The 59,269-nt window shown below is 41.0% G+C and overlaps 1 protein-coding gene across 1 annotated transcript; it reads left to right on the top strand.

The window, feature by feature from the left end:
* The first annotated feature begins 18,703 nt into the window (after positions 1 to 18,703).
* Positions 18,704 to 48,986, top strand: ATP12A (ATPase H+/K+ transporting non-gastric alpha2 subunit). The gene is made up of 23 exons (XM_015814858.1): positions 18,704 to 18,981; positions 22,255 to 22,395; positions 25,354 to 25,413; positions 25,848 to 26,051; positions 28,300 to 28,413; positions 28,916 to 29,050; positions 30,460 to 30,577; positions 31,797 to 32,065; positions 33,967 to 34,165; positions 34,513 to 34,622; positions 35,570 to 35,704; positions 36,514 to 36,706; positions 37,693 to 37,868; positions 38,519 to 38,655; positions 39,123 to 39,273; positions 41,518 to 41,686; positions 42,464 to 42,618; positions 43,546 to 43,669; positions 43,866 to 44,011; positions 45,824 to 45,957; positions 46,771 to 46,872; positions 47,092 to 47,183; positions 48,509 to 48,986. The coding sequence occupies exons 1-23, from the start codon at positions 18,973 to 18,975 to the stop codon at positions 48,535 to 48,537; spliced, it is 3,102 nt and encodes a 1,033-aa protein (XP_015670344.1). The 5' UTR covers positions 18,704 to 18,972; the 3' UTR covers positions 48,538 to 48,986.
* Positions 48,987 to 59,269: the final 10,283 nt, after the last annotated feature.

Here is a 59,269-nt window from a genome sequence, read left to right as displayed (position 1 = left end):
GGGGGGGGGAGAACATCTGGAGGGAGGGGCCAAGGAAGGAATGTGCAGCATTCCTGAGATCTGTTGAAAGATCTCTGGGCATGGTATTCATTAAACAAGAGCAGAAAATTGTATTTTAATTCTTGATTTAAGAGCTATATAGGGCTGCCCACTTTAAACAAGCCTGGGTGGTTCACAGCCATAAAACCAGTCCCTATAAAACAGCCATAAAACAATCAAGTGATAAAATGGTCAAACAAATTCAACTTTCATATTTGGCTATATAGAGCCTCTGCGTGAGACAGACCCTTTCCTTTATTTACTCCCACCCACCCACCACTTTCAACAAACTCAAGGCAAAACTTTACTTTCCCTAAAGTCAAGTCTAAAGTCAAAAAAATGAAAACCTACAGTATAAGCAGAAGAATCGTCCCATGGTTTAAACCAGTGTTTCTCAACCTTGACAATTTTAAGGCATGTGGACTTCAACTCCCAGAACTTCACAGCCAGCGTGGAAGTCCACAGCCAGCGTGGAAGTCCACATGCCTTAAAATTGTCAAGGTTGAGAAACACTGGTTTAAACCATCATACTAGAGGGGATTAAAAAGACAACATTGTCTTTTCAAGTCATTTATAATATTCAGGCGCCAAATGATTGCTTTGGGATGGGTTGGGGTGAGGGATCTCTTCATAGCTCTCCTAATGGAAGAGACACCAAGATCCAGAAGCAAATTCTTCCAAAGAAAGAGGGGGATTCTGGAAAAAACTTGGTTCTCTCCCCAAAAACATTATGGAGAGAGGGAACTCACAGCATTTGTGCCTCTTACTCTCCCTGACAAATAATAACAACAACAATAATACAGTAATAGAACGAATATGGCAAAAGAAAGCAAAGGTAGTACCAATAATAATAGGCACCTTGGGGGCAACCAAAATATCTGGAACAACACTTGAACACCATCAGCATCGACAATTGACTCCATCAGTCAATTGCAAAAAGCAGCATTGCAAAAAAGGTCATAAAAATCAGTCGCCACTCACTTAACAATCCCCTCTCTTAGCAACAAAATTGTGGTTGTATGTGAAGGACTACCCATGTACTCATGACTATCCTGAGTTGAAATAGGCAAGTTAACAATAGAACAGTTGTATCATCTTGAATTCTGATCAAATGATCTTGCAAGGATTGCTATCCTTAGACCACATGGTATAGTTGTTGGCAGCACCCAAACTCATTTGCCTACAAAGGTTTTTCCCATTGACCCCACCATTAGTATCTCCTTTTCTAATTGGACACCAAGTTCCGAATCCCAAAGATGCTTTTTCAAAAGGCAGCTGGACTTTCTTGGTTTTTCCTTGAAGACATTTTGCTCCTCATGCAAGAAGCTTCTTCAATTCTCGCTTGGATGAGAAGCAAAACATCTTCGAGGAAAAACCAAGAAAGCCCAGCTGCCTTTTGAAAAAGCACCTTTGGGACAACCATGACCTGGATGGTTGAGAATCTCCATAGACAAAGTTCTGAATCCGTATGCGAGAGATCCAATTGTGGGCACTGATCATATCAAACTTCATTGAGTTCCTTCACTCAACCTGTTCCTGACTCCTCTGCAGAAGAGCCAGCATACAAAAGTGCATAAACAGTAGCAGAAACTTTGAGTAACGTGTTTTGAAAGGATGAGGTGAGTTACTGTAGACCAGGTCAGGGTGCATCAAGTATCCAACTAGGCCTAATTCTCACCATGAACCTTCAAAATGCAGTCCTACTTGGGAATTCACGAAGAGCAAGCTATCTCTGATTCTTCAGAGGAGAAGAACGCTGTGCATTAATTGGCCACATGCTTCTAGATTTGTGGAGTCTTGCATTTGCTATTTATGAACATGCTGACTCCATGGAACGTTTAAATGTAGGGCATCCAGCCACCTCAGTGTGATTAAAAACGCCTCCCCCTCCTTCCACAACAGAGAAAGCACAAAGGTTTGGAAAGGTGACCAAGGATCAAGTAGTCCCGAAATGTCCAAAATGCTTCTTGGTGAGTCCATTGGCTTTCTTGCCCCATTGGATTATCTGAGGATACAGTCTGCTTTCAGCGGCCTTCTGAATGACCTACATACCGACCCAAACAAATGGAGTTGACTCAGACTCTCTTTCAGTGTAGGAGGTGGTATGGTTATTTTGATCTTGAGAAATTAATCTATGTCTATTTCCTGATTGAGAGAACTAAAAGAATTAGAAGAGAGAGAGAGAGAGAGAAGAAAGCAGAAAGCAACCCACTTGAAAATGAGCTCACGGCTTCGCCATCCTTCTGAAAAGAATCTCCAGAGAATTTTGACTTTTCCTTAATTTCCTACCGTGAATTGAAGCTTCTCCTTAATGTATGAGACACGCACAGAGAGAGAGAGAGAGAGAGAGAGAGAGAGAGAGAGAGAGAGAGAGAGAGAGAGAGAGAGAGAGAGAGAGAGAGAGAGAGAGAGAGAGAGAGAGAGAGAGATAGAGAGAGAGAGAGAGAGAGATAGAGAGAGAGAGAGAGAGAGAGATAGAGAGAGAGAGAGAGAGAGAGAGAGAGAGAGAGAGAGAGAGAGAGAGAGAGAGAGTAGAAAAACAGGTTTTCTAAGTTCCTGGCATCAGCATTAAATCGGCTGCATTCAGTTGCAGAAGAATTGGCTGCAGCTTGCAAAACACATGCCAAGATTCACTTTTAAGAATTTCAGATAATCCTTTGGTATTTGATACAGAAAAGTGGGCTTGGGACCAACAGATTTCAGCAATGTGATGTATTTGAAACAAAGGTAATCCTTCACGAAGTCAAATTTTGCCAATCAGTACTGTATGCATTTCTTGAACAGGCACGAACCGGAAATATTTGATATAACAGTTGAGATATATTGGTTTACAACTAATCAAGCCATTAATCATACACTTCATTGGACCTGCAGAAATCTTTATACACAACAATAAAAAAATGCCTGCCTGACCAATTCTGCACACAATCAAAGCTGTGAGTTTATGCACATTGCTGGGAAAGAGATTTGCTGGTATTTACTTAAGAACAAATAAGAAAAAAAAATACAGGTTGTATTTGGTCACTTAGTGACCATTCAAAGTTACAACATCACTGAAAAATTGACCTATGACCGATTTTTCACACTTAACAATCATTGCAGCATCCCGATGATCATGTGATCAAAATTGGGATGCTGGGCAACTGGTTCATATTTGTGACAGTTACAGTGTCCCAGGATTATGTGATCAGCTTTTGTGGGGGCTTTTGACAAGCAAAGTCAAAGGAGGTTGGACTAGCAGGGGGTTGGACTAGAAGACCTCCAAGGTCCCTTCCAACTCTATTATTCTATTCTAAAGTCAATGGGGAAGCCAGATTCACTTAACAACCCTGTTACTAATTTAACAAATTCAGTGATCCACTTCACAACTGTGGCAAGAAAGGTCGCAAAATGGGGCAAAATTCACTTTAAAAAATCTCACTTAGCAGCAGAAATGTTGGGCTCAGTTGTGGCCGTACGCTGAGCAAATCTTCAGTGAAAGAGAGAGCTGTGATAAGAAACACAGAATAACATCCCGAAAAATTCCTTGAGATCCAGAGAACTGGGATTTAATCACTCATAAGCTGACCGACAAAGAGAAAACCTGGTGATGATAGATTAAACTCGGCTCTCCTTGTATTATTGTGTGATTCTTATGGCTCCGCATCTTAAAACCACAACAATCATTCAAACAATATTCTCATCAAACGCACATGATCCAGCCTGGAAACACGACCATAATTGGCTACGTAGGAAAGGATTATGAAGCCGATTTCCAGAAGAGGATAATGAGAAGAGGAGGAGAATACAAGGAGAAAAGCCTGTTCCATTTCTGATCCTTTCACAAGGTCAAGGGACAGGGTGGAATCATCTCCAGAAGATTGAGGCTGAGGCTTCAACCTCAAAGGAATGATAAAACAATGCCTTCTAAGCATTTCCTTTCTGATTTGGGATTTGGGACAATTGGAACAATTGCTCGTGCAATTTCCGAGATACTCTTCTTGTAAGCCACATTGCAGCAGTCAGAAAGGGAGATGAGCAGGTATATGGGTGACTGAAAGAAGGACTTCTGTCTGCTACAGCCCTCTGGATGTTGTGGTTGAACTACAACCCCCAGAATCCATCACTGTTAGGCATCCTTCCTAGACATGCCAGGGGCAATATAGCCTGCATTTGTAATGGATTTGTGTTAAGGAGCGTCTAAAGAGAGAGATTTAGCTTTGTTCTGCTAAAGAAATAATAGCTGCCCCCAAATTTCTTCTTTTTTTTTAATGGAGTTTTTCAAAGGAACTAAGCCTCTTTATCTTTGGGCCATCCTCCAATGGCCTTGCTTTGACTTATTTAATTATGCCAGAAACCACTTGATCGACCGACATGGCGTACCCTGGTTTACCAGGGTTGCCAGACATATGAACACAGAAGGACAATCTTGGCACAAGAGAAGCGAGCACTCCGTAAAGCCAGAGCTGCAAATGCTGAAGCAACAGTGTCCACATTTCTCTGTTCAGTATGTGGCGGAACATTCCGTGCTAACATCGGTCTTATCAGCCATCTACGGACACACCGTTGATGGCCCATAATCCATAAGATGTCAAGGTCTTCATCGAAATTGATGGACGAGCAACAATGTTAAGGAGCATCTAAAGAGAGAGATTTAGCTTTGTTCTGCTAAAGAAATAATAGCTGCCCCCAAATTTCTTCTTCTTTTTTTATGGAGTTTTTCAAAGGAACTAAGCCTCTTTATCTTTGGGCCATCCTCCAGTGGCCTTGCTTTGACTCATTTAATTATGCCAGAAACCACTTGAAGAGTGATGACTTAGAGTTCCATTGCATATTGCCAAAGGACCATCAAAGCCAATGGAATACCATTGTCATTCCTGGCCGAGGAGCTCCATGAAAAAAACAAGTAAGGTTGGCAGAAGCTGGTTTGAACTTCATCCCCTTTCCAAAAATGCTTTGGCAAAAATTAGTTTTCTGCATTTGGGAGGAACAGTTTAATCCAGGCCATTCACTTCTAAACTATCCTATCCTCTTTCTTTTTAACAAGAGAATGAAGTGTGTGTCCACAAGTATGAAGAACATTCAGGAAGGAAAGAAACAAGAGTGTTTGCTTACTGGAAGGTTTTGCACAGACAATGATGGGAAAAGGAAGGCTCATTGTTACATTCCAAGAATAAGATAATAAATTAAAAAAAAAATCAACAAATCTAGCTCTGCGCCTTTGGTCAATGTTTAACTTTGCTTTTAAAAGTTGTTTGCAGAATGCTACAAGTTCATAACGCTTCATAACAGCTCAAATTTGAAAGGGAATAAATATTATTCTTTAAAGCAGAAGTAAAGGGTGTTGGGACCCAACACCTTAGATCCTCTCTAAATCAAAGTGTGGGTTTGGTTGATTTGGGCTTAGCGAAATGGTTGAACGCCAACCATCACAGTTTGCAAACGACAGCTTATGGCTTAGCACAGGGCTCTCCAAACTTTAAACCTTCAACTCCTAGAATTCCTCAGCTAGCCATGCCGAGGATTTGAAGTCCACCAGTCTTCAAGTGGCCAGGTTTGGAGACCCCTGACTTAGCCTTAGCATATTGTGTGAATCCAACTAAGAATGGTGCATTAAGCATCATACTAATGGCAAACTCTGTCTTCTGTTTTGTCTGCTGCACCTGCCCAAGGCTATAGTAATCAAACTCTTGATCTTCAGCTCTTCTCTTTCTGACCTAGAGTTAGGAAGACCTGGTTTGGCAGTTCCAGCATGAAGTAACAAGCTTGGACCTTTCCAACCATCTACTCACCAACCTCTGCAAATAGGCAGTGGAGTGAGTTACCATATTTATCTGTGTCGTATTTCTTGACAAGGACCGTATTTACTCACCACACAAAACCACATGTTAGCAAATCCTTTTTTTAAGCTCAGCAGGTTGTGTGAATCCTGTCAACGTACAAGATAGTCCTTGACATACGACTTGCAATTGCAAACAGAATATCCATTGCTAAACAAGAAGGTTGCTAGGTGAGTTGAACTCAAATTTATCCCCTTATTCTGCTATGGCTAAGCAAATTGCAGCAGTTGTTAAGTGACTTTGGCTGCATTAACAGTGAATGAGTGTGCTGGGTGAAACAAATTTTGCTCCGAAAATGCAGCCAAACTTGCAGTTTTAACTCAGCAAGAAGCAGCATGCAATTCTCAGATAACTGAGCATATAAGGAACGGCTGCTGGAATTGGGTATGTCTAGTTTAATGAAGAGAAGGAAGAGGGGGGACATGATAGCAGTGTTCCAATATCTCAGGGGCTGCCCCAAAGAAGAGGGAGTCAAGCTATTCTCCAAAGCATCTGAAGGCAGGACAAGCAGCAACGGATGGAAACTAAGCAAGGAGAGAAGCAACCTAGAACTAAGGAGAAACTTCCTGACAGTTAGAACAATTAACCAGTGGAACAACCTGCCTCCAGAAGCGGTAAATGCTCCAACACTGGAAGTTTTTAAGAAGAGGCTGGACAGCTATTTGTCTGAAATGGTGTAGGGTTTCCTGCCTGAGCAGGGGGTTGGACTAGATGACCTCCAAGGTCCCTTCCAACTTTTATTATTATTATTATTATTATTATTATTATTATTATTATTATTATTATTATTATTATTATTATTATTACTATTTTCTCACTTCTCTATTTATAGCGGGGGGTTTTTTCCCTCTCGGTTTGCTTCTAATAAGTACCCAGACTGGTTTTCAGCAGTGATAGAGTATAATTAAAATAAATCGCATTAGTATTGCCATCCTGAAGAAAGGAGGCAAAAGGTTAGGAGTAACTTGATTAGTCATTGCCTGGCTGAATGAAGTTGCAAAGCTAAATAGAAACCAAGAAATGCAGCATTCAGGGGAAAGAAAATAAAGAGGATTTTTTTTTCTTTTAAAGTATCTCATTTTTATTAAAACTTTTAAACCAAAAGAGAAACGCTCTCATGAACTAATAGAAAATAAGGAAGAAAAAAGAAAATGGAAGAAATAATTAAAAAAGAGAGCAAAAGTTGCAAGAAAAGAAAAAAAGTTAAAAGAAATTTAGGAAAGAAAAAAGTTTGAAGAAGTTGCTTATGATAATCTTCACAGCAGTTATAAATGCAAATATATTTCAACCTTTCTCTAAAGTTACATTGCATTACTTTTCTTTCTATAATCTATCCTGTCTAATAAAAAACATAAATCTCTTTTTTTCATTTTCATGCAAAAAAGTTCCACTCAGCAATAAATGAAGACAATGTCTTTTCTCTAATTTATTCATTTCAGCCAAATCTGCCCACTTCCATCGTGGGTAGTGTTAAATCTTTCCCTACAGTAATCTCACAGCTGTGATCATATATTAAAATAATCTTCCATGGTTTTTTTTTCTAAACCTTTATCCCTTAATCCTAAAAGGAATAGCTCTGTCTTCAACTGAATATTGATCTTTATGATCCCCTCTATCAATGCATTTGGATTCAATTTTTTAAAACCTTTTAAAACTTTTTTAAAGTGTCAGAGGCCTTCTCTGCATCTAAGCATATCAATGCAGCTTCTTCTTCATTATATTGCTCCAAGTATTCCAGAATATTCAAAACATTACTAATATTATCTCCCAGTTGTCTCTTAGGGAGAAAATTCACACTGATTTTTGTGAATAAAATCCTGTCAATTGCTTTCAACCTTTCAACTAAAATTGTAGTAGACAACTGATAGACATCGTTCAGTAAACATACTGATTTGAAGTTTCTTGTTAAAGTCAAATCTTGTCTCTCTTTCAATGGATTCAACAGTGAGGAAGATTTCTGGATTGCATTATACAATCAAGGGGGGCGGTGGAAGGGATCTTGGAGGTCTTCTAGTCCAACCCACTACCCAAGGCGGGAATCCTTATTCCATCCTGGTCAAAAGGTTGTCCAATCTTTTCTTGTAAACCTGCAGTGATGGAGCATCCAGAACTCTGGGAATCAAACTGCTCCATTGACTGATTGTTCTCGTTGTGGGAAGTTTCTCCTTCGTTCCAGATTGGATCTCCTTCTGATGAACTTCCACCTGTTACTTCTTGTCCTACACTCAGGTACTATGGAGAATAAGTCAACCCATTCTTCCTTGTGACAGCCTCTCAAGTATTGGAAGATGCTATCATGGCTTTCCTAAGCCTTCTCTAGGTTAGACCTTCCTCATTTCCTTAGACATGGGGTAGGCAATCTTGGCTCTTTTATGACTCGTGAACCACGAGTCATAAAAGAGCCAAGGTTGCCTACCCCTGCCTTGGATGCTCATCGTACGGCTTAACCTCCAGACCCCTGATCATCTTTGTGGCTCTTTTTTGCCCCATTACTCTACTATGCCCCATTACTCATCAGAGAAATGCTTGCGCTTCGCAACCATTCAGTATCAGCTGCCCTGAACTCTGGATGGGAGGGGAGATGCTTCGAGGGAAACAAAACTTCACTGTATCTCTCCGGGATGAGCTTCAACGTCAACCAGCTGGGAACTGAAAGCAGCTGCATATCAAATCTACACCTGACATGACCATTCTAAAAAAAGTCTTGTTCGAATTTGATTGAACACAGGGGCCCAGCGATAGGGGGAAACTATGGGAGGGAAAAGTTAGACTTGGGGATTTGGGCGTGCAATTTTAAGTTCTGGCTATGCATTGCTGTAATTCACTTGACTTCTAGTAAACGATACCTTTATCGAAAATTGCAGTTAAGGATCGTTCTTACTTAGAGGTTCAGGCTGAGACAGGTCTGATAATTCCTACACCAATGTTGTACTAGCCAGTGCTGACAGATGGCTACTTTCCAAAATAGTCCAGCAAAAGCAATTCTCTCCTCTTTCTTTTGAAGAGTGAGGAATGCATTGGGGCTTGGACACCATGATTGACAGCTGTTGCACAACTATGAAGCAGCATTCTGGATCTCCCGGCTCCTGTGTGGTGAGCTGGTGTTCTGAATTCATGGAATCACCGAGGTCAGGTTACAATAACAGCTGCCTGTGATGGAAAAATAAATTGCCTCCGTCAAGTACCTTGATATGTCAATTGGATTCCTCCTTTGCCAACCGTATAGTGTGAGTCATCCACTGCCTAATTCATTAATTAATATATAGGCCCAGGCATCCACACATCCAGCATCACAACAGGGTGCAATCAAGCCCAAACTTTCCGTTGCTAAGTGAGACATTTGTTAAGTGACTCTTGCCCCATTTGACAACCTTTCTTGCCACAGTTGTTAAGTGAACCACTGAAGGTGTTTAGTAGCATGGTTGTTAAGTGGATCTGGCTTCCCCGTGGACTTTGCTTGTCAGAAGGTCGCAAAAGGGAACCACGTGATTCCGGGACACAGCAACCGTCATAAATATGAGTCAGTTGCCAAGCATCTGAATTTTGGTCACGGGACCATGGGGGCTGCTGCAACGGCTGTAAGTGTGAAAAAATAAGTCACTTTTTTCAGTGCCGTTGTAACTTTGAATGGTCACTAAATAAACTGTCGTTAAGTCGAGGATTACCTGTATATCTTGCAAATTAGAAAATGAGCAAAGCGAAGACTTGGGGAAACTGGGAAAATGTATCCAGGGAACTGGGAAAAACTGGAGCGAAGTTGGGGATTGAAAGACGAAATTCGATTTATCTGAGGAAGGGTTTTACGAAAGGAGAGTCTGCCCCATAGCAGGACTATACATATGGACATACACACTCACACATCAAAATCACTAGAAGTGATAATACCGCTTCATACTGCCCTGGTGAGGCCACACATGGAATATGGTGTACAGTTCTGGTCACCAAGATACAAAAAAAGGTGCTGAGATTCTAGAAAGAGTGCAGAGAAGAGCAACAAAGATGATCAGGGATCTGGAGGCTGAAACATACAATGAATGGTTGCAGGAATTGGGTATGTCCAATCTGATGAGAACTGGGGGGCATGAAAGCTGTCTTCCAGTACTTGAGGGGTTGTCACAGAGAAGAGGGGGTTGACTTATTCTCCAAAACACCTAAGGACAGGACAGGAAGTAATGGATGGAAGCTTATCAAAGAGAAATCCAACCTGGAAGTAAGCAAAAAAAATTCTTACAATGAGAACCATTAATCAAGGGAATAACTTGCCTCTTGCAGTTGTGCATGCTTCATCACTGGAAGTTTTCAAAAATCGCCTGGATAACCAGGATGGTATAAGACAGGGGTCTTCAAACTTGGCCCTTTTATGACTTGTGGACGTCAACTCCTAGCTGAGGAATTCTGGGAATTGAAGTCCACAAGTCATAAAAGGGCCAAGTTTGAAGACCCCTGGTATAAGATCTCCTGCCTTGAGCAGAGGGTTAGACTAGAAGACCTCTGAGGTTCCTTCCAGCCATAGGATTCTATGTTCTATACATCAGTACTGAATTCAGCATGCAGCTCCCTTCTAAAGGACCCTCCCTAGACCTTGGATCAGTCTTAGCTTCAGAGGGCCTTGTAATTATTTACAGTATTTCTGGAATTTCCCTTGAGGTCCTCTTGGTTCTCCAAGAGCAAAGGATGGACGAGTTTGACTCCCTCCAGCCAGATTTGGTTCTGCAGAGGAGGAAAATATGCAGTTGTCACTTTTCTCCCTCCCAGGACCAATCTATTTTCTATCATTTGAGCCTAAAAGTCATCTGCCAGGCAGTGACAAGGGCCCTCATCTGCCCTGACGTATTCGGAAATCAGGGTAGCAATGACAGCCAAGCAAATTCCAGGAAGAAGGAAGAAGAAGAGGGATTTGCTCCAGCGTTTTTATGGCTGCCCTTATTTTTGCACAAGGGGGACTTTTGCAGCTTTGTAAAGTGCAACCTGTCAGGCAGGTCAGCTCTGATGATAGAGGATCCTCCTGGTATCTCTGTGCAAGGCCTGGCCTGAGATATTCCCCTTCATAGAAGACGTCATCTATTTTTCCAGGATGCTGATCCCCCCAAAAAAGAGGGGGAGAGAGAAATAGGCTGGGGGCAGAGGGTGGGGAGCAAAGATTGTCTTGTGCATCATGACATCATGGCACAAAAGATGTAACTTGGATACTGCGGTCACACCTGATGATGCAGAACACAAATGCATCAGTTGGACGGTGGGTTTACGATGCACTCTCTTCATTTGGACTGGTGACTCTGGGTGTGTACACACATTCCTCGGCTTATGACCACAATGGGGAGCAGAATTTCTGTGGCTAAGCAAGATGGATGTTAAGAGAGTTGCGCCCAACTTTATATCCTTTTTGCCATGATTGTTAGAGAATCACTGCCATTGTTAAGCGAGTCACACTGTTGTTAAGCGAACCCGGGTCCGCCCCCTCATCGCGTTGGCTTGTTGTGAACCAGGTTGAAAATGGGGATCATGTGATGCTGCTGTAAATAAATGGTGGTTGATAAGTACCTGAATTTTGATCATGGGATGCTTTGATAGTTCTAAGTGTGAGGACCACTCGCAAGTCAGTGTTTTTTTTCAGCTCCGTTGTAACTTTGAATGGTCACTAAAGGAATGATTGTAAGTTAAGGACTATCTGTATTTTCCATTGGGACTGAATTCTTGAAGGCAGGGAAAAGAGTCTGGATTATCAAAGAAATGCAACCATGTGGCAATTTTCTACAGCATCTAAGTCATGGTTTATTTAAGTAGGGTTGGTTAATAATAATTTTGGAATATATATATATATATATATATATATATATATATATATATATATATATATATATATATATATATATATATATATATATATATATATATATATATATATATATTCCAAAATTTGAATTGCTAACAAAGAATTAAGGGAGAACTGGGATAGCTATTTCAAACCTTATTTGGTTTTCATCAGCCAGACATACCCTTCTGAGATTCGAACCTGGGCTGTCTGCATGTTAAGCAGAGATGTTAGCCACTAGGCCACAGGCTCTTTCTCACTTTGTTAGCTATATATATATATATATATATACCCATGCCAATAAATAAATAAAACGAACACCAGGGTAAAATGATCAAACTCTAAGAGTTTAATACTACTATACCAACGCCAAGCTTTCGTCAGCATCCTGCTGACATCATCAGGGCTTAAACAGCCAGTCCATGGGAGAGTCTTTTATAGTTCAAACATAGCCTGCACACGGCCCCTGGACCTTGTTACCGGTCCTGATTGCATCAGCTGCGCTCCGGCGGTGATCTTTCCTCCGCCGGCTGTCCCTATCCTGCAAAAATTATCCATACGGTCGCTCCTACCAGGCTCATTTACTCACGGGCTGGGGGTAGATGTGGCACTCTTCCTTCTCTCTCTCCTCAATCGCGTCCCCTGTCCCCCTTGCACATGTAGTCCCGTGTTCCTATTCCTCGCATTGGTTGGGCCCACTTGGCTCGGGATGCTCACTCTCTTTTCTGGACCCCCGCTGGCTTTGGCCACCCCACTGTCACTCTCACGGGCCTCCTCCTCCCTTTTTGCGGTCACATCCCTCGTATTCCTTATGCCTCCTCGCACTCTGCCCCATCGTTCCTCCATTCGTCCCATCCGGGCCAGTTAGACTCATCCTCCTTCCTCATCCCCTCCTTCCTTCTATTCTCTTCACCAGCCCTCCTCTCCTTCTCTTCGAATACATCTGTCCTATCGGTGCACAGTGGGGGCGTGGGGTGAGGCGGCCGAGCCACCGCCGTTGCTGAGGGGTGACTCCGCGGTTTCCTTCCCTCCTCTTCCGTGCACAAACCGCTGGGGGGGAGTATGGATGATCGGGGTGCCACTGCTGTCGTAAGGCCGCTCAGTGGCTCCCCCTTTTTCTCCTTTATGTGTCTAGCCACCCTTGTTGGCTTCCCTGTCCCTCTGTCCGCTTCTGTGCCGCCCCTCCTTCCTTCACTCCCCATGCTCCCCACATCTTCTTTCTTCCCTCTGTTCCCCACGTCAGTCCTTTCCTCTTTGCCCTCATACCTACTTCTTCCATGCTGCGGGTGTGCCGGGGCTGTCAAGCGGGGTGACCGGGCCACTCCCGCTAGCATGGGACAGCTCGATAACTTATTCCCCTCTTCCCTCGCACACGAGCGAGTGACTGCCCCTCTGGGACCCTCTTCCTCTCTGTCAATCCTCACGTCTCCCCTCCTTTTTCTTCTCCCGCTGATCGTATCTCCTATGCCTTCCTTCTTCTTCCCACTATCCTCCTTGTTGGATCCCCTCTCCTCTTTACCCTCATACCTACTTATTCCATGCTGCGGGTGTGCCGGGGTTGTCAAGCGGGGTGACCGGGTCGCTCCCGCTAGTGCGGGGCGGCTCGTTAACTTATTCCCCTCTTCCCTCACACACGAGCGAGTGACTACCCCTCTGGGACCCTCTTCCTCTCCGCCAATCCTCACATCTCCCCCCCTTATAAACACACACACGCACATGCACACACACACACACAAACATATTCAGATTTCTTTTTGCTGACAAAGAGTTAAAGAATTAAGTGGGAGACTAGTATAGCTATTTCAGGCTCATTAGCCCTCATCAGCTAGCCACACCCTTTATGGGATTCGAACCTAGGCAGCCTACTAGGCAGTTGTATTAACCACTAGACCACCGGCTCTCCTCCCCTCTTTGTCAGTCGAGTCAAGGGAGTATATACAGAAAGTTTTTCAGACAGACCGGTCTGATTGATTGAACCTTGGCATTTTTGACTGCTATACTGCAGTTCTACTTTTTATAATCACTTTTGCCTTGCAGCCCCCCAACTAGGGACGTTAAGCAGGCTCAAGTCCACAAATATATGATGTAACCAGAAACAGAAACTGGCTTAGTGTCAACGCTGCAAATACTGTATATTCTTGCTTTGACAACATGCAGAGCTGTCTGGCATTTTTATAGTTAAACCAGGCAGAAGGGGAAAAGAAACCGGAAGTAAATCACATCTTCCAAGTTGATTGGAAGATGTGAACCATGACCCCAAAGAAAGGTGGGAGGGAAATGCTTAGAAATATATGCATAGCGGAAAAGAAGCCAGTCCTAAGCATTTCCTCCATATTGTGCTGACGTATCTGTAACATTAATAAATGCTTTTAGGAGAAAATATGCCTGAAAGTCCTTTTTAGTGTTTCGTTAATCAGACATATGACACTTAGTATGTTGTATGAACTGTGTCCCAAGTTTCACCTATTGTGTAAAGCCACGGTTTAAGCATGGTTTCTTAAACAAGCCACAACTGGATGGCTTTGCCTCACACACCAAAGCATCAACCCACATCTCCTAAGCACACAGAGGCTGAAATGATCCCCCACAGTAAGCTAAGCCCTATTAGCACAAGGTGTGACCTTGGACACAAGAGAAAGAAGATACTGTGCAAACTCAGGTGAGACAATGTCCTTCAGGTTTGCCAAGGAAATCAACGTTAGATGATTTCCTAAGAAAGTGTAGTGAGGTGTGGCCAAGAAGAATTCTCCTGATACATCAGAAATTATTCGTATGGCAAGAGAGTCATGGAGTGGGAATCCTAGGTCTTGACCAGCGTTTTCTTAGAGTTCATCACAGATCAGAATTCAAGGTCATCTCTTGATGAGAAAATAAAAGCACAGAAGAATGTTCTGTGAGGTTCTGTTGAAGGAAAAGTCTTCATCATGGTTCAGTCCAAGCTGGGAATAAACAACATGGCGACTGCTTTAGAAAGATTGTAGTTTATTGAAGAGGAGAGCCAGACAGGAAGATAGCTCTGGAAGAAAAGAGAAAAGCACATGTAGGGAGTGGGTTTTTATACCCTCTGGAGCCTTTTGTTTGGAGTTGTTACTGTGGCATGAACTTTGATCTAAGTCTGAGTGTGCAAAGAATAAGCTGGCTTCCCTCCCTCCTTGCAAAAAAACCAACTAAATCAGATGCTAAATCTTTCTTTGACACTGGCAGTGGGATGGCATTGTTCTTTGAAGGCAGCAGGAGTGGCACACTTGTTATGCAAACTAGATCTCCCTTTCAGCATGTTTCTATGCATTACTCACTCAATCTGTGTCAGGCGCAAGCACCCAGATCCGCATGTGGAGGGCTCAAGCTTGACTACTTTACTGTATTCTGCCTATAATACAAGAATCTCCCCAAACTGTTTGGGAACAACCAGATAAAGGCCCATGGAACGTAGGGGAGGTGGGTCAGTCTTAGGTCTCTCGCGACTGCACAATGACTCAAGGTTAATTCCTTGCTCGATCCTTCCTCCTTGCCTGGCTGTCAGTTTCCCAATCATCTGCCATTCCAGGTGATCACATTTCTCTGGTTAATGGTCCAGTTGGTTCTACAAGATCTAGGTCTTCTGATATTTTGCTTGGCAAATGAAATGAGATATTTTCCTAGGTTGATATACCTGGTATATACACTCTGGGGCTTGAATGAATGAATAATCTCATGTTCAGAACTGACAGAGTAGAACATAGCATTAGATGGGATGGAAGAATGGGAATCAAGCAATAGATTTCCGAATCTCCCAGAATGAGGGATTAGATAAGATGTTCTGGGAAGCCACAAGATGTTGACCTAGATATTTTTTATTTCTCAATTTAAGCAAATAATCTCTTTACCTCCAGATACAAGGCTTTGCAAATGCCCTGATTGAAATTTTGTAGCAGAGTTGTCTTGTCTTGTAGAACATCCGGCAGGGAATTGGATATTCAAAAGAGGATGCCTCCAAAATGCTCTCACAGAAGAAGTGAAGCTCAGCTTCATCCATCTACCTACTGGTGCACCAGAATCACACTTAGGGAAATTGTAAATGTGAGTCAAGAACTAGGAGGCAAGAAAGCAACTCATTCTTACATTATTACCCATTCACCAGCATTCACATTTAATCAGGTTTGAACTAATTGAATCTGCTTTCGTCCTATTCATATCAATTAAGACTTCCATAGGAGAATGGAGCTTAAGGAGTGTTCTTTCTCTCATGATGTTGTTTTGGACAGTAAATTTGGGATAAACCTATGCGTGTTGATAATGCTATGTGCACAAGTAATAAACAAGTCTTGGGACAGGGACGCTTAATGTGTGAATAGCTTAAAGGGTTTCCTTCAGTCTCTTGAAGTCTAGATTCAGGGTTTCAAAACTGTTTTCTTGGCATCATAGGCACACTTACAGACTTATGCTCCTAAACGTTTTCCTATTGGATAGCATTACATTGATGGGGATGTTCGTTTGGTTATACTGTACAAGTGCTTTCAACACTTCATAACCTAAAGGACATCATTTTGTCAGGATTCTTTGTCTGTAACTACATCTTTGAATTCATCATTTCCCATCATATCTTTCGTCTGCGTCTTTTTTATTGTCTTTAATTCCACCCCCCGAGTTTTCTTCAGTGACTTTAATCTTCACGTGACAGATTTAAAATAGTTAAGCTTTAGCCTCCTTATTCATTCTCGCAATTTTAATGAATAAGTGTGGTGAATAGTTTGATTTTATTTCATCTAGGACTGAGTTACTTCATCTTTATTCCAAATCTGAATCGGCAAGGCCTTGGGTTGATTAGTGATCTTTCCTTAATGTTCTTTTTAAATACATTTCCCTCTTTCTTTTCTTAGATAGTGTCATCCTCTATTGTTTCGTATTAATATGAAAATTAAAGACAAAAAAGAGACAGTTTGGTGTGCTGCAATGGTCAAGATATTAGGTATTGGGAGACAATGAGTTGTAGTTCTGCCTTAGGCACAAAGCTAGCTGGGTGACCTTGGGCCAGCCCCTTTCTCTCAGCCCTAAGAAGGAGGCAATGGGAAAAATCTTTCTAAAAAATCTTGCCAAGAAAACTGCAGGGGCTAGTATAGGCAGTCTCTAGGAGAAGGAAGGAAGGAAGGAAGGAAGGAAGGAAGGAAGGAAGGAAGGAAGGAAGGAAGGAAGGAAGGAAGGAAGGAAGGAAGGAAGGAAGGAAAGAAGAAAGAGAGGGAGGGAGGAAGGAAGGAAGAAAGGAGCAAAAATATAAGAGTTAAAAAAAAGAAAATGCGAAAACTACTTTCAAAAATAATATGGCAAAAATAGCCATAGAAAATTGAAAGAATGGTAAAAGATAACAACTTTTAAAATGTACATTTCCTCTTGAGACAATGCCTTCTTATAGAAATCTTTGGCTTTCTTTTAATCCAAAATCTGTTCCAGGAAGTGTGGCTGTATGTAGATATAATCAGATGTTTTACACAACAATGCAAAAGAGCAAAACTATTAATTAAACAAATTCAAGATGCCAAATGATTCTTAAAATAATCCTCTGTGCTAGAGGGGAAAAAAAAAGACTCTGAATCCTGTTTCCCCATGCCACCATCTATTCCAATATCAAACATTTACACCAGTTTTTTAAAGTTGCATTTTGCTTTTGTTAAATCGGGAAAAATAATATATATATAACTATATATATATAAAACTATTAGGATGAAACAAATGAAAAAGAATGCAAACTAATACCAACAAACAAACACACACACACACACACACACACAAACACACAACTTGCAGGGTACATGATCACAGATACAGAGATACAATCTACATGAGCTTTTCAAGAACCATTCCACGTATTTTACTACAAGAAAACGTAAAGGAAAAAAAATATTTTTTTGCGCTGTTATGCAATAAGAACAGTTTCAGAAGCCCAGTGAAAAGACCTTGATTCTTTTCCCAAGCTGATTGCTTTAATCCAAACAAGGCATTTATGACAATTTAGCTAATTTCTCTTTCTTTTGCTTAAGCAGCTGGACCTGTTCAGAGTTTTTAAACAAGTATCTTTCTTGATATCCTGATAGGAACCTACAGAAGTATTCCAGGCAAATTCTGGAGGTTCCTATCAGGATACCAAGAAAGATACTTGTTTAAAAACTCTGAACAGGCACCCTTAGTTGGTTGCCATTCCATTGAAGAGTGTCAGATAGCAAGCCATCTGGTTTTGCTAGCCTTACACTGTAAAGATTACAAAATAAGAAATCTAGCAATTCTGAGGAATCACAAATGAAATGAGATCCTAATTATACAGAGAGGCCCCACCATATTACAGATAGTCCTCGACGTACGACGGTTAGTTTAGTGACCGTTCAGAGTTAGGGTGGCCCTGAAAAAAAGCAACTTATAGCTGTTTTTCACATAACCGTTGCAGCTTCCCCATCTTGCGCGATCAAAATTCAAGCACCGGGCAACTGACTCATACTTATGACGGTTGCAGCGTCCCAGGGGTCACACGGTCCCCTTTTGCGACCCACTTAACAACTCTGTTTTTAACTTAATAACTGCACAACTGTGGCAAGAAGAGGTTGTAAAATGGGGCAAAACTCAACAACTGTCTCGCTTAGCAACAGAAATCTTGGGCTCAGCTGTAAGACGAGGACCACCGGTATAAGGTAAAACCCTTTCCGAATTGGCGCCAGTTTATAGGTAAATTTTTTCCTCTTCCTTGTCCTGTTCTTCTTCTCTGATCAGAAAAGGAATCTCAGCTATAAAATGGATCTGTTTCCTTTTCATTCCTTTAACACAGAGAGTCAAGAAGAAAACAGGAAGGAAAAGGATGGCTTAATGTTTTTATGGACCCCGGAGAAGGGAACAAAGTTTGCAAAGTATAATTAGAAACGTTGACCTGGGACTTATCTGCCTATTATTGTGGTATGGTTCCACCTACTGTTGAGTGAAGCCGAGCCTGGAATGACTTGGAGATGACAAGGGGGCGTGGCTTAGCTGCCTTCATAAAAAGGCCAACAAGCAGCAGATGCTTCCCACAGGGAGGTGAACCTGTCACATCCAAAGGATGCCTAAGTGTGAAGAGGGCTCCAGCTCACCTTGGGTCACCTGCTAGGAGCTTACAAAGTCTGGAAAGCGCTTTCCTTCCAGGGCTCTTCCATTCCAACTTCTGGGGTCTAGCTGGTTGCCAGCCTTCTCTGGTACTTTTGATCTAAGTGTTTGTGGTCCACTTGATTACACTGATTGATCTGCCTTCCAGAAATCCGTTGTCCTCCATTGTCTTCCGCGTTCCAAGGAAGAGGAACTCACAAAATGGGAAAGGTGAGTAAATTGGGAATTTGGGAATTGAATAATCAAACAGTTGGCTTCTCTTAGGTCTTGACGATTTATGAGCCTTTTTGGGGGGGAAATGCAACAGGCAGCAAAATTTTACCAAGAGGGTTTTTGATGAAGGAGCTTGGTTTTCAGACAACCTAAAGACATTTTGGGGAGAGAAAGAGAGAGGGAGGGAGGGAGGACAGGAGAGAGGGAGAGAGGGAGAGAGAGAGAGAGAGGGAGGGAGGGAGGGAGGGAGGGAGAGAGAGAGAGAGAGAGAGAGAGATCCTATTTAAAATACTTTTCCTGACTTTTGTACTTATGCAGAATTATAAACTTGATCATAGATGGAAAGAGAGGAGTCTCTCCCTCTTTCTCTCTCTCTCTCTCTCTCACACACACACATCTATCATTTAGGATTATCTAGAATAAATGACAATATTTCTCCAAGACCTCATGTAAATGATAACCAAACAGAAATGACAGAATAACAGAGTTGGAAGGGACCTTGGAGGTCTTCTAGTCCAACTCCCTGCTCAAGCAGGAGACCCTAGACCATTTCAGACAAATGACTCTCTCCAGTCTCTTCTTAAATGATCCTTCTCATTATCTGTAACTCAGCCCTTTTGCTGGAGAAATCAGATGGTGAAACTGAAGTTTCTTCTGAGCGATGCTCCTTTGAATTCACTCATTGGGAAAGCATCAGCTGGGGAAGGATTCTGGTAAATGTCTCATTTCAGAGGCAAGGCTTTTAAAAATCCCCTTGTCATTCTTAGCAAACTCAGGCACCCTAACCAGAATGACCTGAAACTGAAAGAAGCACCCTAATATCTAAAAATGAAAGACTATGTCGTATTCACAGGTTCAGGTAGCTGAAATCATTGACTCTCAGGAATTCATAGATGTTGGCCGCTATTTTGTAATATGCAACAGAGCTAATTATCTATTGCGGCAATATTTTTAGGTTTCCCGGTGGTGAGATCTGCATGCAAGTGGGGCAATCTTTTGGTGATAGTTGTGCATCTCTTGAAATTTTTAGGGAGAGGTGGATTCAAATATGTGAACAACTGGTTCTTTTATGTGGATGCTGCTTCCGGAAGTCTGTTCTGGGCCTGGGCAACAAAAAATTAGTTACCGGTTCTGCCAAAGTGGTGCGAACCAGCTGAATCCCACCACTGTATCTATTTCTATCTATCTATCTATCTATCTATCTATCTATCTATCTATCTATCTATCTATCTATCTATCTATCTATCTATCTATCTATCTATCTATCTATCTATCTACCTACCTACCTACCTACCTACCTACCTACCTACCTACCTACCTACCTACCTACCTATCTATCTATCTATCTATCCAGTGGTGGGATTCAAATATGTGAACAACTGGTTCTCTATGTGGATGCTGCTTCCTGAAGTCTGTTCTGGGCCTGGGCAACAAAAAATTAGCTACTGGTTCTGCCGAAGTGGTGCGAACCGTCTGAATCCCACCACTGGAGAGGATGGATAGTCACCTCTCATGATGGGATAATTAACTGCAGAAGTTTGCCCTAGATGATCATTGTGGTCCCTTCCAGCTCTATACTTCTAGGCTTCTATGACTGTAACTCTTAAGTGCTAGGACAGCATAAGAAAAAGCTGGTCCTGTCCAAGACAAAAGACAAAAGAGATTGGAGGTCTTCTAGTCCAACCCCCTGCTCAAGCAGGAGACCCTATACCATTTCAGACAAATGATTGTCCAATCTCTTCTTAAAAACTTCCAGTGTCACAGCATTCACAACTTCTGGAAGCAAGTTGTTCCTCTGATTAATTGTTCTCCCTGTCAGAAAATTTCTCTTTAGTTATGGGTTGCTTCTCTCCTTGATACGTTTCCATCTGTTACTTCTTGTCCTGCCCTCAGGTGCTTTGGAGAATAGGATGACCCCCTCTTCTTTGTGTCAGCCCCTCAAGTACTGGAAGACAACTATTAGGTCACCTCTGGTCCTTCTCCGTTAGATTAGAGTTAGGTCCCTTAATTGTTCATCGTACAGTTTATCCTCTAGAGCTGGGGTCCTCAACCTTGGCCACTTTAAGTCTTGTGGACTTCAATTCCCAGAATTCTTCAGCCAGCAAAGCTGGCTGAGGAATTCTGGGAGTTGAAGTCCACAAGTCTTAAAGTGGCCAAGGTTGAGGACCCCTGCTCTAGACTCTGCATCACTTTGTTGTTCTTTTTTGCTAAGTATTGAGAAAAGGGTGAATATTATGGAATATTATGAAACAGTACTTTGGAAATCCCAAATAGGAGAAGATGAGATTTGAGACGATATGAAGGAAAAATAAATGGTCGTAATTGAAAATATTTTCCTTTTTGTAAAACCCTCAAACAGTAATTAAACTTATGAACATTTAAGCTAAATTATGGGACTCCTGGTAATAACAATTAGAGGGAAAAATGGAATACGAGGGTTACTAAAAAAAAAACCACAGGGAGAAAAATAATTAAAAGATCTATCAATGGTAGACAAAATAAAAATAAATGCTATGTATGGTTGAAAAATGAAAACAAAAGGGCTTTTTAAAGGATTTTTAGCTGCATTCCTTATTGCTATGGCAACCAGAAATGCACTTGGTGATCTGATCCTCTACTATCAAGTGTAGCCATGCTTAGCAATGCAATAATAATAATGTCTCAAAGAATCTGGAAAGGAATGGAGACAGCCACTTGCAGGTTGTTTAAGTGGATTGCAAGTTTATAGATTTTATAGATCAATTACAATCTGGGAAGTTATGTCTATAAAAATGGTGAACTCCATCCACACAGTCTACCCGTAAAACATAAACCATTCACAGAGTTTGTAGAGGATGTGGTTTATTTCTTCTATCCACTTTGCTTCCCTGTCTGGGTTTTCAATTGATCTGATTCAGTTTGCAAAGAAACGTAAAATAACATCCCGGCAATCTGCTATTGTATTGTTTTTGGCTTGTTGTAGCCACACTGATGTGATTGTTGTACCACAAGGGTCAAAGGAACACACAGTCTTCATTCTAAAAACAGTCAGCTCACAGCACATTTTCAGATAAAGTTTCGCAAAATTGTTCCCCCTAAAAAGCATGCACCAGTTTTAGAATTTTACACCGTTCTCCAAGTAGTTAGGAGAATTTGAGCTAGTAGAGGGTAGAATGGAAGTTTTGGAAGTTTTTCTTGCAAGATGGAGCCCTTTTAAGGGACCCCCTGAAAATAAATTGGTAACTTCACCAAAATAAGTCAACCTAACTTTCCTGCTGAATTACGTTTTAGAAAAATACGGGTATCTATTCGATAGAGATAAGTGGGACCAAGGATGTGGATGATGGATACAAGGAAGACGAAAAGGAAAAAGATTTGAAAGGCAACAAGAAGAAAAACAAGACGGAAGAGCTTAAGAAAGAACTGGATTTGGTAAGTCATCACAGATACCAACCTACATTCTTGTTAATTCCTGGTTGCACACGGCTAAGTAGGTGGATCGAATATAAGATCGCTTGTTTTCCTGATTATTTCTTTTTTAGGGAAGACGATTATTAATACAAAAGTTTCAGTCTCGGAACAGGAAGTAATTTGCTTCCTAAATGACTCATCTCTATGACAACAAATAGTTTTGCACCCTTACTGTCCAAATACAAATGGTGTTCCATATGCAAGTTAATTGCATTTCAATTAGATAGGCAAATACTATCATTACCCTAATTTTGTTAAGCTGATGCCTCTACTCACAAATCCTCAGACTTCAGTTCCAAAGCAGATCTGCTTAGGAAGCAGCCTCTGCCCTTGACAAATTGGCCCCAAATCTATGAATGAAGGCAACAGGATCACACAAAGAAAAGAGCCGTAATCCACTTTTGGCCCATTCAATTAAATTAGGAAAATCAATGTCTTCTCTGGCCACAATATTTCTGCAGTGCCGCGAATCTTAACTGTCGATAGCCAGAAAGCACTTTTAGATGCCTCTGCACACAATTTGCAATCAGTGCAATCTTGAATTTTCTCTTTCCTTCATGCCAAGTCTTGTTTGTCAAGCTCCACCCGAGATTTCATCAGGAAGATTAATATTCATTTGGATAGAAATGGGGGGGGGGGGGAGGAGAGAGAGAAGAGGGAGGGAGGGAGGGAGAGAGAGAGAGGAATTTGAAATCATCAACACACTACTACTTGGTAGCGCTCTGGCTTCTTGGCTGCGGCTTCCTGCTGCTTCAAGTGTGTGTAATCACACTGCATTAGCCAGGTTCAGCTAGAGCAAAGCAAACGCTGCTCCAGTAACATTATCACAGGCTTTGCAGCCATCTAAATTAGATGCACATCTGTCCAGTTGCTGACATGGTGTTGCTTTCAGCAGATTGCTCTTTTGGAGATGCTGCTGTATATCTGGAGGTGGGTAGAAGCTATCCATATTCCCATGTGCATCTCATATAACCCATAACCCCTTAAATTACCCTCCTTCAATGAAAAGCTCTCCAGATAGGTGTGTGTCTTATTCTAGGGGGGGTCTCCAAACTTGGCCACTTTAAGACTTGTGGACTTCAACTCCCAGAATTCCCCAGCCAGCCATTCTGGTAATTGAAGACCACAAGTCTTAAAATGGCTAGGTTTGGAGACCTCTCTCCTATCCCATACTCCTGAGATGATGGGATTGTCTGGGACAATGAGAACGAAAGGGCAATCCATCTAATTGGGAAATGTTTTAGATTTGGACTAAAAGAGAACTTGGGGTTTCAAAGGGGTTGGGGGTAAGGAATTTGGGAATAAAAAGGTATGCTAAATGTTGCAGCATCTCCCAAGTCCCTTCCTCAACTCTACTCTTTGTGAGTACGCTTTCCCCAGTTCAAAGGATCATAGGTACTTCCATGGGGCAATGCTACCTTCTCTTTGTTCCTTTTTATTCTTTGAAAATTGCAAGCTTTTCCTCCAGACTGGATGATTCTGATCTCAGTGAACATTTATTCCTAGTCCCTCTTTCCTTGCAACAATCATTAAACAGCAAGAATATATATATTTAAAAAGTGTTCTTTTAATTTAGCCAAGATTAATTTTTTGCTAATTTGCAATTCCCATAAAATGCATCAACCTTGGTGAAAATTGACCCGCACCAGATGCACCTTGCTCTCCTCCAAGAGAAAACAAACAATGCAGAGGGACATTTTCTTCAAGAAAGCCAGTTCGGTCTAGTGGTTGGATTGGGAGGGAGGAAACTGTGAATTCTAGTCCTGCCTTAGGCACAAAGCCTGTTGGGACAGTCACTTTCTCTTAGACCAGGAAGAAGAAGGCAAGGACAAAACACTTCTGAAAATGCTGCCAAGAACTGCATGGACTTGTCCCTCTAGTCGCCAAGATCAGTCCCCAAATTAACACCCACAACATTTTGATATCTTCAGCTAGGTGGCAGCACTTAGCTGACCTGGTTAGCTGATGTAAAAAAGCTAAGTAGGATTGCACCCGGTTTATCTCTTGGATGAAGGACAATGGGAAAATCAGAGAAGTGGAGGATAAGTTGGAAGATGGGGGAAAATACCTTTTGGGAGAAGACAAGGACAAATTCCCTTTGATATTGTCAAGAAAACTGCAGGGATGTCTCCATGAAGCTTCCAGAAGTCAAACTTAACTAGAGAGCAAATGTATTTAGAAAGTGTATGCTCTCTAGTGGGCAGTGAAGGGTTTTTTTTTAGTATTGCTAGGTGAGATTTCTGATTTATATTTATTTCAGTATTGAGTCACAATTCATTCCCACTTAAAAGTCACAAATTAAATCATTAAAAATGATCTCTTAATCTGGGGCGATGCAATGATGTGTAAAGCTAGTCAGAAGATTAAGTTGGTTCTCTGCAGAAATTCGATTCTTGCCAGATAATTTCCAAGATAGGTTTGTTACGAGCAACTATTTAGGGTTCCTGAATTATCATTTCAGCCTAGTCTTCAGAAGACCCACCAAGAGTTACCGCAATAACTTAGATTGTTTGGTCCTTATATCTGCTTCTGCTTTCAGCTGCTGCTTTATACTGATCTTATCTCTCAATAAGAACAGGAGGAATTACAGTATATCTTCCATTTTAAGCAAGACATCATTGCAAAATTTTGCCAGGGCAGAATTTTGGACAAATGAGAGGTTAACATTTGTGAATAACCATAGAGTTATTCAGTAAGTTAAAGAATTTTAATAAGATAGAGTACCTTAATACATTTTGGCAGAGCTGTAATTAACAAGTGGCTCATAACAAGATGCGACAAAGGAAACTAATCCATTATTTTATGTATACATATTTTGTATTTGTGGCAAGCATGGAGTCAGTTTGAGAAGCACATGATCCTAATAAAACCAACAAATTAAAAAAAAACTTAACGTCTGCCTTTTTCTTACCGTTTCAGGAGGACCATAAACTCAGCATTCAAGAACTAGAAGAAAAATATGGCACCAGCATCATGAAAGTAAGTAAATATTGGCCAGAGAATATTCATAAATGTTAGGGCTGAGGAGTGCAATGCTATTAAAATCTATTTAGTTCAGTGTGTCACTAAAAATAGAATTTGTGCTCTTGTCCTTGAAGTAATGCTCTTTAAATATTTGTTGCCATTGTAATCCATAGTTGCCTGTTCTTAGGTTTCAGGCCATCCGTGTGCGTGCTGGGCATGATTGTGTGTGTGTGTGTGTGTGTGTGTTTGTGTAAATGAATCTAATCTGTACAGACAAGCACAGAGAGACAGACTAACATTAGTTCAATGATAAATTGCATTAAGATTCCACCCCCCCACCCCCAATTTACTGTTTTGTCAATATCCCCGCTTCATCAATTTCATGTTTGCTTTTGAAGTGGTAGGATTGCTGAGCTGTTAATTTTAACTCTCTCCCTTGTCTGCTGAAGGGCCTGACGAGTGCAAGAGCAGCAGAGATCCTGGCCCGTGATGGTCCCAATGCTCTCACGCCCCCCAAATCGACCCCAGAAATCATCAAGTTCCTCAAGCAAATGATAGGGGGGTTCTCCGTCCTCTTGTGGCTTGGAGCTATCCTTTGCTGGATCGCTTTTGCGATTGAGTATTCTCAAAAAGTGACTTCGGCGTTTGATGATGTAAGTTTTACAGGGGATTCTCTTTTTCCCACAAGGGTCTTCCCCAATAAAAATAGCAATAGCACTTAGACTTATATACTGCTTCCCAGTGCTTTACAGCCCTCTCTAAGCAGTTTACAGAGTCAGCATAAATTGCCCCCAACAAATCTGGGTCCTCATTTTACCGACCTTGGAAGGATGGAAGGTTGAGTCAACCTTGAGCCAGGCAGGATCGAACTGCTGGCAGTGGGCAGAGTCAGCCTGCAATACTGCATTCTAACCACTGCGCCACTATGGGAGGAAAGGAAGGAAGGATAGCAATAGTATTTAGACTTATATACCACTTCACGGTTCTTTACACCCTCTCTAAGTAGTTTACAGAGTCAGCCTATTTTCCCCAACAATGTTTTACTGACTTCGGAAGGATGGAAGGCTGAGTCAACCTTGAGTTCTGTCAGGATCGAACTCCTGGCTGTGGGCAGAGTTAGCCCGCAATACTCCATTCTAACCATTGCATGACCATGGCTGGACATCTATCCATCCATCCATCCATCCATTCCCCCGCCTCCCGCAATAGCACTTAGGCTTATATACTGCTTCATAGTCCTTTACAGCCCTTTCTAAGTGGTTTACAGAGTCAGCCTGTTGCCCCCCCCAACAATCTGGGTCCTCATTTTACCGTCCTCAGAAAGGTGGAACACTGAGTCAACCTTGAGCCGGCAAGAATCGAACTGCCAAACTGCTGGCACCCAGCAGTCAGCAGAAATTGCGTGCAGTACTGCATTCTAACCACTGCGCCACCACAGCTCTTACAATGATACAAGTGGTCCTTGATTTACAACCATTCATTTAGTGACATTCAAAATCACAATGACATTGAAAATAGTGACTTATGACTGGTCCCCACACTTACAACTGTCACATCATCCCGACGATCATGTGATCAAAATTCAGGCATTTGGCAACTGGAATGTATTTACATGAGTTGCAGCATCCCGGGGTGATGTGATCACCATTTGCGATTTTCCTAGTCAACTTCCGACTAGCAAAGTCACTTAATCATGCAAAAAAGGTCATAAAATCAGGTGTGACTCACTTTAGGAGCAACTTGCTTGGCAATGGAAATGCTGGTCCCATTCGTAGTCCTAAGCTGAGGACTGTCTGTATAACATTTTTATCGTGGACTTCATGTTTCATGATTGTTGCACCCGAGGATAAAATGTTTCTTCCTGTATAGAGAAAATTGGCACAATAAAGTGTAATCTTTATTGAATAAAGTACCAAAGATTGTTTTTAAGATAAAATAAGAACAGGTAAACTTGATGGGAGATGACCAATAGTGTAAGCTTTTATGGAAATTGTTACTGTTGTTCTTGCAACGTAAAGTGGTAAGGCTGTCTTCAGTCTAGCTTGGTTCCCGGTAATTTCATGGGCAGGTCCATGTACGGTTATTATTATTTTTGGCAGCAGTAGATGAAGTGTTTGTTATGGTTTTCCTCTGCAGTGTTTTATCACCTTCTCAGTCTAGCCTACAACTTGGTGTACTGCCCAAGTATCAGCCAGTTTCAACCGGCTTAGCTTTTCAAGATCAGGCAAGGTCTCCTAAATGCGGCCACTTAACTGGGCTCTTCTTGGATATGAATCAGCTAAAGCAACACATAGATAAAATTAAGGAGCAATGAGTTCATGGTGGAGAACTCTCCAGAAATCAGGGTAAAGGTGCATATATTTCAGAGGGAGGGGTGGGTTTCAGCAATGCTGGATTTTAAGACTTTATTCACCCTTTAGCAAATCTGAATTCTCCTAATCTTTGGGTTCCTGGTTCAACTCCTTCTGGAGAATAGCCCTTGGTAAGCCCCACAAGGCCTGATGTAACTTCCAAGCTGATGGAAGTTGTACTACTTGGCTGAAGATCATCAGTAAAGTCATATCTTTCCATTACATTGCTTTGCAATTTCTTTCTTTATTTAAATGCCCATGAGTCCTGATTCCCTTGTAGCTAAACAGCACATTCATAGAAACATAGGGCCGAAAGGGACCTTGAAGGTCTTCTAGTCCAACCTCCTGCAGGATACCTTATTCCATCCCAGAAAAATGGCAGTCCAATCTTTTCTTGAAGACCTCCATCGATAGACATCCCCTCTGCACGCACAGATTAGAAGATGTAGCATCACAATTTCCTTGTGATTGATTTGTTCTCATGGCTTTGGAAGACTTCTATAAAAGATTACTTTTGTTTCTATCTAACCTGGATAATCTCCCTTTCCAGCTCTACCTGGGTGCCATCCTTGTCCTGGTCGTCATTTTGACTGGGATGTTTGCTTATTATCAAGAAGCTAAGAGCACAAACATAATGGCCAGCTTCGGCAAAATGATCCCACAGGTAAATTTCCAATACTGTACTAATGCATTTAAGTAGAGGTACTTAGAGATTTGATTTTATTCGATTTCCTAGAACGAGTAGATGAAATGAGATTGGTCCAGGAGTCAATACAATTAAAAGAGAAGTTAGCTCTCTGCTCCCATTATATATATCGGGTTCAAAAATGGAGCTTATACATGACTTCAACCTAGAGTATTATTCAGGTTAATTAACATAGAAATTGTAGACACAATTGTTCCCAATTACATAAAAATATGAGAATAGTGCTGCTGGGTGACATCAAAGCCTATCTAGTCCAGCACTTTGTTTCTCACAAAGACCAAGCAGGAGGTACCCATGTTATAGCCTACAAGATATTTGGAGGCAGGCTACCTCAGACCTGGAGATTAATGTGAGCTATCAGGGCCAACAGCCATGAGCAGAACTGTCTTCTATGAATTGTTCCAAATATACTTGTTAGGTCAATTATCCAACTAAAGCACCTCTGTGTTTTTCTCACTAGCAAGCCCTTGTCTTCAGAGATGCAGAGAAAAGAGAAATTCCAGCTGACCAACTAGTGGTGGGTGACATTGTCGAAATCAAAGGTGGAGACCGAATACCAGCTGACATCCGACTAATCCAGACTCAGGGTTGTAAGGTAGGTTTTAGATCAGAGTGGAAAAAGAGATGATCTATCAGAATTTCAAATCTTTGTATGGGGTCCTTGGTGCTCTCTGATCTGGGTTGTTTTCTTGCAGATGTTACATTACCCAACTAAGTAACATCATCATCATCCTAGCATTGATCATGTTCCCCCGTTGGGTAATGAAACATTCACAAGAAAACAACCCAGCTCAGAGAGCATCAAGGACTACACAGTCCTCCTCCTCCATCCTCCATCCTCCTCCTCCTGTTCCTCCTCCTCCTGTTCCTCCTCCTGCCCCTCCTTAACCCCCCCCTCCCTTCTAGCCCTGGTGATGTTATCTAGTTGGGTAATGAATTCTCTGTAAGAAAACAACCAAGCTCAGAGAGCACCAAGGCCCCCCATTTCAACCCTGAGGTACCAATAGTCTCTTCTATTGGTATCATCTTTCTGCTAATCAGGAACAAGAACTGGTAGGATTTAAAGCATTTAAAGAATGGGTTTATTCAATAGCAAAGGGGAAAAAAACATCATAGAGACTCTTTCAAACTTTTACAAGCAGCATTTTTCTCCCTTTTTATAAGAAAAATCTTCCCACAGAAATTATGTTGTTATGGCAGTAATTCAGTAAGCTGTTCTCTCTCTGAATTGTTTGTGCAGTTGCTTAAGACTGAGATGACAACAGTATAAACTGACTTCAACTTTGGATTTGTTTACATGATCAAATGATTTTAGATGAAGTAAGCTAAAGATGAGTACCAGGTGTTAAAGAAAGAGGTATTTCTTACTGCTGTCCCATTTTGCAGGAAATGCCAAAAAGTTTGAGGAAGGCATGCTTTTTAAAAAGAAACATGTCATTAAGCTGTTAGGTTGAGTGAAAATATAAATGAACTATGAGGTAAAATAACGAACAATCCAACATCCATTTGTGATAAAGATGGAGATAGAAAGGAAACAGAAATAAGGGAAATCACGAAGGGCATTCTCTCTTAAAACATTCCTGTTCTTTATTGAAAGATATCTCACTTGCCTCCAACTAAAAAGCTGATAGCCTGGGTTTGAGACCCAAGCTCCATGCGACAGAGTGAGCTCCCGTCCTTGCCTTACCTCAGCTAGCAGTTCGAAAGCATGCAAATGCGAGTAGATAAATAGATACCACTTTGGTGGGAACATAACAGTGCTCCTTGACGTCATGCTAGCCACATGACCATGGAAATGTCTTTGGACAGCGCTGGCTCAATGGCCTTGAAACGGAGATGAGTACCGCCACCCCGTATAGTCGGCACCCCATATAGTCACTGGGACTCCTTTACCTTTACATATACCATAAGGAGGAGAATGAAAACATTTTTGTGTAACCCCTCAAGATAGTTGAGCATCTGGAAGGGGCTTCCACAGTCTCATGTTGGTCTTTTTTTTCACAGGTGGACAATTCTTCTCTCACCGGAGAGTCAGAACCTCAGTCCCGCTCGTGTGAATTCACTCATGAAAATCCACTGGAGACTAAAAACATCGGTTTCTATTCTACAACCTGCTTGGAAGGTATGTGTGTCAGAGGAGTGACAGAGACAGGATGAGACTTGTCACTGGGCTCAAGCCGTTTTGTTCCTTAACATCATGCCTCTGTTGTATAACTGAAAGGACATTCTTGGTGAATCCATTTTTAGCTATCTTGTGACCCCCAAGGCATCAAAATCCCATAAGCTCCTTCTTTGGGAACCAGAACGACCAATAAAATCCAAAGAATGGTAACAAGGCAATAAAAAAACAATCATACTAAGTAAATAGCAATTTCCTGCCTTGCCGTGCCACCCTGGATCTGCTGCCTGAGGCAAGTTGGTTCACATCTGCCTCCTGTTAGAGCTAGTTCAATTTCCTGCCATGACAATCTCAGACATCACCCCAACTGACCTTTCTATTTTGTGCCTATGTAAAATTGCAACCTCCTTAAATAGGAGAAAGACTGCTACATACAGTTTTTCTATATTTGGGGGCTGAACCCAATGAGGTTTATATGTTACAAAAGGCAAGGTAGAATCCAAACCATGCTTTTAATCCATGGTACACGGTCATAACCTTTTGAAGTTGGGAAAAAAATATACAGGGGAAAAATTGAAGCTGATCTTTGACCCCAAATCTTCTGGAACATAGGGATTTTTCTAATCCCTATGAATGTGTGCATGAATGTATGGAAAAAGCATCAGGAAAAGGCAGGATCATGTGAAGGAAACTTGAATGGAAGGATTGTTCAGTTTATCAATCTACTGTATAGTCTTGTTTGGGGTCCTTGGTGGTGTCTGAGCTTGGGTGCTTTCCTGCAGATATTTCATGACCCAGGGCTAAAAGGGAGTGGAGTGTGTGGAGTGGAGGGGAAGAAAGGTTTATGGGATCCTTGGAGCTCTCTGAGTGTGGTTGTTTTCTTGCAGATGTTTTATGACCCAACTAGATAACACCATCAGGGCTAGAAGGCTAGAAGTGGGATTTGCTCTCTATTTATATTTACCCTAGGTTACTTTGCCACTATTGGTGGAAATATTCACCAAGAACCACGAAAAACACTCCCACTGATGCTGTATATAAACAAAGAGCAAGCCCCACTGCCTTCTAGGACTGATGATGTTACTTAGTTGGGTAATGGAATGTCTGCAAGAAAACAACCAAGCTCAGAGAACACCAAGGACATCCCCCCCCGGTCATCCCTGAGCTGTAAATGTTCTCTACTATTAGTATAGACTTCTTGCTAATCAACCTTTTCTCTTAGGTACTGCAACGGGGATGGTGATCAACACAGGTGACAACACTATCATTGGGCGGATTGCCTCTCTGGCATCTGGAGTGGGGAATGAGAAGACTCCCATTGCTCTCGAGATAGAACACTTTGTCCATATTGTGGCTGGTGTTGCTATCACCATTGGAGTGCTTTTCTTCATCATTGCTGTCTCAATGGGTTACCTTGTCCTGGATTCCATCATCTTCCTCATTGGCATCATTGTGGCCAACGTGCCTGAGGGACTGTTAGCTACGGTTACGGTGAGTATGTGTTCCTCCCTTGGATCATCAGTAATTCTGCAGAACTCCGGGTCTGCATGTCTTCTACTTAACACAAGAGGATTGAACTTTCAGTCAATCAGAATAGAGCTGGAAGGGACCTTGGAGGTCTTCTATTCCAACCCCCTGTTCAACTAGGAGACCCGATACCATTTCAGATAGGTGGTTGTCCAGTCTTTCCTTAAAACCTCCCAGTGATGAAGCACCTACAACTCTACGAGAAGACTTCTCATAATGCTGGGTGGGAATCTTCTCCAATGGTGGCTCCTTTTGTGATGAACCTCTGTTCTTCTGCTATTCTGATATTTCAACTTCCAATAACTTGAGGGGGACTTTTAGAACTTTCTTATGTAATGCAAGAGTTCAACATTGTTGGTTCTCCTTTATAGTTCCTTCCAGTCCTACTGCAATCTGTACTGGTAGTAGCATTAGGCTAGGAAGTAAGTGGATTAGGTCCAGCTAGTACTCAGAGTAGGACCTTCCAGGACAGGGGTCTTCAAACGTGGCCCTTTTATGACTTGTGGACTTCAACTCCCAGAATTCCTCAGCCAGGGCATTATATTGAAAAGATAAAGAACTTTCTTTGGTGCAGGTGGTGACAAACCATTTCTGCCAGGATACAAAGACATACTGTATACAAAAATCCACGGTTTCACTTAATGACTGTGGTAATTTGCTTAACAACCACTGCACAAAAGGAAAATTGGATCAGTTAACTGGCCAACCCATTTTACCACTGTCCTGACTTACAATCATAATGGGTTAGCAGTTAGCTTAATTACTGTTGTATGTCAAGGACTGCCTCTAGTTGGAAAGAGGACTGTATACAGACAGATTATCATATGCAAATGTGTAAAACCACACAGAACTGAACTTAGCCATTTCTATCTAGGTTAATTGCCAGAACGTAGCACACCACCCATGGGAATTTCACTAATATTCCTCCGTCCCCAGCTCACTGACAAAAATAGTGCAGAAAAAATATCAGTCTAGCACTAACCTCTATTTCTAGCACTTTAAATGATGCATCTTACAATTTTAAAAAATCCCACGTCTTCTGAATCGGGATTTTAGTTCTTTTCCTTATTGGAAAGTTTGAAAAAGTCAAATGGGTCACGTTACATTTGTCCTGTCAAAGAAGAGAGGTTAAATTCTTGCATTCTGTGATTCTGCCCTTCTCTGACCTCTGAAATGGAGTTTCAGGTGTTTCTCTTGAGGCATTTCTTGATTTTTGTATCATATTTTCTAAAAAAGACATCTCCTTGCATGATTATTCAAGGCATATTTGCGATAGGACAGGATTATCTACTCAGCCAAATGTTAGATTCGGATTTCATTCCAGATCTGTCATAACTCTAGAACAGGGGTCTTCAAACTTGGCCCTTTTATGACCTGTGGACTTCAACTCCCAGAATTCCTCAGCCAGCGTGCCTGGCTGAGGAATTCTGGGAGTTGAAGTCCACAAGTCATAAAAGGGCCAAGTTTGAAGACTCCTACCCTAGAAAGTCAATCTAAGTTGCATAGGTTTTATGCAAATGGGGCATTGTAGAACCGAAATGATAAATGAACTAAATAAATACAGATCATGGATAGAATGGTGGGAAAACCTCAATCTTGGCTTACAGACATCTATTTAAATCATACGACAATTCTGTAGGAGATGACCAGGCTGAGCCTGAGGGCAGGGTCATACGTATCATGAGACTGGAGTCTTTACGCCCCCATAAGAGACCTACGTCCATCCCCCCCCCTTGAAGTCACTAATTCACCTTGACTGTTAGTAGTTCAGATTCTTGTGTATGAAATAAACTTGTAGTACTTTTGAACTCTATCCTGGCTCCTGACTTCTTTTACCTGACATGTTCCATCCTCTTCACTGATAGGTAAGCTTGTCCTTGACTGCCAAGAGAATGGCCAAAAAGAATTGCTTGGTAAAGAACCTGGAAGCTGTAGAGACACTGGGATCCACTTCCGTCATCTGCTCTGACAAGACAGGGACGCTGACCCAGAATCGCATGACTGTAGCTCACCTGTGGTTTGACAATGAAATCTGCTCAGCAGACACCAGTGAAGATCAATCAAGTAAATAATCATCCTAGGGGTAGAAGAGAAAGGCAATTCGCAAGGGTCTCGTGTGATGGAATGTAGTCTGGATTCCCAGGAGGGAGGGGCTGAATTCCAGAGGAGCAAGAGACAGCTCAATTTAGATAGTTTGTGTGGGAGAAAGAAGGTGAAGCTCCTCCCTAACAGTTCCAAGAGTATATGTTTTATGATGCAAGTAGTCTGCTTTAGTTTAGCAAGATTTCTGTCTATGGGTGAGGAACAATATAAGAAACCACTTAGAAGACTCTCAACCTGTCTTCCTTGGGTTTGGAAGCATGACACCTTGTTATTGATCAGAGAATAATTGTTCCTCCTTTTGTTTTCAGGTCAATCTTTTGACCAAACTTCAGGCACATGGGCTGCATTATCCAAAATTGTCTCCCTTTGTAACCGGGCTGAATTTAGGCCAGGCCAGGAAAATGTATCCATCATGAAGGTATGAAGGACTCAATAAAAGCTGTTTTGGATTTCTGAATTTAATTTGGAAACAAAAAGTTCATTTTGCAACATCTAAGGGGTGGGAAGTCAACCCTGGAGTTTCACATATTGATGGGTGACAATTCTCCTTGCCAATAGCTAGGGATGATGGGATTTGGAGTTCATCAAGCATTTGGAAAGATAGAGCTTTTCCACCTCTGAGTGATTGCTTTATATATATGTGTGTGTGTATGTGTATGTGTGTGTGTTTGTGTGTATGTATATGTATGTATATGTGTATGTGTATGTGTATGTGTATATGTATGTGTGTATATATATATATATATTCATAGATTTTCACGGGTACAGGTATGTAGGTCTTGGTGTATTCGGGTCTTTTCCCATGTAAGATTGAGAGTATCTTGGTGACGTTTCGACGAGGTCCCACTTGTCATCTTCAGGCTGGGGTCTTCGGCTTCATGCTTGTGCGAGCAAAGTGTGATCGGAGCTACCGTCTCTCTATAAATATTGGTGTGTGTGTGTGGAGTGCTGGCTTAGTTGCTGTAGGTGGATTGGTTGGCTGTGTGGATTGGTTGGCTGTTATTGTTTGTGGAATGTTCAGCTGTTTTGTAACATCCTGAGTACTTGAGGTGCTGGCTGTGTGCCCATTAGTCTTTTGTGTTATAACGACCTGGGTTATAATCACACAACCATTTGGAAGCGTTTAGTAGTCACATTACTTTTAGTATGGAAAGCTGTTTTTTTTTTAAATATTCATTTAAACAAATACTGTAAGTCCCTTATTGTTTATCATGAAAAAACGATACTATTTTTCTTCTGTAATGGAGGCTAAAAATCAGAGATAACAGGAAATAATGAAGGGAGTAGCTAATGTAACAAAAAAATGTAGACAATAATTTTGGGATGGGAGATTTTTTTACTGAAGCCCATTTTCAAAACCTCCAGAGAATAGTCGTGGGAGATGCTTCCGAAACAGCTCTTCTAAAGTTCTCAGAAGTTGTTTTGGGCGACATCATGGACATTAGGAAGAGAAATCCGAAAGTGACTGAAATCCCCTTCAACTCCACGAACAAGTTTCAGGTAACTTTTGATTTTGTAGGTTGTCTTGTGAAATAAAATACTGCAGGATGATTGGGTGAAAAATGGACCACCTTGAAGGAAATGGGGTTGTGTTTTAGCTCTGTTCACCCTATTGAAAAGATTTGTTAGACTTCAGAAGTCTTCCCCAAATCAGGGACCACCAAATCCAATCCAATCCAATCTAATTCCTGTTTGTTGAAGTTCAACTCTTATACTACTTAGTTATTACTAAGTTACTATATTACTTAATTAATTGGAGCCTTGGGGATTAGGAATGTAAATCTTTCCATGGGAATAAGACAATGACAAACCACTTTAAAAAATCTTGCCAAGAAAAATGTAAGGACTAGTCCTAGTGGTCATCAGTCAAGGCTGACTTGTATGTATGGGTATATATACTATATGTGTATACACACACAAAACATCCCCCCAAAGGTCCTTTGCTTTGAGCTGGGGAGATCACTTTCAAGTCTATAGTTTGTGTTGGAAAATATTGGCCAAAACGAGTTCGTAAGTTTGTTGTGGGAATAAAAGAAGGGAGGTCTCTATGTGAGCTGTCTTAAGCTGCTAAATCAAAGTGGGTTATAAATCTAAGAACGAAAAAGAAATCAGAGCAGTCACTTGCAATTTTGAAGACAAACACAATCAAATGGATTGGGAGTCACTGAAATTTCACTAAATAAAGAACTAGCTTTTTCTCTCAGGCCAATAACTTCTTTTCCTGATCCCACTGAATAGTAAGACTATGGTCCTAAAAATATGTCTGTGATCAACAGTGCATTTCAACCATTGCTTCTCCTTTACTTCAGCTCTCCATCCATGAAACTGAAGATCCTGATGATAAACGTTTCCTGCTGGTCATGAAAGGGGCTCCTGAAAGGATTTTAGAGAGATGCACAACCATGCTGGTTAATGGGAAAGAAGAGCTTCTGGACGAAGAAAAAGCTGAAGCATTCCAAACAGCATATATGGCTCTAGGTGGTATGGGAGAAAGAGTACTTGGTAAGTAGAAGGAGCACGTTGGGTTCAACTACAGCCATGGAAGGAGGCAACATAATTGTCCTAGAGCATCTTCACCCACTAGGTGTCCTTCAGACTTAAAATGGAGCACTTGGTAGTCTCTGAGCTTGGTTGCTTTCTTGCAGATGTTTCATGACCCAACTAGGTAGCATCATCAGTGCTAGAAGGATGTGGGGTCTGCAAACATCTGTAAGACAACAACCAGGCTCAGAGACCATCAAGGACCTCATAGTTCAACCTTGAGCTACAAATATTCTCTTCTATTGAGACATGATAATTCCAGAATATTAGTCATGTCTCCAATGAAGTGTTTAACAAGCTTCAGCCCCCACCATCCAATCTCCCATGATTGGTTAAAACATCTTCTCCCCAAATTGTTCTGAACTGTTCGACCATCAAATCTTACCCATTTCAGATACCTCTCCTGCTCATAATGTGGAAGATCTCATCATTCAAATGAGAGTTCTGTAAACAAACAAATGTACAGTTGGTGTTTCTGTTGCCAGCCCTGCTCTAGAGAAACAGTCATAACTTTTATTTGGCAATACTGTTGGGTGGCATTTATTTATACGACTGTGCTAAACCCAAGCAGAAGAAAGCAAATATGTAAGCTTAATTACTAATTGGCCACCCACTTACTTCTTTTTAAGATACAAGCTTTGAGTTACTTAAGTTGCTTCTATAAATTGATTCCACTGGGTAGTTTTTACTGTACATTGCTCACATAACTTCTGTGCTGGCTATTTTCTTGGACACATTTAACAAGATAATGTGTTACACTAGAGATTAAATCAATTTATATATTAAGTGCAGGTTAAAGCTGGCGAGGATCACAAATATCTTAGTAGAATATTTGATCCATAAAATACCTTAGTAGAATATTTGATCCATAAAATGTGATGGTTATTAGAGTATTATTTTTTTCTCCATTAAAATAGTTTGTTTTGTGGTTTCTTGCTTGAATCCAGGCTTCTGTCATTTGTATCTGCCAGAAGAGGAATTTCCAGAGAACTATACATTCAATACTGATTCCATGAACTTTCCTACCAATGGTCTTTGTTTTGTGGGACTCATGTCAATGATTGATCCTCCTCGATCCACTGTCCCAGATGCTGTAATGAAATGCCGTAGTGCTGGGATCAAGGTAGGTTTTCCCCAAAATAACAAAGGAGAATGATTTCCAAATCTTCAGAGCAATAATTCTTGAGAACAGAGGAAGCTCCAAAACAAGCACAATTTCAAAACCCAACAATCCTACTTGTCCATCCGTGCGTCCATCCATCCATCCATCCATCCATCCATCCATCCATACATACATACATACATACATACATACATACATACATACATACACCCCCCCAACCCACCCACCCCGTCCATCCATCCATCCATCCATCCATCCATAAATATTATGCCTTTACAAAGGGACAATTCATTGCATATCTTTCATACCCAATTTCCCAAAGGTGCTTTTTCAAAAGCCAACTGGACTTTGTTTTTGCTTGAAGACTTTTTGCTTCTCATCCAAGAAGCTTCTTGAAGTGAAAGTTCAAGCAAAATCAAAGAAAGTCCAGTTGCCTTTTGGAAAAGCAGCTTTGAGACAGCCATGACCTGGATAACTGACAATCACCGTAGATATTCATACCCAATGGTTTTTCCTATTTCATGTTGAAATTTTATCTCTGAAAAGGAACGTGATATCCAAAGTCGTGCTAGTAGCGGACAGTCTATTTTGGTGGATCTGGGAAATATCCAGAACAGACACATCTTTTCACCATTAATCCTTTTTTGTAGGTGATAATGGTGACAGGTGACCATCCTATTACAGCAAAAGCCATTGCTAAGAGTGTTGGGATCATTTCGGCTACCAGTGAGACTGTAGAAGACATTGCCAAGCGCCTCAATATTCCAGTTGAACAAGTGAACAAACGGTAAGAATGGCCCAGAAATGGATGGGAGAAGATAAATTCTCCTTCTAAGGTATTGGAATGGTATGTGGAAGTCACCTTGGGAGACAGGAGGAAGAGCTATAGGTTAGATAAGAAGCAGCTGAACCCATAGAAGGAATAGAGACATGGTAAACATCTCAGAAGTCATCTCCCCTAGTTTCTTGGATGTAAATATGAGGTGGGGGAGATGTACTTTCAAACTTGCAAGGTTGTAGTCAGGCTTGCAAGGTAGTCCAGACAACAAGCACACCCAGAAGTACAATCCCTAACCTTATTGCAAGGTTACATCAACAGAATGTTGCTTACAAATAACACTAAGCCATGTTTTTGCAAACTGTGATGTTTGATATACTTACATAGAATTCCAAGACAGAACTAAACAAGCCACATTGTTGCTTACCATCCTATGCTGACCACTAAATGCTTTACCCTTATGTCTGGATTTGCAGAGAGGCCAAAGCAGCTGTTATTAATGGCATGGAGCTGAAGGATATGACTGCAGAACAATTGGACGACATCCTAATCCACCATTCAGAGATTGTCTTCGCCCGCACTTCGCCCCAGCAAAAGCTGATCATCGTGGAGGGCTGTCAAAGACAGGTAAGGAGAAATGAAGAACCCCTGTTTTGATGAGAAGCAAGTTGCGCCACTGTGAACATTTCTCAGCAGATGAATTCTAATCCAAAGGGAACAAATTAGAGTAGACAGATAAGTAGACAGTAGACAAATAAGATCAAGCTTGCTTCATCTATGCTGGTTTGTTCAGTGATGCTCATTTAGTTTTGCTCTTTGACTTCTTGTTCTGAAAGATCCGCTCTTTTTATTTTGCTACTAACTACATCCAAAGAAGCATTTAGCTCTAGGAAAGCCAAAGAGTCTGTTGTACGCATTTTGTTTGCATTTAGTGGCTCCATCCTCTAAACTGTTGGACACTGTGTAATTTATGGCAGTGTCAAAAGTATGGTTGCTTTCCAAATGGGATTCTCTCCATCGGTTTCCATCTAAGACCTTTTTTCTTCAGCTCACAATACTCTCAATGGTCTTCCATTGCAACTTATTACCACGTCATGTGTAGATCTCTGTCTGGAGCTGAATGTAACCTTTAATTTCATACTAACAAGAAACAAATGCCAGTCTCACGTTGTATGATCCCATTCAGAAACTAAAATCAATAGGGCTTCCTTGATACCTTTAAACCTGAATTATTTGAGAGGCTGCCACAAAGAGGAGGGGGCCAACTTATTTTCCAAAGCACTAGAGCAGCAGTTCTCAACCTATGGGTCGCGACCCCATTTGGGGTTGATCGACCATTTCACGGAGGTCGCCAAGCAAGGCTGTCTGCCATTTTTTTGTCCGCCATTTTTTTTGTCCACATTTTTTCCCCTTTTCCGGCGGGTGCCTTACCTCCCTTGGGCTGCGCCAGCTGGTGGTTGGCCTGCTCCGTCTCTGCCGCTTGCCAGCTACGCCTCGGCCGGCGCAGGGGGCGGAACCATGCATGCGCGGTGCTCCTGGGCAGGGAAAGTCCTCAACTTACGACCGGTTGGGTAGTCCTCGACTTACGACCGGTTTAGTCCTCGACTTACAACCGGTTTAGTCCTCAACTTACAACCGGTTTAGTCCTCCACTTACGACCGGTTGGGGGTTGCGGCATTAAAAAGGTTGAGAACCACTGCACTAGAGGGCAGGACAAGAAACAATGGATGGAAACTAATCAAGGAGAGAAGCAACCTAGAATTAAGGAGAAATTTCCTGACAGCGAGAACAATTAACCAGTAGAACAGATTGCCTTCAGAAGTTGTGGGTGCTCCATCAGTGGAGGTTTTTAAGAAGAGACTGGACAGTCACTTGTCTGAAATGTTATAGGGTCTCCTGCTAGAGCAGGGGGTTGGACTAGAAGACCTCCAAGGTCCCTTCCAGCTCTATTCTAATTGATTGATTGATATTCAGATCTTTTTCCCCTGATATTACACAGCTGCCATAAACTTTGGGTTGACTGTTCAATAAAATGCTATATAAACAGAACTCAGCTAAGTGAACCAGTTAAGGCTCTTAGAATGAAATGCATATTCTCTTTCTCTCATTTATTTTTGCCTTGCATGAATCAACTCCAGAAAAAATGACAAAACACCCCCCCCCAAAATTATATTATTTTCCATTTGTAAAAGGCAAAGCAAGAACCAAAGTTTAGCTTCATTCCAGAAAGTATAACCACTTCCTTTGGGCATGATTAAGAGGCAATTTGGGGCAAGGTTAACAAATCTTATGTAACCCTTTGAAATGTTAGTAGAATTGACTTTCCAAACTGCCTACAGCAGAATCAGGCATCAATTGCTTGGAATGAGCAGAATTCACTTAATTGTTCCAATTCTGTCTCAGGCTGGAATGATAGATTTATTTTTATTTTTTAATGAAAACAAGTCCCCAAAATATCTGACTTTTTTTTGAAAGCATTCTTCCTTATCTTTGGGTCAAGGAAAAAAAACCCGAGTTCAACTGTTGACACACCATGCATACCAACAAACTGTTGCAGAAGATTAGACCTTTTTGAATGGTAATGATAATTCTTCTGGCCATCCCCGTAGCAGAATAGTTCCATTTTTGATAGTGTAATTGTTCTTCATAATATTTATCCACAGATCTCAAATCACAAATACCAACACAACAGGACTCAAGCTAGGGAAGAACTTGGAACTATATATCAAAGGTGTCCAAGCTTGGCAACTTTAAGACTTGTGGACCTTAATTTTGGCTGGGGAATTCTGGGAATGGAAGTCCACATGTCTTAAAGTTGCCATGGTTGGATATCCGTAGTGTATATCATAATCTTCAATCTGTGTTCTCCAGGAAGCCGTAGTTGCTGTAACTGGTGATGGAGTCAATGATTCACCAGCTTTAAAGAAAGCAGATATTGGGATTGCAATGGGGATTGCTGGCTCCGATGCAGCTAAGAATGCAGCAGATATGGTCTTGCTGGATGATAACTTTGCATCCATTGTTACTGGAGTTGAAGAAGGTAAGATGAGCAGGCCACAATTCGAACCTTAGCCACATGGTGTGATCCATTGGTATACATAGAAAAAGGGGGACTTCACAGCTAAAGCTGTACGGATCGTGGAATTCAGATATATCTGAGAGCAGGCTGGACATATGTAGAAACAATTTCCTATGGAAATATGTATAGACAATTTTATGCCCATCATTGCCACCGTTTGATTGACAGCATCCTGTTTCCAGGCTTGTTGGGTTTTATCTTGTCTTATGCCCCAGTCATGGCCAAATTGAGTCCAGTTTATTTCAAATTCCATTCATTCATTCATTCATTCATTCATTTTCTAGAGCTTTGTGGTCCGTTACTCAACTATATTATATTATTCTATTATAATTATAATATACTTTCATATGATAGCAGTAGATGTTGCAGAGATTGGTTTCATTTTGTAACATTTGATTCGCTATTGTCCATTAAATGAATGAGATATTGAGAACATCGCCTCTGGAGTAGATGTCTGAAGTTGTCCACAGATGAGATCTACCCTTTTTGCAGTTTCAAAGGGAAAGACATATTGAAAATACTAATGACTTAGCCCTGGAAATATCGCTGAAAAGCTGATTTTCTTTTCAGTGCAAATAACAGCACTCAAAGAAGCATAAGCCTGCTTGGTGTTGTGTTCTAGCAGATGCAACCACCAACAATGTTCAAATTAAACTGATAAAGAAATGATAGATTTCAGAAGGTGGCCTGCCATATTCAGCCAGCTGTCAACAATCTTTTTGATCTTCTCTGTTATAGGCCGCCTGATCTTTGACAATTTGAAGAAAACGATTGCCTACACGTTGACCAAAAACATCGCCGAGCTGTGTCCATTCCTGATTTACATCATTGCCAGCATACCCCTCCCTATTGGCACCATCACCCTCCTCTTTATTGACCTGGGCACAGATATTGTGAGTTCATCACTTCTGAAAGACAACGTTTCCTCTTTCTCATATGCATGTTCACCCAAACCTTTGTAGGAATAGCAATAGCAATAGCACTTAGATGCCACCGCATAGTGCTTTACAGCCCTCTCTAAGCAATTTCACAGAGTTAATATATTTGCCCCTAACAATCTAGGTCCTCATTTTAACGACTTCGGAAGGATGGAAGGCTGAGTCAACCTTGAGTCTATCAGGATCGAACTGCTGGCAGATGGCAGAATTAGCCTGCAATACTGCATTCTAACCACTGCGCCACCACTGTGCCATCAAGCTTAAAATTAAACTCATAGTTATCTTCCCCTGTTTCTTGCTAATGCTTTAAAAAAAAATAGGCAGAGGGAATGCCTAATGAAAGAAGCTCTCATTTAACTGCCAAGGACAATACAAACTTCATTTAAATCCCCCTGAGATCAAAGATTAGATCTTAATCCTGAACCATTTTTCCCAGCTCTAGCCAAAGAGACATCTTACTGCGGAAGTGCCGGTATTTATTTATTTGTCAAATTTATATAGCCAGCCATCTCACAAAACAAGGGACTCAGTACATTCTAGGGAATTAAGGATAGTCTTGTGGGGTTCTTGGTGCTCTTTGAGCTTGGTGATTTTCTTACAAATGTTTCATGACCCAGCAAGGTAACATTACCAATTATAGAAGCTGGTGGGATTTTCTCTCTGTTTATATACTAGTGGCTTGCCCTGTCAGTGTCAATGGGAGTGTTCTTGGTGGTTTCCCGATTAGGCTGGTGTTTACTGAGTGGGTAGTTCCTTGATTGGGGTATTGTAGGTTAGACTTTATTGCCATGACTACTTTCTTTTTGTGTACAGCGAACACGAGAGATAAACAGATCAATCCAACATATGAGTGGTCCCAACAATTTGTCTTTCCCCTTACAGATTCCTTCTGTTGCACTGGCCTATGAGAAAGCGGAGAGTGACATCATGAAGAGGAAACCGAGGCACAAAAAAAGAGACCGATTGGTCAACCAGGAGCTTGTAGTCTACTCCTACTTGCACATCGGTATGATAGGGACATTCTTACCAGAGAAGAATGAGTAGGTGCTTGGGTGGATCTTTGTGGGTGAACATGGAGAGTATTTCTCATCTTTAACGACCAACTTCAGGATCCTGCTAACTGGGATCCAAATGTCTCCAGAGAAAGCAATCAACTTTCTTCTCCTGTAAAAAAAAGGCCATTCCTTTCTTCTCTCTTGCAGGCATGCTCCAAAGCATCGGGGCCCTTTTGACCTATTTCACTGTTTATGCTGAGCAAGGCTGGCTTCCTTACTCTCTTCTCCGTATCCGAATTCCATGGGAACAGGAATATTTGGCTGACTTGCCCGACAGCTATGGACAAGAATGGGTAGAGTGTTGCAAATCTCTTTCATTGAAGGCATCAGTTATTCTGAGCAAAAGACAAGGACCAGTCCAGGAGATTCCACTTAATTGTTTCCCACCTCAGCCCCAAAGCCAGCTGGTGACTTTGGGCCAGTTCTTAACTGTAGGAAGTCATCCAGGTCATGGTTGTCCCAAAGCTGCTTTTTCAAGAGGCAACTGGACTGTCTTCGGTTTCTTTCCTTGCGAATGTTTGGCTTCTCATCCAAGAAGCTTCTGAAGAACTGAATGTGTTCGAGAGAAAAAAAACAAGAAAGTCCAGTTGCCTTTTGGAAAAGCACTTATGGGACGAAGAAAGCAAAGATAAACTACTTCCAACAATGATGTCAAGAAGACAGCAAGGACTAGTCCAGGCAGTTGTCATTAGCTAACATTGATTCAAACCTCCCCCCACCCCAATAGCTATAGGTATGGCAAGGGTAATAATCCATTAAAACACAGTAACTGTATTTTTTTAAAGTCCTAGTCTCTTTGAAGTTGACTTCTGGTAACCTCGTAGTTTTCTTCCTTAGAGTCTGGAAGTATTTTGGCATTGCCTTCTTTCAAGATAATGTTTTTGATTTCCCAACCTAGCCTAAAGCCTTGAGACTTCCTTATAGTCTTTCACCTATGTCCTAACCTGGTTCAACCCCTCCCCACTTTACCTTCTGAGCTTAGATAAGATTTGACAAAGACATACCTCCATAACAGACAAAATGAGAAAGCCCTGGGCCAGCTTATGTAAAACCTATTGGTCTCGTCCATTATATCACATCAGTTTAGAGTTAAATAACATTAATCAGTAAACTACCCCAGGTATGGAATGACATTGTATGCAAAATTCTGCCAGTTGACCCACTCTAAAGCAGATGATCTACTAACAGGTTCTTGCAATGTCTCTTCTTGGTACATTTTGGAAATAGCTTTGTGTGCTGTCACATTGCCACCCATCCTTACTCCTGAAACTGGTGATTTCTGCTTCCTTCAGCACCCATTGGCTAATCCGTCTCACATCCTTTCCCGTTGGTTGCATGTCTGCCCACAATATGTAGCAATTAATGTTAAGAGACTGAGTTGCTGGTATGGCCATCTGAAGCCCAGACCTACATGGTTTATTACCTGATTCCGCAGCTCCTGAGATCAGATTTCAGATTAGAAGTGTTCACTGTACGCTGTTCAGCCCAAACACAGAAATGGCATTCTTATATTGTCTAGTAATATAGGATATATTGGGCAGAACATCTAAAAATAGTTCCAGTGATTCATTTTACAGGAATCTCTCTAATCCAGTTACTGAGATAGTACGAGTGTAAGTCTTGAGGTCAACCACCAAATTCCAGGAAAGATCAAATGGATTCCTTTTCTCAGTGCAGCTACCAGTTTAGAAGATACATTATAAAGCCACCGTACATCACTGATAAAGAAAAAAATACCTATACCCTTGATCTTTCTTGGATCAGAGGCAATGGACCCATCCCACTTTATATATGCTACTTATTATACAGTTATACAAAGACACTTGTACTATTTCACATTTCAGTGTTTTCTGTACTGTGGCATCATCTATTTTAAGATGATGTATACAAAGCTGTCGCTCAACAAATACTCAATAAATATCCCAGTTTGGCTCTTGTCCACCAGCTGCAATTTCAAAACTATGGGAGGCAGAGATGCTGAAGCACCTGATAAACAACTAGCCACAGTTTAGCAAGAATCATTCTGTATCCTAGACCACCGTTCCCACTGAAAGTCTTTCTTGAGCTCAGCCATTTAATGTTTCTTCTTTCTCCATGTTCTGCAGACCTTTGAGCAACGGAAACAGTTGCAGTTCAACGGCTACACGGCCTTTTTCGTCAGCATCACCATTCAGCAAGTGGCGGATTTAATTATCAGGAAGACCAGAAGGAACTCCCTTTTCCAACAAGGACTTTTCAGGTTGGTGTTGATTCCGTGGGTTTCCAAGTTTTAGAGCAAGCTCTTTGCTCCTCACTCTTGGTTGCTGCTGAGAGGACTGTCCTCTCAGAACCATTGAAAAACAAAATCACAAAGTTGTCCAAATAATTTCGGAACTTAAACTTGGGCTCAAGAAAGCCTTGGGAGATGCAGTGCTAGCGTCGCTGCCTATGACTGAATCATAAGATTCAAATTTGGATTAGGAGCACCTCAAGAATGTGATCCTGAATAACTAGAAATATAATAATAATAATAATAATAATAATAATAATAATAATAATAATAATAATAATAATAATAATAATAATAATAATAATAATAATAATAATAATAATAATAAAGTTAGAAGGGACCTTGGAGGTCCAACCTCCTGCTCAGGCAGGTAACCCTATACCATTTCGGACAAATGGCTGTCCAGTTTCTTCTTAAAAACTTCCAGTGTTGGAGCATTCACCGCTTCTGGAGGCAGGTTGTTCCATTGGTTAATTGTTCTAACTGTCAGGAAGTTTCTCCTCAGTTCTAAGTTGCTTCTCTCCTTGATCAGTTTCCACCCATTGCTTCTTGTCCTGCCTTCAGTACTTAAAATCAAAACTGAGGAGCTTTGTGGCCTACAAGGAAATGCATCCACACAGAGAGAAACCATGTCTAGGAGGTCAAGCATGGATTTCTTAAACTCTTCCTGCCCACAACAACCACATACGCGTGTATAGTGACATCTGCATGCAAACCGTCTATTGATACTATCAATGAATAATGTGATTATTCTTAGATGTATTTATTTATTTATTTTTGCAGGAACAAAGTAATCTGGATTGGTATATTTTCACAGCTAGCAATAGCTTCGATTCTCTCTTACGGTCTTGGAAGTGTCAATGCTTTGAATTTCACCCCTCTTCGGTAAGTTTAGCTTCTTGCGGTTAGGCTAATTAATTAATCAATTAAACAAATTTATATGGCCCGCCCTAACTGTCTCATGGTGACTCCGGGTGGCTAACAACATCAAAATTACAGGTTGCTGTGATTTTAATATAATATCGTACCTGCTTTTTCAAGCTTGTACCCATGAGATGTATTGGACTTTAATTCCTAGTTCCCACCCAACCTTCTCTTTTCCAGGGTTCAGTACTGGTTCATCTGCGTGCCAAACGCCATCTTGATATGGGTCTATGATGAAATGCGCAAGTTATTCATTAGACGATATCCAGGAAGTAAGTGGGGTAGCATTTCATGCACAATTTAAATTTTCATACCTATTCCAATCCAAGCCAACATTACTGAACCTGCAATTTCAATTAAATGCTCATTATCACAGGCAATATTGCCCTTGCCCAAAAAAGATGTAAGAGGTTCCTTCAGGTCAGGATTTTTTTTTCCTTGGCACTGGGAATTGCAAGCCAGTAGACTTGGCTCCACTTCACATTCTAATAAAAGGTTCATTGGTTTGGAAAAAAGCCAAAGGCAGCATGAAACAGTAAGTTAGCCAGTTATAGTTTTATAGTTGTCGTTTCAATGGAATTTAAAACTGTGCATTACTGGTTGCCCTGATTAGATAGTCCTGTCCAGGCTCCAAGATTGATGTCATAGTTGTTTTCTAATCCCACCTGAATAAAGAGATTTGGATAGGAAAATATTTTTTTTGCATCAGAACACCACGTCCTGCATAGCTCATTGAGGCCATCAAGTGTCACCCCCTACTCAATGCAGGGATATAAATGAAAACCCAACTAGATGGTCGACAGGCATTTGACTAAAATGATCAACCAAGAAGTCCTGAACATATCCTAGAGTTACTGTCAAATTACTCTTAGTCTGGTACCTCCTAAAGGCCATAGTAGGTCATTAGTTGATATTCAGATGGTCAAAAGTCGCACAAAGTAGTCAAAACAAAGAAATGGATGTGGCCAGGCCCAAAATTAGGTTAGGCTGAATTTCAACCAATTAATAGAAGACATTAAACTCGATACTTCCCTTCTGCTGCATGTAATGTTACAATTTTATTACAACTTGGTGATGGTGGTAGGGCTCTCATTGGAAGCCATCAGAGTTACACAAGGTCTTAGGAGCCGAGGTTTGTTCCTTTCTCAAAACGTTGGACCCATTTACAGAGTCCTGACTTCTGGAACAATAGCAGAGGTGCCTTTTTGAATCCTTGAAATCAGATGCATCCAGGTTTTGGGGTCTGTGTACATTTGGGAAAAAGAGAGAGAGCAGATACCCCATAACTATCTTTATGACCAAGGAGATCTGATTAATAGCATTCAGTGGGGTCCTTGGTGCTCTCTGAGTTTGGTTGTTTTCTTGCAGACATTTTATCACCCAACTAGTTAATATCATCTCTGTATATATACGGAGAGCAAACCTCATTCTCTTCTAGCATTGATGAAGCTACCTAGTTGGGTCATGAAATGTCTGCAAGAAAACAATCTGAGGTGCAAATATTTTCTCCTATTAATAGCATTCATTATGCCAGCCAACCTGCTTCTTATTAGAAAAAATATTTATTTCTTCCTATTTTTTTCTCCTTTGACTACAGGCTGGTGGGATAAAAACATGTACTACTGAGAGTGATGGACAGCATAAGTCAGTGGCCTTTTTTTGGCAGCTCCTTAGAAGTTGTGTTTGTGCAATAACTTTGGGTAGCAGGATCTTCTCCCAGGAAGGAAAGAAAGAAGGAACGGGACCTGAAACTCAACTGTACTGTAAAAGAATTAACCTGGGATTACCAACTTGAATATTTCCTATTTTTATTGCCCGATTCTTTAAGTGTTGAATGTGTACAAAATCTGAACTCTCTTGTATATAGAACAAAAGAAACCAAAGATTTGTTCTTCCCATGACAGCAAGGGGGATGACCCTTGACTTGCACTAGGTTTCTTCAAAGTTGTATTTTTGTTGTTCAGCGTGACAATGGCATCTTCTGCAGCAATTCAAGTGAAAGCTAGCAGGTGTTGATCACATTGTGTGGCCATGTATTGCAGTGTATAAATATAGTTTCATAATAAAAGTCTTTTTATAGAAAGCCTCTGTTTTTGTCATACCTGGTTCTTTAACAGTTGGCAGAAGCTGATGCAAAGCTGACGTTCAATGGAGTTAATTGGTCCTGTGGAAGAGTCTGTTGGCTTTTTGGATCGACAATATGTGGGTGATGTAATTCCAATTTATTTGAAGGGCACTTGGTTGAGCAAATTGCTATCCGGAGTCATTATTTTTTTATTTCCCCCCTACCTTCATCTTTAACCAGACATCAAGTTTATTATCACTATTTTGAAGTGAAAGATAACTCGAACTAAAAATCTGTAAGGCTTTGTGGGTGTCAAGGCATAAGATACTGTATACTGTGTGTGTAAGTGAGCATATGAGCATGTATGTGTGCACTAGATGGCAATGAAAAGGTTTGTACAACATGCTAATATATGATTTATTTCAAACATGGTTAGTTAAGGAAGCTGTAGCAACCTGATTTATAATGTGTGTTTTACAAACCCATGACAGGGTTAGAACAGAGTAGAGCTGGAAGGGACCGTGAAGTATTAATACCACTTTACAGTGCCAAGTAAGGCCACACTTGGAATACTGCATCCAGTTTTGGTCACCAAGATGTAAAAAAGATGCTGAGACTCTGGAAAGAGTACAGAGAAGAGCAACAAGGATGATTGGGGACTGGAGGCTAGAACATACAGGGAACAGTTGCTGGAATTGGGTATGTCTAGTTTAACGAAGAGAAGGACGATGGGGGACATGATAGCAGTGTTCCAATATCTCAGGGGCTGTCACAAAGAAGAGGGAGTCAAGCTATTCTCCAAAGCACCTGAAGGCAGGACAAGAAACAACAGATGGAAACTAATCAAGGAGAGATGCAACCTATAACTAAGGAGAAACTTTCTGACAGTTAGAACAATTAACCAATGGAACAACCTGCCTCCAGAAGCGGTGAATGCTCCAACACTGGAAGTTTTTAAGAAGAGGCTGGACAGCCATTTGTCTGAAATGGTGTAGGGTTCCTGCCTGAGCAGGGTGTTGGACTCGATGACCTCCAAGGTCCCTTCCAACTTTATTATTATTATTATACCATTTCAGACAAGTGACTGTCTACTATCTCTTCTTAAAAGCCTCCAGTGATGGAGGGCTCACACATTAAACCACACTATAGAATGACATTAAACCACACTATAGTTTATGTGCAGTTTAGCAGAATGCATAAGCTTAACTTTCCTCACCTGAATATACATGTGCAATTACAGTGATGCAGAAAATTAATGTTCATGGATCTTGCTAGGAAAGGAAATGAATTGACCATTTTATTTTAATATATTTACCAATTCCTTTTCTATCTGAACTTTGTACGTAAAAAAAAAAAAAGAAATACCACACGCAAAATCAACGTCTCCAGTATAGAGGGTTCCAGCCTCTACTTCCTGAAAGCCTATTTACCTCTTGTGGTGGATCTTACCAAATGCCAAAGGAGGCACCTGGGAAGTGGGTGTTTTCCTAGATTTAGCATCCTCAGAAAAAGAAGTGCTAAAAATCTGTGCTCAAATGACTCACCCAAAGAAAGTCAGATTTCTTGTACAGATGCAGAAAACTATCATCACTGCCAAGACTGCAACTGTACCTAACTGCCTATGGTAAAAAAACAAAAAACCACGCCCCTTTTAATTAGTGCACGGTAAATACGTCTTGTTATGAATGTTGCACATAAGCCAACCTTCTGCTGTAATAAAATATGGAAATTCTCCTCCTAATAAACTTGGTCCTTAGGATCATGTTCAGTTAACATGAGCAAGTCCAGTCTCCATCATAACAAACATAAGTTCTTGGAGATGTTATCCATGTATTTCTCCGGATAAGGATCTCAACGTGGTTTGCTGTTCCTTCTTTAGGGTCTAGTCTACAGTCCTGCATTTCCTAGGGCAGAGGTTCCCAACCTTTTGGGCAACAGGGACCGGTTCCCGGAGGGTGCGTGGTTTTGTGTGCTGCCTGCATCCCATGGATGGGGCTTTGCTTGTTTGTGCGGACTGGTTGCTGGCATGCCGTGGCCCGGTACTGATCCACTGACCGGGGGTTGGGGACCCCTGTCCTAGGGGCTTCCCATGCAAGGACTGACATGATCTAACCCTGCTTAGTTTTTGAGATCGGTTGGAGACTCCCACGCTAAGCTCATGCGGAGATCTGAATGCAAAAGTAACAAGTAACAAGTTGGCTCAATGTCTGAAGAGCCCACGTTATCCTAGAATATATCATAAAAATTTAGTTCAGCACATAAGACTTCTCAAAATACAGTTGTCACTAAGCAATTGTTAAGTGAGTCATGCCCAATGTTGTGACCTTTTTGCTCTGGCCATTAAGGGAATCACACTGTTGTTAAGCAGATCTGGCTTCCCCCATTGACTTTGCTTTCCAGAAGCCAACTGAGCAAATCGCAACTAGCCATCATCTGTCCCATCATAAAGGCAGGCCAAGCGCCCGGATTTTGATCACGTGACCCTAGGGATGAAAGTCACTTTTTTTCCAGTACCGTTTTAACTCTGAGCAGTCACTAAACGAATGGTTGTAACTTGAGGACCACCTGGATAGCAACAATGCAGAAATGCAGCAATTAAAAAAAAAGTATATGTACAATTAATTTGTTTGTTCTCTACCTGTCCAAGAAATGGTCAAATGCCCAGGATAGTACAGAGAGTCCTCGATTTACAACAGTTCATTTAGCGACCGTTCAAAGTTATGTCACTGAAAAAAGTGACTTATGACCATTTTTCACACTTACGACCCTTGCGGCATCCCCGTGGGTCATGGGATCAAAATTCAAACGCTTGGCAACCAACTCATAGTTATAACGGTTGCAGTGTCCTGGGGTCACGTGATCCCCTTTTGCGACCGTCTGACAAGCAAAGTCCTTGGAGAAGCCAGGTTCACTTAACAACCGTGTTGCTGCCTTGACATCTGCGGTGATTCACTGAACGGCTGTGGCGAGGAAGGTCGTAAAATGGGTCAAAACTCACTTAACAAATGTCTCACTTAGCAATGGAAATGTTTGCCTCTGTTGTGGTCATAAGTTCGAGGACTGCCTGCTCAAGGACATTCCCGAAACAATCTGCAACAGGTAGCCTGGCTGGGACAAAACAATATTTGTGGTTTGTGATGCAAGGGGAAATGAGAGAGAGACCTAATTGTTTTCTTTTTCCTTATTGCTTAATTGTTTTTATTAAACGTTGCATTGCTGCTTTAAAAGAACAAACTCTTTGGCAGGTCTTTCGACTTGGCAGCTGAGCTTGCCTTGAACCTCCACCATGATTTATTACTAGAGATCTAAAATAGCCACATCAACTCAGAAGCCTTTTGAAAGAGACCCACCTCTATTTATCAGCATGCAAAGACTTGCCCGCATAAGCCTTTTCCTCCAATCTCCTACGGTTAGATGTCTCCAAGCCTCCCACAGCCTCATCGACAATTGTTTGAATTGTGGTTATTGGAAATGGATTGGAAAGGACAACAGCAATACTTGGTTGATCAGTGATCAACAGTAATGGTCATTTGAGGGGCTGCCACAAAGAAGAGGGCGTCAAACTATTCTCCAAAGCACCAGAGGGCAAGACAAGAAACAATGGTTGGAAACTAATCAAGGAGAGAAGCAACCTAGAATTAAGGAGAAACTTCCTGACAGTGAGGACAATCAACCAGTGGAACAGCTGGCCTCTGGAAATCGTGGGCACTCCACCACTGGAGGCTTTTAAGAAGAGACTAGACATTCACTTGTCTGAAATGGTATAGATTCTTCTGCTTGAGCAGGAGGCTGGACTAGAAGACCTCCAAGGTCCCTTCCAGATCTATTCTATTCAAATCTCAGAAGCTACCTTTTCTGAGCTTGCAAAGTTAAATTTGTACCGGGCTGAGCTGGCAGCAGCCAGACCAGTCTAACCTGTTGTGCGTATTTTTATTGCTTATGTTTGACTCGAGTTTCCATCCTGTACTTTCACTTTTTACAATGGTTCTGTTTTCTCTATAGGTTTTTTACGGTTATGCAGGTTAAGTAAAATGTGACCCACAAAATAACAGCATTGGAAGGAACGCAGAGACAATTGGCTAACACACGACCACTTCTAGGTTGAATTGTGGGATCCTTGGTGCTCTCTTAGCTTGCTGGTTTCCTTGCAGAGGTTTCGTTATCCAGCCAGGTAACATCATCTGATGTGCGCTGATGATGTTACCTAGTTTGGTAATGAAATGTCTGCAAGAAAACATCCAAGCTCAGAGAGCACCAAGGGCCCCACCGGTCTATTGAATTCTCAGGTATATAGTCCAAAGGTCACTGTCATTTAAACAAAACTAACTTCAAGCAGGTCAGGAACTTGAGCATAAAGTAATTCCTCTCCATAGCCTTGAGCCCAAGTTCACATAAGGCTATAATAATCACTCCCGCTTAATAGTGTTTAGGGTGCATGTTCATGAATACATCTACTGCACTCCATATTGTTAATTCTGGAGTACTCTTTGACATACTTTTGGCGATTGCTCAATACAAGAGTTTTCAAAATGAAGTGTGAAGTTATCTGATGCTTTCTGTTCCCAAGCCGTGCCAACAAAATAGAAACACATTCTTCGAAAGGGATGAACGAAGAACACGGTGTGTACTCTTTCTCACACACACTTGTCTGCAAATATTTCACATTGGAAAAAATGTGCCTTATCTCTTTCATCACAGCCACATGGACTTGTTTAATCTGCTCTGATCGGAACAAAACAGAGACGGGTTTCCCCCCCCCCCACTGGAGGAAAATCAAAGCAATATTGAAACCCCAGATAGAGTTTCATTTAAAATACATTTCTTTTTCTGGTCCTGTAAAGAATTTCTAAGGAATTTACAAGCAATCAAGTCCAATCAAGTTGGATTGTTTCTTGAAATTTGATTGACATTTCTCTTGGTATCAGTTCCAAACTCCTCTATGAAAATGTTAACAAGGAAATATATATATTCCTATTTGCAGAGTTAAACCAAATAGAATGCATTTTGAATTAGCAGCTACAGGCCAAGGTTTAACACCATGAATACTTGAAATAGGAGTATCCAGACTGAAGAGGTAAATGCAAAGACACCGTATAATATTTTTTGACAGCAATATAAAACCAATTTGCATCGCAAGCCTTCTTCTGGATATGTTTCTTTTATAACATCCGGCACTAGCTTTCATCTGTGAAATTTGTGGTTCGCCACTGTCCAGGCATTAACCAGATCTGAAGCTGCTGAGTCTCTTTTTCAGAAACAGTTCTCTGTTTTACACGAAAAGCAAATTGCAGGTAGAGGATAGTTAGAGACATGGCCATGATCGAAGGGAGCCTGTTAATTGTCGTTCATCCCCATCTGGAAGGCCCCAAGTTCTCAACCATTGAGGTATCACCTCAAGGGAAGAAGAGCAAATTAAAACCACACACAAGCTTTTCTAAAATAATGTACAGAGCAATCCTTACGGAACATTAAGCCTTTAGTAGCCAGATACTCAGCTTTAACAAACCACGGGTAAAGATAGTATAATCTCTTCCACTATACTAAGGTGGGAACAATATATTTAATCCAGTGACTCCACGTCTAGCCAGTGGCACTGAACTAAGAAAAATAAGAGTGACACACTGACGTAACCCCATTCAAAAGCTACGATGACACTTGCTGGCACAACTGCTCTCAGAGGCTGCTTGATGGGTGATAACAAGCCCAGTTTCCAGGCCAACGTCTGACCTGCACATGGAATTGAAAAGAGGTCACCCTTCACCTCCTGTGGTCGCAGGTTTCAGGAAGTAATGAAGATCCAAAATATATATATTTTCTTTCCTAGTACTGAATATTCATACCCAAGAGATGTTTTCCCGTGTTGACTTGATTGACTAATCCAATGTTTCTCAATCTTGGTTCCTTTAAGATGTGTGGATGTCAGTTCTCAAAATTCCCCAGCCACCATGCTGACTGGTGGATTCTGGAAGTTGAAGTCCACGCATCTTAAAAGTGCCAAGACTGAGAAATACCGGGTTAGTCTAATGGCCAGTAATTTTCTCCGGGAAAAAAAAAATGTGTTTCTCATTGTACACTGAGCTTTATCCTTCTAATTGGAAATATTAGAAAGGTAACCTTGGATCTTTCTGCAAATAGTAATAGTAATAAAGTTGGAAGGGACCTTGGAGGTCATCGAGTCCAATCCCCTGCTCAGGCAGGAAATCCTACATAAGAAAATAATCTAGACATATTGGCAATAATATATCCCACAACGGCTTGGTTCAGATAATGGTGCAAAACTAAAGCAGAGCTTATTTGCTTTGATTTTGGCTTAGTGTTTGAACTCAGTTAACTGGCTTTGCAAAACATGGTTATTTGCAGAGGCTGATGTCCCCGAGGTTGACCAGATCTGAATACCAAAGTTATGAATACTAAAACTGCTTTTATTATAAGGTTAGAGTAATAGAAATCTTGCAAATTGGATGGGCATCCCTCCTATTTATTTGTTTTTTATTTGTATCCTGCCTTTATTATTTTTACAAATAACTCAAGGCAGTGACCATACCTAATACTCCTTCCTCTCCCTATAACAACAACCCAGTGAGGTGAATTGGGCCGAGAGAATGACTAGCCCACAGTCACCCAGTCAACTCTCATGCCTAAAGCAAAACTAGAACTCACAGTCTCCTGTAGGTTGGCTCAAACTCACCGAGCTGGCTTTCATGACTAAGGCAGGACTAGAACTCACCATCTCCCGGTGATTGGCCCAAAGTCACCCAGCCAACTTTCAGCAGAATTAGAACTCACAGTCTCTTGGTGATTGGTTCAAACTTAGTAAACCGGCTTTCATGGCTAAGGCAGGACTAGAACTCAGACTCCCAGTTTCTAGCTGGATGCTTTAACCTCTAAACTGTCTGGTGCTTTCCCTTCATTTTCTCTAGAATTGGGGAGGGTCAGGACTGAGATGCTTTCTCAAAGTACATTCTTACTTTGGACTTGGATTTCTCTTATCTGACCAGGGTCTTCTCTGTGGCTGTTCCTTCTGTTTCTCAAGATTATTCTCCCACCCCGTTACAGGTGCATCCTGGACCCATTCTAGATTCTCAGCATTGTATGAAGCAACACAGATGCTCACGTGCAAATTGTGTCATATTTTTTATTACCTGCACTTAGAAGACGTATCAAAACAATTGAATGAAAACTGAAACAATGCTGCAATACAAAAGTATATAAAAGAACATGAAACTCAAAGCTGCCAAACTAATGATGCATAAAGCAGATAATCACACGGAAGAATTAGTTGATGTTGTTGATGACTAAACTCCGATTATCAAATGCTCAGGATAGTTTCCTGGCTCACATATTTTCCCCATGAGAATGCAAGAGAATTGAGCAGGTAAGTCTTTTTTATTGATCCGATGACAGACACGGGGATCCTTGAATAATAGATATTGCTAAAGGTTACTTTCATTATGAATAAAGATGTTCGTTCAATTCTTTAAAAGCTTTGGAAGAAAAAGGGAAATAAGAAACCACAGTACTGCAAGAGAGAAAGAGCGAGAGTGCGTATTTAAATTCTGCCAGCATCTCTTTAGTTAATTAATCTTGGCACATCTGCACCACACATGTGCATCCACAAGCACATACAGACACCCCAGAGAGATTAGGAATCCTGTTTTAGGAAGTTTATTATGAAATTTGGATTTGCATTCCAAGCCGTTTGTGACTCCAACAGGACTCTAACAGGACTCTCAGCATGCTGCGATTTTACTTTTGGCAAGAAGGAAGAGCAGCTTTAATCCACATTTTACAACAAACAGGAAAGAAACATTTCCAGAAATGTAGCAGGGTTATGAATTCACCCACAAAATCAGTTTTTCTTGCTCTGTTTTGGAGAAACATTGGGTGTTCTGGTTCTGTTGCCATGGGGTGAAGCGTTTCTTATGCCTGCCATTGAAAGAGAGAAAGAGAAATGGATGGAACTTGTGAACTGTCCAGAATCATGTAAGTGAAATGGCCTGCTATATAAATCAAAATAAGTACGGCTGCAAACCAGGTTAGTTTACAGTGTTTGGGAAGCCATCAAAGATGGTTACCAACAGAAGAGAATTTTTGTAGCTCAGGGTTGAACTGTGAAGTCCTTGGTGCTCTCTGAGCTTGATGGTTTTCTTGCAGATGGTTCATTATCCAACTAGGTAACATGATCAGAAAGTTATTTCTCATCGGACTGAGAATTTTTGCTTCTGAATTACTTGGGCGTTTACCTGGATAGCAAAAGACTGGAGCCTTGTATTATCTGAACACAACATCGAAAACTAGGTCTTAGGGGAAATATGATGGGAACCACCCTATGTGTTGAAAATATAAAAAGTCCAGATGAGTTTCATCTTATTATTTTATGTTAGCTGCCTTGGAGATTCTCAAGAATCAACAATCTGATTTTGGAAGCATTAATACTTAAGCAACCCTAAGTATTTTGGGTTTGTTGACTGTGGATAAGGTACAAGATCTCGCTAACAAGCACTCTTGACAAAATAAGATGTAAGCCACTTCAGAAAACAAATCTTTTGTTATAAATGCCCATGGAAAGCATCACAAAATGTTTAATGAACCCAGCTTCTCTTTTTCATAATAATCATCTTACCTTCAGCAGTGGGGATATCCAAGGTTGATTTTCTATGAATCCTTCTGGATTTCATCCTTGGGGAGGGTCCTTTGTGCTCTTGACAACTTCCTAATTTAGCTTTATGTAGAAAAAAAAATGCATGATTAGCTCACCCAAATTAAACTAGCTTTTTCAATGGAGAAATACAGTGAATAGCCTAATTGCAAGATTGGTAATTGTTTAACTAAAATTCAGTTTTAGGCCAACGGTTTACTTACAAAACTGCTTACAATTAGAATAATGATGTTCACAGGCTGTTGATACAGCAAGGAGATTGTGAGTTCTAGTCCTGCCTTAGGCATGAAATCTGGTTGGGTGAGTATGGGCCAATCACCAGGTGACTTTGAGTTCTAGTCCCGCCTTAGGGAGCACCTGCTGGGTGACTTTGGGCCAGTCATTTTCTCTCTCCCCCAACCCACCTCACTGGGTTGTTGTTGCGGGAAAAACAGAAAAAGGAAAGGATATTATGTTTGTTCATTGGTTTGAAATTTTTACAAAAATAATAAATGAAAGGAAAATGAAAATCAAAAATATGAAATACAGCTATGTTTTCCAGCACATCTCATCTGTAAAACATTCAGGTGAAATCCAGTTGTTGTTTTTTCTCCCTGTTTTATTTTCAAGATAATTTTTGGTCTTACGGATAAATGGAAACTAAACTGTTTACTGACCTAGAAACTTTGGGTTAACAATGTGCTCATCCTTCAACAGTGGCCTAAATTCAGACTCTGAAGCTTTTTCTCCATCTGTGGGAAGAAAGCAATTAACATGAAGATGGAAACAACTGTAATCTAGTAATCAGAATAAGGTGTGCTAATCAGGACTTTTCTCCTTAAACTGAAAGATATTTTTGAATGTGATTTTTTTTTCAGATGGCAAATATCTTATTTGAATACATCCAGTATTTTAAATCCAGTTGCTTACTTCCTTCAAAGATAATCCCTAAAGCATTAACAAAATTATCATTATCTAGTTCCTTCTATAAGTTTCTCCCTTCTTTTTCTTCTTTTTTTTTTTTTTTAAAAAGTTGATAGACACATATGGACGGGCAAAATAAAAAAATGAAGCACCAGAAATCACAACTGGCCTAGTGGACGTCCAGCAATTAAACTATTTTATAAACCAAGGTAAAGCAAGTCACATTGGACTTGGATTATAGCCAGTGTTTATGACTGAACCTTGGCGGGCAAACCTGTAGTTCTTATGTCTACGGAGATTCTCATGGTTGTCCTGCAGGTGCTTTTCAAAAGGCAACTTGAGTTTGTTTTTCTTTGAAGAACGTTTCATTTCTCATCCAAGAAGACTTCAGTCAGAACTGAAGAAACCTCTTGGATGAGAAGCGAAACGTCTTCAAGGAAAAACAAAGGAACTCCAGTTGCCTTTTGAAAAAGCACCTTTGGGACTTGTAATTCTTACTTCTGGAGTATAGATATTCTGGTCTTGAAGACCTCAAAAATATCACACTGAGTATACTTTTCCATAATAGCAAAGCATCAAAGTTAAGGAATCAAGGACATGTACTATAAAAGAATCCAGATTTCTGAGGACAAATTGTTGCTTCTGTAATTTCTAGAAAACTTCTCCTTCTACCAACCATTACTATAACCTAAGGCTATCTCAATCCAGTCTTTAGATGATTCATCAGTGTA

The sequence above is a fragment of the Protobothrops mucrosquamatus genome, unplaced genomic scaffold (assembly GCF_001527695.2).
Source record: "Protobothrops mucrosquamatus isolate PMUCROS unplaced genomic scaffold, P.Mucros_1.0 scaffold287, whole genome shotgun sequence".
Classification (NCBI taxonomy): Eukaryota; Metazoa; Chordata; class Lepidosauria; order Squamata; family Viperidae; genus Protobothrops; species Protobothrops mucrosquamatus.
Note: the sequence above shows the minus strand (reverse complement) of the source record. Positions and strands in the feature narration are given on the sequence as shown.

Coding starts and splice junctions, on each gene's coding strand:
- ATP12A (XM_015814858.1), top strand. Junction 26,052..28,299: donor TGACTTCGGCGTTTGATGAT/GTAAGTTTTACA, acceptor CTCCCTTTCCAG/CTCTACCTGGGTGCCATCCT. Junction 46,873..47,091: donor TTGAATTTCACCCCTCTTCG/GTAAGTTTAGCT, acceptor TCTCTTTTCCAG/GGTTCAGTACTGGTTCATCT.